Here is a 71,776-nt window from a genome sequence, read left to right as displayed (position 1 = left end):
CTGGAGGGGTTAGTTTTGGTGTGGGTCAACAACAGTATCTTTGGAATTTTCATTAATGATACCAGGATTTTCTCCCCCAATTTTCTCTTTCCCTTTTTGCATATTCTAAAGATTCTGTTCAAGCTTCTGGTTGCCGCTGGCATTGTTGTTCACCTTGTGGTAGTTCTGACTATCATCACCATTCTGAACTGATTTTTTTTCCTGTGTCCGGCTTTTTCAATTCTGGACAATTGTCCACCTTATGCCTGTATCTTCCACAACTAAAGCAGATTTGATGCAAACCTTCATATACCAAATAAAACTCTTTTCCTAAAGTTGTAAAAGATGGAATCAATTACTTCCTCAAATCAATTTCTACACAGATTCACGCAAATTTTTCTCTCGAGTGAATGGATGTGAGCTCATCAACCTGAAGCATGGTCCCCAAAGTTTTTTCCACCTTCCATAGGAAATATCTATTATAGAGTTTTGCCGGAAGGTTAGGAATACGAATTCAAACCACCACTTTTTGGACTTTCGTCTCTTGAGGCATGAACAAAGGTCTCCATATTTGAATTAACAAATAATGGTCAGCTATCATCCAAGGACCTTCAAATAAGGCATGCGCGTAGTCATCTTGATTAGAAAATCTAACCAGAAAGAATTTCCTTGCAAATTCATCACTCTGGTAGTTTCTTTTATAGCCCACCGCTTGTTTATCCATCGTACCATGGCCTGCAGATTAATTTTTTTCCCTAAAGGTTTGACAATTAGGGCCTGTTTCTATGGCCTACACTAGTTATTATATTCTTCAAAAGTGACCTCAATGTTAGGTTTAGGATTGAAGAGAGCTTGATCACTAAGATTCAAATCCAAGGACTCACTCTCTGACATGTACTCTTCTGCCACCATCTCCACTATGTCCTTTAGGTTTAGCTTTTCCAGGCCATCACCAACCAATCTATCTCTATAGGAGACTTTCAGTAGTTGAGTGGAGGTGGTTTCTAGTACTATTTCAGCATCTGACATTTTCTCATTCGTTTCCATTATAGCCTCAGGGGGCTCCTACTCCATACACACATCTGGTTGTTCTATGCCATGCATCTTGACTTTTTTTTGTGCTTCTTGTTACTAAGTCTTCTTCCTCTGGAGATCTCTTTTTCCTCTTCGACAAAAATGTCCCTGAAAAAAGTTATTGACAAAACAGTCATTGAATAATTTGAAAATGCGACAAAAACAATCAATAAATTATATTTATTATAAGTGACAAAAAGCTTTCGTATTTAACAAACAGCTAATCCATTTAATCTAAATTTTTGTGCCAATTTTTGAATAAATATTTAGAAAATGCTAACAAAAATTATAGCAAAATTTGATCTGTAGATTTTTTTTCCTATTTTTCAAAAGAAATTAGTTATTCACAATTAAAAAAGAATTCACTTGACATAAAAGTATAAAATTTTGAGAATAAAAAGATCTTATTTTCTAATGATATTTGAGAATAAAATTTTATGTTGTGTACCAAAATTTATGTAATGTACATATTTTGTTAGTTGAGTATTAAAGTTTTGGAAATGTGGTTGTTCAAAAATTTGTGCTGTGCATCAAAATTTTTGTGCTATAGTTTTTTGAATATATATAGGAAAAGAAGAAGATGATAACGAAGGAGGATGAAAAAGAAAAATGAGGAGAAAAAAAATTAAATAAGAGAGGAAGAAGAAGACAGCGGTGGCAACAGTAACGATAACAACAACGTTGAGGAAAGAAACTGCAAGATAAGAAGACGACAACGATTATAATGAAGGAAGAGGAGGAGGAGATGAAGAAAGAGAAAGCAAACTCATAATAACTTAGTTAGAGATTTAGTTTAAAAAATGCTTGAATACCTAGTTTTATTGTTAAAAAAATAGAAACAATTTTTTTAATATTTAAAAGTTATTTTAAAAAACCTATTAAAATGTGAAATAATTTTTTCATTTAAAAAAGATATTTTATAAAAGGAAAGAAAATAAGTGTATTTTTGTTTTCTTTGAGACAAATGTGTTTGTTGGATTTTTATTTTCTAAGGACAGGCCTAATTGAAAAATAGTTCATAGGAGAAATAAAGAACCACAAAATTTTGGGTAAAATAATAAATAAATTTGTAAAAATTTACACTTCAGATAGATTAGTTTAAAAAAAAAAAACTAATGAAATCCTCTATAATAACATACATGGACAAATTATGTTGAAATTAAAATATTTTATATTGATCATAGAGACTAATATAGAGGTAATATATCTATGTATATTATCATAAAAAATTTCGTTAGTATTTCTTTTTAGACTAATTTGTCGTAAATCTTGAAGGAATAATTTGTCACTTTTTCCAAAATTTTAACATTGCAACCGTTCCTCAGCCCAACTAAGAGTCACAAATGAAATCATTGAAATGGCTAACGGATGTCCAAAAACAATGCCTAACGGATCTGGCATTTGCACCAAATGTTTTTTTTGGTCTTGCCATTTCCAACAAAATTAAGCATGCGTATGCGTTGAAATCATTACTAGCTCCAAGATCAGTCAATCATCTCCTACGTTTTCTGAAATCACAAATTTCCGGCGGCCAAATTCCCGGAGGCGAAGGCCCTAGAACTATACCTTGAAGCAAAAAGTTCAATTCCAAATTGTGTAGTTGAAAAATTTTTTTTTTCTTGGGTCAGGTGTAGTTGAAAATCTTCAAGCTTCAATTGGAAAATGGAACCCATATTTTTTGGAGGCGCTTCGAACAAAAATGGGTCTTAAGCCCAATATAATTTTGAAATTAATACTGGGCTTTGTCGAGGACCATAAACTGAATCCGAACTTCGGACATATAATTCGGGGAGGATGGTAGATCCACTTCCCCATCCGGGTCTGCTTCGTGAACTACGAGGAACGAAAAGCGGAAGCGAACGAAAACGCACGATTTCTCCGAGGAAGGAAGTGTTATATTGTAACACAGTTGTGTGAAGAAAAAGTTAGGCGTTTCTCTTTCTCTCTGTGTGTGTGCTTATGGCTTCAGGAACACTGCAAACGACGTCGTCGAGATTGGTCTCTTTACCGAACGCTTCGGTGGTGAAGGTTTCGATTCCTACGAAGAGAACGCTGATCAATTTTCGGTCCAATGGTTCCATTTCAAGCTTGACGAATAACATAACAACTCACGCCGTTTCCCGCAATGGCTCCATTTCTAGCTGCGCCTCCAACATGGTTAGTCACCAGTCAATTAGGTTCTTGTTCGATTCTTTGCGTTTATTTTGGATCATATATATTTTCTATTACGAGAATTGTAATGAAAATTATAGTTATTGAAGTGTTGGATTTGCTAGCGAAAATATAGCCACTCGTAGAAAACTGTAATAAAAATTAGGGGAATACCAAACAACAAGTACTCAACCAGAATTGAGAATTTTATTGTGAAAATGATCCCTATGGACTTTACTTAATTACTATAGGATTGGGCTGGAAATTTCTATGAGCTATTGCAACGATTAAATAAGAGTTGCTTGATTGTTGTAATACGTCTGTTTATGTATTTATTTATTAAGGGTGTATTTAGTATTTAGGGTAGAACGAATTTCGCTGAATTCCTTGTCATTGTTATAGTCTTTGGGTAGTGATTAAGAAGGCTGGTAGAGAAGCTTAGGTTAGATGGAGATTGATCTAATGGGACAAGATTTATTCTTCTTGTTATAATGGAAACCTTTTTTTTTCTTTTGGTTTTTGCTTATTTTTCATATTCGATAAGTCATTCGATCAACTATACCTATTGGAAAAGTCTCGTAGGATTGCCATTTACGAATAATAAATTAGAGAAAGAAAAGAGAAAAAAAAAGGGGGGGGGGGGGATGGGGTCACTTCAATGACTTATGATCAGAAAAACGACGGTTCTATTTCTGAAATCCAATCACAGTTTGCCTAAACCATATTTGAGCTATTAGAACCTGAGAACTACATGGTAGTAAATAAATCTTGATTGCAAAATTTCATTTTTCTGTACCTGCTATTTTTTTACACATCAGTAGTAAAGCCTAGGAAGGGAGAATACCTTGTAAAAGCTACATAACTTTTCTGATGAAGTATTACAATGTGGGATTATGTTCCTTTCTCGGATTTTCATTCACATTTGAGAATGTGTTCCAGAGTACCTGCATACAGAAGTTTGGTTTGCACTTAATGTACCTCATAGATAACTATTTCCTATTGTTTCAGTCTGTGTCAAGTTTGAAGGCAGATGAGAACAGACGCAAGAGTAATCTTGAATCTCTCTTTTGCTATGATAAGGCCATCCCAGAAGAAATAATTGAGAAGCCTGTTGGACTATCTTTGACTGAGAAAGATATCGGTAACAATCCCCGATGCACTGATTGCGAAGCTAAAGGTGCTGTGCTTTGCATCACTTGTGCTGGTTCTGGCCTATATGTTGACTCCATATTGGAAAGCCAGGGCATAATTGTCAAAGTTCGTTGCTTAGGTATGTTCTGGTGCAAACATAGATATCTCATATGCTGCCGAATTTCTTTTCCATACACCTCGTGTTCAACCGTTGCTGCATCTTGTAGTTTTCTTATTAAGATAAATAAAAGCATTTTCTTGATGGATCTACTTGATCTTATGGATGGCTAATTTCAGTTTATAGTTGAAACTTCTACACTTTGTTGATTGTTAGATGAACCATTTGGGGTTGACGAGTTGTGACTTGGGCATCTAAGAGGTTTGAACGAATCCATATTTAAAAGGTTTTAAAACTTTTTGATAGATAGAGAGGTTATGACATTAATTAAAATAAGCTTCATATATGAGTTGATGAACTTGATGCGACATTCCACTTATTTCTATGTTGAAACACTTGTGTGCTTATTAATTATTAATATCGAATTGTCTGTTGAGAATCTTTGTTGCAAACCCTTTTTCACTTTGATAACTTTCACCATATAGGTTGTGGAGGAACAGGTAATATGATGTGTACGGAATGCGGGGGACGGGGTCATCTGGGACCAAAATGATGTGAGCTTGATACCTTGTATTTCGTTGTAGCACCGTATACATATTTGCTTGGTATAGCTTGTGAGTCATCATTATTCTTTTTCACAAATCAATTATTTGTTGTGACTGGGAACTAAGGCATCTACTTAAATTCTTTTCATGATTCGCTTCCCGACAACGATCTAAAGGCTCTGGCTATAATATTTATTCTCAGCTATGAGGACTAAAGCTTTCATTTGTTGCACAGATGATTATATCATATGTAGAAAGTTATATAGTTGATTTATTTCTGAGAAGAATATCGTATGAATTAATGATCAATATGTAGAATAAGTTTATGGTGTATTTCATCAAAGTTATTTACTAAAAATTAGTATGACTGGTGTCAATTCTTTATTACTTCAATACTGACATGCATCTGTCTGTTTATTCTATGGAATATATTCACACAAAATCATGAACCACATTAGAAATATCTGTCACAAATCACGATTGATGACTGCATCAGAAATCTTTATGTACAATACCAAAAAAAAAAATTGTTCTTACAAGTGTGTGGTCAGTATCATTTTATCTTGGAGATATTGCAGCTATGTTGGTTTACTCTCCTTCAGTATATATGTTCAGCTGAAAAAAATTGTTAATTCAGAATAGTTGCAGAGCTTGAGATCTTTGAATCTGCTCCAAGCGTGCTGGAATTGTTGAGTCGAATTGATCGTTCTCCGGATTCTCTCCGTAGGCAACATAGTATGCCGCAACACATGCCTGTAGCCACCCCATTGCCAATCGACACTGCATCAAGACATCAGTACCATAGTCAGTATCCATGAAAAGAGTAATAAGAGTCTGAAAGTAGTGAGTGTAAGATGTAACCTAGTTCGTAGTCCTTACCATGAAATAGCCAATCAAGAAAGCATAAATGGATACTTCCAGGGCATAGCTCTGATGCATCACAAGGATCCAAATTCCACACACCATAGAACAAAATGCACCTACAGCTACTCCGCTAAGGAAACATAATGCTCCGGTTAGATCCGAGTCTATGAGTGGCAACATTCTAGCTCTAGTGAATATTTCCCAAATATCACCAGATGCGTCCACAAACTCTTTGTTATAGACTCCAATATGTACAAAACTCCATCGGTTCCCAAACTTCGGAAGAACGTTTACCATCCCCATATAAGAACTAACACAGCAAAACAGGATCTCATCTTCTCCTCCAAGTAGACTCATCGAGCGTCCAAAACCGCGGAAGAGAGTGAAGACTGGGAGAAGGATTGAGCCAATGGCGATACATCCAACAGAACGATTGATACTGTCACGAAGCGCCTCATAAGTATCCATGGGATTTCCAAGTATCTGCAGATATGTGACCCTTGAAATGGTGAGTTGTATTACATTCTTGAGAAACTGCATGGTCCATCCCAGGCTCAGCATAATCACCAAGATGAAAATGAAAGCCAATTTGAATTTGTCTTGAAGGGCTGTAGCTCCACCGATCCCGGATACAAGAAAACAGCAATAAAGGGTTCCAATTACAATTGTCGCGAGTACCAACACTCTGGTTTTAGCAGGTGGAAAAGCTGTTGAAACTGACAAGATATTCGTCGCATATTCGAATCTGGGTCTGGCCCAACAACCATAGAGGGATTGAGCTAATGCAGAACAGAAGGAAACTAATCCCACTATAAGACTAGTTGCTGTGCCCATGTACACAAACATCCCAGCCATTAAACATGTTAGCAGGGGACCTAGCCAAAATGCTGCCTTGAGTGCGTTTCTTGGGTAGCTGAAAGTGATCCATTGCCACATGAAACCGATTATTCCGCCACATGCCGTCGAAGCTAGAACTGGAGGGTACCACTTCATAGGGTGGAAATGCTGGCCGCCAGATTCCGAGGTCAGGCCATAAACAGTGATGAAGATCACTGTGGCTGCTGTTAGGAGCAAATGCAAGTAGAAAAGGATCTGAAAGATGATTCTCAATGACATTTTTGTTGTGTTTCCAAATCTTGTGCCTGCGCAAGAAGCCATAACGAAGTTTGACTTGATTTTCTTAACAAGAAAGCTCTACAAATATAACAAATGCAGTTGATGCGGAGCGATATATAATTATATATTACAGAATCTTGTTGCAAAAGTAACACTTAAGGAATAAGAAATTAAGAAAAAGGAGTTCAAACAAAAACAAAAGGAAAAAGAGAAAAAAATGATCAAAGGAAGAGAAAGAGATAAGAGATGCAAAACCTTTTATGGAGGAAGCTTGTGTTGTTGTTGACCTTCTTCTACTTCGATGATCTCTGTGGTGTATTCGAGGTGATACACGATAACCAATTACAATGAAATGGCGATGCTTCTTAGAGTTTATTCTATCTTGAAGTGCACTCAGAAATCCCAATCTCCCATGATGAGTTTCTCTGATTTTCTTTCACTTTCTTTGTCCTCACGAATGAGAAAAACAAATGGATGAAACCTCTAATTTCTGAGACTCAAGTAAGCTTAAAATAATGGCTCAACTCTCGTGGGTTTAATCAATGCACGTTTTCCCACTTTATATACAAGCTACTTTTCTAGATTCTTTTTTATTCTTTTTATTGTTATTTACTTATTTTCCAACTGTAGTCTAAGCTAGAGTGAAGTTATTAAGTGTAACTACTAACTAGAACTGATGGCAAATAGGGTTTGTTGCGATGACCTGGCACGGGGCGGGAGATGGTGACGTTATGAAGAGGGAGAGGTTATGCTTCTCGTTCCTCTGGTTGTTAGTTTAGTGTCCACTTGTCAATGTTAGCTTCTTTCCCGGGAAAAAAACGGTTGCTGCTTTAGAATCCAACAGAAAAATTAGAAAACGGCATTTTTTGAAAGTGGTGCTTGTTTTTATTCTGTTCAACCGGTCAACTGCTATAACTTATTTCATGAAAATATCTGTCTAATGGCTAATATATATACAAAAATTATTTTATATATTGCTTTCAGTTTGGTTATGTATAGTTGCTTGGGCCAGACATTGGACTCATTGGTGGTGTCGAAGGCTTCTCGGACATGGCAAAATGCTGACTGTTCTTTCTTGGCGATGGTGAGATGCTGATAGCTCTTTCTCGGCCATGGCGAGATGCTGGGGTGGCGACACGTCCAAGGCCTGGCTTCAACGCTGCTCTCCTGCAGCTGTGTCTCTCGTAGACAGCGAGAAAGAAAGAGGGTGTCACGCGTTCTCCATGCATGGAATGTAGTTGTCCACCACCTGGTCACCCTCTATAAAATTCCTTCCTTCTCCTTGTCGTGGTCTCCGAAAATACGAAAGATAGAACAGTAATAAAACACTTAAGACAGAGTAGTGGTAGTGGTTTATAGTAGTAGTAATGGTAGTAAAATGAGATCAAAATTAGAGTCACGATAAGCGAAAATATGATTATATATTTATTTTATTGTTAGTGTTATTTTTTCTTTAAGTTATTAATATTCTTATCATTTTAAGTGTTAATGTTAAGACAATTTAATTAGTAATATTAATATTAAGATAATGTATGAATGTTAATATTAGAATGTAAAACACAAAAAATATATATTAGTTATGTAAAAATAATTTTTTTTAGAATGTGTTCCGAGGGTTACTTGAAATGGTGATTTGGGTCTGAACGTGAGGGCCAAACTCTTTTTGAGGTAGTGTCCGACTTGTGCTGGTGCTGAGATGTCGCCGTCCAGTTCCTCATGAGAAAGTGGGGGATGGTACCTGCAAGAGACTCCAATGCTTAAGTTAGCAAGGGTTTTAAGCAGATTTTTAGTAGATTGGGACTTGAATATACCTAAGGGGTGTCAGTGTTGATGCGTGCACATTTCTAGTATTTTTCTCTTAGAATTCCATTCAATAAACTAAGAGTTATTGCAAGATAAGCATTGATTTCATGATTAATTGAGCAATACTTTAAATTAGTATGCATTTATTGATTACAGGAGAATTTAGAAGAGAATTGATGAAGATTAAAGAAGAAAAAAGCCAGGAATAACAAAGAACAGAAATGGAGAAGCAAACAGAAACTTCTCTGGACTGAACAGAGAGCTTCACGTGCAACGTGGAGAAAGCAGCGTTCCACGCCAATTAAAGACACACTCCTAGGGGAACTAAGGCACTTCACGTGAGACGTGAGAGCGTTGGCGTACAACGCCAAAAAGGGAGCCGTGCGTACGCATGCACCATGTGTACGGACAAGTGGTGAAATTTGCACATTCATGCGTACGCAAGACCCCATTCCAACGTGGTGCGTAAAAGACTAGGCGTGGGACGTGAAGGCTTTCACGTAAGACGTGACCATCGTGCATATGCATGACCCGTGCGTACGCACAACAAGAAGAATTTGAGCAATCATGCGTACGCATGATGCATGCATATGCACGACTACATTTTTGCATGGGATGTGAGATTTTTCACGTGCCACGCCAGAACTAAAACAGATGCTACAATTAGAGAAATTCAAGGCCACGTACAATGTGGGCTTCTTCACGTGGTACATAGAGAAAACAGAGAGCAAAATGGATTAAGGTTGGGAATTAGGTTGCACACTGAGATCTCACATTGCACGCTGAGATCTCACGTGAGACGTGGGATCTTGAGTATCTTCCAAGACTCCAATTCAAGCCACTAAATCTTCAAATTTGTCATCATTCACTTGGTCACTTCAAGGCTCAACTCAAACCCACTAATCACAGCATTAATTGAGGATTTACAAGAGGAGAAGATTGAAAATTTTACTGGATGCAATCATTAATTAGTTAGATTTGATTTTGGTTTAGTTTTGATTCTGTTTAAGTTTTGAATTTGAATTTCATTAGGGTTAGTATTTAAGGAGAAGTGAGATACACTGAAAAGGGTTCTTACTCTCTCTTGGCTGGCAATTTACTTTTCGTAATTTAGGATTCTCTGAAAAATATGAGTGACTAATTCTCCTCGGTTAAGGTTAGGAGCTCTATTGATTCCATAGATTAATATACTAGATTTTTCTACCTTTGATTTATGCATTGATATCTTTTCAAGAATAGGTTTTCGTTCTTCATCTTAAAGAGTTTGAATGTGTTGGAAAACAATTCTTCTATGACTTGAATTCTCTTAATTTATTGATAAAGTTGATTAATTGAATTAAGATTGAAAACCAATTCTCACAACTCTTAAGTTTTGAAACTAGATTTGATAAGTGACATAAAATCCTAGGGAAGATTCTTACGAATTGTGTGGTTTATAAATTAGTAAACATGCTTAACTCTTTTTTTAAACAATTAACTAAGGGATTAGCAATTAATTATGTTAAAGAAAAATTGAATCACCAAGGGATTAGGGGTTGATTACTAATGATTTGCCATGAAAATATCCTTGCATAATTAAGGTGAAAAAGTGAAAAGTATTGATCCGGAAGTTTCAACATCTCTAAAACCTTAACTCTTTTAATTACATTACCTTTCAATACTCACCGTTTACTCTTGTTTCATTGCTATTTATGTTACAAGCTATTCAAAACCCTAATTTGATTGTCTGACTAGATTAATTGATTGACTATTACTTGCTTAATCCGTTGTTGAGTTAAAAAATTAACTAAATTAATTGATGATGACAAACATTATTTTATTTGGCAAAATAAATAATTAAATGTTGATTATTTGCAATTACATTGTGCTGATTATTTAAGATTAAGTGTTGCAGGCTAAAATGAATTGTTGCAACAGCATAATATAAAAGCAAGCAGCCCAAGTGGATGAAAACTAGAAACAAGGCTGGTGGGCTATAATATAAATAGAAGCCCAAAGTTGTTAAGAAAAGAAATTACTTGGGCTGAATATGAAGAAAGCCAACCCAAACCCGAGATGCTTACCCAAGTTGATCCCACCAAACTTCTCATACAAGATTGAAGTCTTCACTCTCTCTTATTACTTCGGTCAGCAACAAAACATTAGAAAGAGAGCTGTGTTCCTCCTACTACTTTTATCAGAGAAGAAAGAAAGAGAAAGCTTAATCATAAAGCAAAGATCTAATCACCCACATCAATCCATATTAATCTTAGTCAGAAATTAAAAGGTGATTTATTTTCATTTGCATGAAACTTACTTTCTTCACTTCATCTCAAATCTTCTGCAATACCATTTTTGGTTAAATGAAGAAAGAAGTATTTAATCTCTGCTGCTGTAAATCAATGGTTCACAAAGTTTCTTGGAGCCAAAGCACATTATTAATGATTCGGATTTGGGTTTACCACTGAACAACTTTCTCTTTGCTACTCAAATGTCTTCGGTCAAGCAAAAAGGAGACAGCTTGGAAATCCCTGATTTGGGATAAATGAAGAAAGCAATCTCTGTTTACCACTGCTGTACATCAATGGTCAAGATTATTTCTTGGGACCAAGAAGTATCTCAAGGGTTTAGATCTGGGTTCACTATTAAAAATAATTTTCTTTGCTTCCATGAGGCTTTCGGTCAAGAAAGAAGGTCAGACTCAAACTTCCAATTTGAGAATTAACTGGGAAAAAGGTGATGTGGTGTGTTGGTGAAGCACAGTGCTCAAGGAGTTGACCTAGGGAGGAGAACCCAGCAACATGCAAGGAGATAAAAGAAGATTTTCTGCTCATTCAGAAGCAAGGAGAGAAAACCAGAGTTTGAGAGTTGTGCTCTGAAAAGGAAGTTCCTCTACTTGGATAATGCTTTCTTTCAAAGAAGCATTCGGCCAATACTAAAGAACTCAAGCTGAGGTTTGCAAATCTGGTTTTGCACATAGCAAAGAGGTTGTTGATGAAGTCAATCTCCTTCATGTTTTACAGATTGTGATGTACTTTTCTATGTTTATCTTTCTGTAATTTCTTGTGAGAAAAGGCATTGTGAGAAAGCTCAAGTAAAAGCCATGAGTGGAAAAAGGCTGAGTGATACACTTGAGAGAAAAGCCTAGAGTTATTTTTTGATTTCTTTAGGTATGTCTATGTCTTGTATCTTGTACCTGTGAGGTATCCCTTTCTTAGTTGGGTTAGCACTAAGAGTGAATAGTTAGGTATTAGCATAGCCAAGGTCAAGTTAGGTTAGAACTTGAGTGTGAAAGGATTGGGTCAATCCTGTGAAATTGGTGTATGTAATACTGTTAACTATAGTGAAAATTCTTTCACAGTTGTGGAGGAAACTGGACGTAAGTTGCATAGCACAAGGCAACCGAACCAGGATACATGCTGGTGTTAGCTTTTCTCTTCTCTGTTGTGTTCTGTTTTTTGATATTTATGAGACAAAAATAAATTGTCTCATAAATTCCGCTGCTGAGTTCAAACAGAATCAGAATTGTAAGTTTGTTTTAAAAGGGGTCATAATAGCAACTTAAAAGGAAGGCATAGATTCAACCCCCCTTCTCTAAGCCTGCTACAACCTTCATCCGTTAATTCTCGTGGGATCGACACTCACTCATCGTGAGTTATTACTTGGTATGACCTGGTGCACTTGTTGGTGTTTTGTGGTTCGTGAAAATCGCATCAAGTGTATTTATAGTAGAGTGGGTAACCACCTTTTGGAGTAATTCCGCCTTTATAGGTGGATAACCATTCCCTTTATCTTGAAAATTTATTAAGATCTACATTTTAGAGGAGGTAGAGATAATAGGAGATATTTAGGGAAGTAGTTACTTATTTAAATAAGTAGAGCTGAACTTCCTTGTCGTACCCGACCTCTTAAGAGGTTAGATAAGTAGAAGGGGTCACCTATTTTGGGTGGGCCTTTATCCTTATTAGGCATGACTTTATTTTGGGCTAGTGTATGATCAATGCTCCTATTTGAGTTCGAGCTTTTATAAGGTTGGGCTTAAGCATTTGTGGCTCCAGTTTTCTTTGGCGGGTATGCTGTCTTCAAGAGGCCGGGTGCTCGATGTGTTTCAAAATTTTTGAAACGTTGCACCCTTAATGACATGGAGTACGTTACGCAGTAGTTTTCTTGGGATCTGTGTGTGACATTTAAAGAGGGGTGCGAAATGTCTTTTTTGCCCATTGTATCTTATAAATGCTTCACTTTTTCCTTCTTTCTTCTTTTTCATTTCTAAAACCTTTGCTTTCTCTCCTTCTTTCACTTTTGTTCCATCACTCAAGATTTCTCCATCTTGAATCTTTTGAGGATTTCGTATGTATTTCGAAGTGGATCATTCGTGTTTTTGCAGTATGGCGTGTCCTCCGTCTTCGTGTTTCTTCAAGATTGGTACTTTTTTCTGCCTTTTTCTCATTTTGTATTTTATTTTAATTGTTCTAGATAGTACCTGTATTTGCTTCGAATGACGGTTTGAAATGTTGTTTGTGACAAAGAATTTTATGTTTTCTTTAAAATTGTCACTACTCGAAACTCTTGAAATTGTCGTTACTTGATATTGTTGCTACGAATTTTGATATAGTTGTTTTGTCCCCAAATGGTGTCGCTTTTGCCTATTTGAAAGTGATGCCATTTTCATATCTTGAGTTTGTTTATGAGAAAACTTTTAAATTTGTATTTTCTTTTCTGTTGATAACAACCCAATTTCCTTTGTTTGGTGTTCGAGTTCTTTTGTGACGATTTCTTTGTTTATTGTATTGATAGGTATAGTTTTTATGTCTCAATCTATAATTCACAATATCTCAACCAAAGTTTCATCCAACGTAAACCAAGTAGATATAACTATCATTACTCACGTCCCTGCATCAGAAATCTTTATGTACAATACCAAAAAAGAAATTGTTCTTACAACTGTGTGGTCAGTATCATTTTATATTGGAGATATTGCAGCTAAGTTGGTTTACTCTCCTTCAGTAGATATGTTCAGCTGAAAAAATTTAGTTCAGAAGAGCTTGAGATCCTTGAATCTGCTCCAAGCGTGCTGGAATTGTTGAGTCGAATTGATCGCTCTCCGGATTCTCTCCATAGGCAACATAGTATGCCGCAACACATGCCTGTAGCCACCCCATTGCCAATCGACACTGCATCAAGACATCGGTACCATAGTCAGTATCCATGAAAAGAGTAATAAGAGTCTGAAAGTAGTGAGTGTAAAATGTAACCTAGTTCGTAGTCCTTACCACGAAATAGCCAATCAAGAAAGCATAAATGGATACTTCCAGGGCATAGCTCTGACGCATCACAAGGATCCAAATTCCACTCACCATAGAACAAAATGCACCTACAGCTACTCCGCTAAGGAAACATAATGCTCCGGTTAGATCCGAGTCTATGAGTGGCAACATTCTAGAGCTATTGAACATTTCCCAAGTATCTCGAGATGCGTGCACAAACTCTTTGTTATAGGCTCCAATATGTACAAAACTCCATCGGTTCACAAACTGCGGAAGAACGTTTACCAGCACCATAACACAGCAAAACAGGATCTCATCTTCTCCTCCAAGTAGACTCATCAAGCGTCCAAAACTGCGGAAGAGAGTGAAGACCGGGATAAGGATTGAGCCAATGGCAATACATCCACCAGAACGATTGATACTGTCACGAAGCGCCGCACAAGTATCCATGTGATTTCCAAGTATCTGCAGATATGTGACCCTTGAAATGGTGAGTTGTATTACATTCTTGAGAAACTGCATGGTCCATCCCAGGCTCAGCATAATCACCAAGATGAAAATGAAAGCCAATTTGAATTTGTCTTGAAGGGCTGTAGCTCCACCGATCCCGGATACAAGAAAACAGCAATAAAGGGTTCCAATTACAATTGTCGCGAGTACCAACACTCTGGTTTTAGCAGGTGGAAAAGCTGTTGAAACTGACAAGATATTCGTCGCGTATTCGAATCTGTGGCTGACCCAACAACCATAGAGGGATTGAGCTAATGCAGAACAGAAAGAAACTAATCCCACTATAAGACTAGTTGCTGTGCCCATGTACACAAACATCCCAGCCATTAAGCATGTTAGCAGGGGACCTAGCCAAAATGCTGCCTTGAGTGCGTTTCTTGGGTAGCTGAAAGTGATCCATTGCCACATGAAACCGATTATTCCGCCACATGCCGTCGAAGCTAGAACTGGAGGGTACCACTTCAAAGGGTGGAAATGTTGGCCGCCAGATTCCGTGGTCAGGCCATAAACAGTGATGAAGATCACTGTGGCTGCTGTTAGGAGCAAATGCAAGTAGAAAAGGATCTGAAAGATGATTCTCAATGACATTTTTGTTGTGTTTCCAAATCTTGTGCCTGCGCAAGAAGCCGTAACGAAGTTTGACTTGATTTTCTTAACAAGAAAGCTCTACAAATATAACAAATGCAGTTGATGCAGAGCGATATATAATTATATATTACAGAATCTTGTTGCAAAAGTAACACTTAAGGAATAAGAAATTAAGAAAACGGAGTTCAAACAAAAACAAAAGGAAAAAGAGAAAAAAATGATCAAAGGAAGAGATAGAGATAAGAGATGCAAAACCTTTTATGGAGGAAGCTTGTGTTGTTGTTGACCTTCTTCTACTTCGATGATCTCTGTGGTGTATTCGAGGTGATACACGATAGCCAGTTACAATGAAATGGCTATGCTTCTTAGAGTTTATTCTATCTTGAAGTGCACTCAGAAATCCCAATCTCCCATGATGAGTTTCTTTGATTTTCTTTCACTTTCTTTGTCCTCACGAATGAGAAAAAACAAATGCATGAAAACTCTAATTTCTGAGACTCAAGTAAGCTTAAAATAATGGCTCAACTCTCGTGGGTTTAATCAATGCACGTTTTCCCACTTTATATACAAGCTACTTCTCTAAATTCTTTTTTATTCTTTTTATTGTTATTTACTTATTTTCCAACTGTAGTCTAAGCTAGAGTGAAGTTATTAAGTGTAACTACTAACTAGAACTGATGGCAAATAGGGTTTGTTGCGATGACGTGGCACGGGGTGGGAGATGGTGACGTTATGAAGAGGGAGAGGTTTTGCTTCTCGTTCCTCTGGTTGTTAGTTTAGTGTCCACTTCTCAATGTTTGCTTCTTTCCCGGGAAAAAAACGGTTGCTGCTTTAGAATCCAACAGAAAAAATTAGAAAACGGCATTTTTTGAAAGTGGTGCTTGTTTTTATTCTGTTCAACCGGTCAACTGTTATAACTTATTTTCATAAAAATATCTGTCTAATGGCTAATAATATATCCAGAAATTATTTTATATATTGCTTTCAGTTTAGTAATGTATAGTTGCGTGGTACAGACGGGGGTTGGAGTTGGACCCATTGGTGGTGAAGAAGGCTTCTTGGACATGGCAAAATGCTGACAGTTCTTTCTTGGCGATGGCGAGTTGCTGGTAGCTCTTTCTCGGCGATGGGGAGATGCTGGAGTGGCAACACGCGTCCAAGGCTTGGCATCAACGTTGCTCTCCTGCAGATTTGTCTCTCGTAGACAACGAGCGAGAAAGAGAAAGGGTGGCACGCGCGCGTCCTCCATGCATAAAATGTAGTTGTTCACCAGCTGGTCACCCTCTATAAAACTCCTTCCTTCTCCTTCTCGTGGTCTCCGAAAATAAGGAAGATAGAACAGTGATAAAACACTGAGGATAGAGTAGTGGTAATGGTTTGTAGTAGTAGTAGTGGAGTGAGATCAAAATTAGAGTCACTAGCTATAAGTGAGAACCGAAAAAAAGAGTGAGTGTCTATTATTTATTTAAAAAAAATTGGTACGAAATTTAACTCTTCTAGAAGAATATATTGTTGCACATGTAAATCATCTTCAATATGTAAGTTATTATTTTATCAATTTATTTATATGAATATATTTATTTTATTGTTAGTGTTGTTTTTTCTTTAAGTTATTAATATTCTTATCATTTTAAGTGTTAATGTTAAGACAATTTAATTAGTAATATTAATATTAATATAATGAATGAATGTTAATATTAGAATGTAAAACACAAAAAAATATATATTAGTTATGTAAAAATATTTTTTTTAGTATGTGTTTCAAGAGTTACCTAAAACGGTGATTTGAGCTTAAACGTGAGGTCCAGACTCCTTCTGAGGCAGTGTCCGATTTGTGTTGGTGCCAAGGTGCTGCCGTCCAGGTTACTCGCAAGGAGGTGGTGAGTTATGAGTTAGAAAGAATTTTTTAATGTGAATCCAGAAGGGATTTCACAAACTATGCCTATGTGTGTTTTAGAGAGTTTGGTGATAGAGTCTTGTGTTGGACTACTATAAATGAGCCAAACGTGTTCGCCATCGGTGGTTATGATTCGGGAACAACCCCACCTCGGCGCTGCTCTCCCCCATTCTGTCATTCAACTGGCAACAAAGGGTAAACTCAACAATAGAGCCCTACTTGGCAGTTCACAATATCTTGTTATCTCATTCTTCAGCTGCAAGATTGTACAGAAGAAAGTACAAGGTGCATATCACTGAATAATTTCTGTAAAGACTACAACAGTATTAATTTGTTATGATGAAAACCTTTGTGTTTGTAAATATGGAAAAGGAAAAATTTTGTTGGCAAAGAATATTCATGATTCTTGAGAAACAAGTAACATTGCAGGAAAACCAACATGGATTTGTTCATTGTTTCCTTGGTAAAAATAAAAACAAGAAATGTTAAAATAAACCAAACAGTTCTTAATGTTTCTGTCTTCTGTCAATGACTTTGATTAAAATGAGGAAAGATATGGCAGTTTTATATGCCTGCTGCTGCTTTATTGCAGGATTATGGAACCGTTGGTGCGCGGAGACTACCCGGTTCCCATGAAGAGAAATGCAGGCTCAAGAATTCCAGCCTTCACAAGTCGCGAGTCGGAACAAATTAAAGGTTCAGCTGACTTCATAGGTGTGATTCACTAATACAATATCAATGTCACAGACAATCCTGAGGCCTTAAATAATAATCTCAGAGATTATAACTTGGACATGGCTTCAGTGCTTTGCTGTAAGTTTGATCATATGTTCTTAGTTCTTATTGCAGTAGTTCCATTCACCATTTCCTTTTTCCACTATCATTTTTAAAATGTCTAACTAATTCAAATTTTGCATCATTTAAATTAATTGGTGGAGCCATAAGTTGAATAACAATCCTGCTTTGTTTTTTTTCTTTGCAGTTGATCTGTTTCAAATGAAGAGGTGAAAAAAATAGCTTCACTGTATATGGCTTTTCTTTGACTCAGATTGCTGTCACCCCATGGAAGTTGGTGGAGGAACTGAACAAACTCAAGCTTCTCTCCCTCTCTCTCTCTGAAATGATAGAGTAAGATCAATTACAAAAATAGTAATTCTACACAACTAGGTGATCCTATAAATTGCTAGAATTTGTTAACATTAATTATGGGTTTACTGATACATCAAATAAAGTGATATATAATCCAATTACTCATCCAAGAGTTAAAAACTATGTCACATGGTTTAGAGTAATTGAACTAGAGTAACTAAAAAATTGACTAACATGAATAATTATGCATATTCTTGATTGAATCTTGTTAGGTCAACGAACCAATAGCAATTCATCATTGCAAGATGTGACAAGGATCAACTACCTTTATGGATACCGGTGCTGTGCTTGATGCATTGAGGCACTGCCATAACTACCTTAATTTATCAATTTTCTACTTATAAATCAAACTCATATTAAAAATAATTACCTTTTCTGTTTATTGCGTAAATAATCATCCAAAAGATTATAAGTGATTAGATGACAGGGTAAAATATTTTACGCTATTAGTGTATCAAAATTAAATTATTATATTATTATTATTTTTCATTTTTGGAATTGTCACATTGACACACTTCTAATGTGATCTCTTATTTTTCTATGTCATGATAAGTTTTCTGAGATGGATCAAATATAAAATGCTATTTTGTATTGTCATTCATGGATGTATTTGAGTTATTGGATGGATATGAATCAAGCTTTGGACTATACTATGTTGATAGAAATGATCCTGAATTGAAGAGATATCCTGAGATCTCTGCAAAATGGTACAGCAAATTCTTGAAGGGTGGAAGCACTTCTATAGTTGGAGATCTTCAACAACTTAATAAGGATCCATCACATGTTTCTGTTGGCCACTCAACACAACAGTTTAGTTTAATGTAGTTCAGTTTTGTTACGGATCTGGCCCACGGATCCTATATCCGGAACGGTTCCTGAACCCGGTTACCCGGGTTCGACCCGCTTCGCCCTTCCAGAAGGCTCGGAATCAACCCACTAGAGCTCCTAACCAACTTTCGAATTCAAACGTTTCCCTTATCTTAGTCAAATAAGATAAGATAAGATAATCAAACGTCTCCCTTATCTTAGCCAAATAAGATAAGATAAGATATTCATCATCACCTATAAATAGAGGACCCAGGTCACTCCAGGTATTCATTCATTTCTCACACCTTATACCTCTCAGATCCATTCTGACTTGAGCGTCGGAGTGTCTTTGCAGGTACCTCCCCCATTGCTCCAGTCAAGTGATCCGGCATCTGCCTCAACCTGCAAGTTCTCGATCCATCTCTCAAACCGTACCAGAGACATCTTGTACATTGGCGCCGTCTGTGGGGACTTTGCAACGTTGTGGCGGCATGGCGGATAAACCCAGAAGAGCAATCATCAAACTCAGATTTCTTGCGTGTAATTGAGAGCAAAAAGGAATAATGTTTCCTTAACTTGCATCACCTTTGCAGGATAACACACATTCGCCCTACTCCAACGGCGAAATCCCAAAGGAATAATGTTTCCTTAACTTGCATCACCTTTGCAGGGATAACATACCTTCGCCCTACTCCAACGGCGAAATCCCAAAGGAATAATGTTTCTTTAACTTGCATCACATTTACAGGATAACACACCTTCGCCCTACTCCAACGGCAAAATCCCAAAGGAACAATGTTTCTTCGACTTACAATCAACTTGTTAGTGATAACACTCTTTATGCACCCTCGCCCTACTCCAACGGTGAAATTCCAAATCCTCTGAGCCCAAAGTCTCACCTCCCTTTAGTGGGACACCTCCACCTCTTAGACCCTCTCATTCACCACTCCCTCATCCGTCTCTCCAAGCGCCATGGCCCCATCTTCTCCCTCTATTTTGGCTCCATGCCCACCGTGGTTGCTTCTTCTTTTGAACTTTCAAGCTCTTCCTCCAAACCCACGAGGTCACCTTCTTCAACACCAGCACTACAACAAATATGGCGTTTAGCAACGCCAAATTTTGCAACGCCTTAAAATCGTTCTCCTAGATAGGTTTAGACAACGGTTTTTTAAAGTGTTACTGTTGAATTCAATTTTTCATCAATTTATAGCAACAAATTAAAACCGTTCTGTTTGACTATTTTAAAGAACGGTTTTATGACCGTTACCATGATTTGGCTTTAAGCAACGGTTTTTTGTCGTTGTTTAAATAATTGCACAAAGAAAACGCATTAAAACCATTGTCGAAATGCTACACTTTAAAACCGTTCCATTAGATGGTCTTAGACAACGATTTTTACAGTGTTGCTGTTGAAGTTCATTTTTTCATTATGCTATAGTAACCAAATAAAACCGTTCTTTTTGCCTATTTTAAAGAACGATTTTACAACCATTACAACAATTATTTATGAAACAACCATTTTCTAAATTATTTAAATAATTAGACAAATTAAACAATACTAATAAAAATAATTTCAGATAATTATATAAATTGAAACTATTTTTTTTATAAATATTGAATTTATAAAATATTCAAAAATTATTTTTATAAATAAATAACAAATATTATTTTAAAAAAATAAAATTAAATGAATTTATTATAAATATTATATATTATTATAAATATATAAAAAATATTATATTTTTAACACATATAGCTAAAATAAATTTATAATAAATATTATATATTTTTATTATAAATAAATAATAAATATTAATATAAAGAAATAAAATTAAAATAATTTTAAAATAAATATTATATATCTATTATTGATTTTTAATTTTTTTCCTAATTAATAAAGGAATGAAACATAACAGCGCAAATAAGGCTAATAAGTTAGTCACCAAAAAAATAAGGCTAATAAGAAAGCCCTCCTTCTCTTCGAAACCAAAGAGCTTCCTCCCTCCACCGTACCGAACCCTAACCCACGCCTCAGAATCAAAGAAGTCATCGCACTGCAGCTCTCCATGAAGCCGTAAATGGCACCATCATCGTAAGTCACCAGGAAGCCCCAAATCGTCACTCACCATCGTCGCACCATCATCGTCACTCCATTCTTCCCGATATCGTCGCTGCCTCCTTCTTCCTGGCATCGCTGAGTCTCTCCGCGGCGTCGCTGCTTCTCCCCGCTCCGAGGCTTCACTGCTTCTCCACGGCGTCCTTGCTTCTCCCTGTTCTGTTTCTACGTCGCTATTTCTGCTTCACTTTCTTCGCTGGTTGTGGATTGTGCTTCGCTACTGCTTCGCTGTTGCTGCTGCTTCGCTGCATTGGCCGTGATTTGTCATCTGTGGTAAGTGGTCTTCATCTCTGATTTCTGTTGCTTAGTTAGGGTTTGATTGGCTGTTGGGTGATTTTGTTGGCTGTGGAAAGTGGTGATGTTTGTGAACATGAGCTGGCCCGAGTTTGGAATGTTGACTGAATTTCTGTTCTGGTTTGAATTTGGACTGTGTACTTGTGAAATGAACCTGGGGCTTAGGTTAGTTTGTTATTTAAGGTAGCAAAACTTTTATTATCTGCTAGTAGTATGTTTGGTGGCATTATGGTTTTGTTTCTCTGCTTTCTTTGAGGTGTTCTATGGTGGATGCCCAATATCTCTTTATTGAGGATTATAGAGTAATTTCTATATCGCTGTTTCTCAATTGTTTATTTTTTATTTTATTTATCTGCTTTGTTTATTTTAGCCTTATTTTATAATGTTATTATTTCAGTGAGTTGTGGACTGCTTTTCATATTGGTTGGTTTCATATGGGATAACAGAGGAATTTCATACTTATTCCAACTATTTGACTTAGAGATCAGCATAAATTCTGCTCTTCTTATTACATGCCTCAATTAATCAGGAGAAATATTTGTTATTTTAAATATTTGATGGAATAGATATTTTTTTTTTCATTTGAATTAGTTTAATGAGAATAAAATTTATCATTTTATTCTTTGAACTACCCTGATAATTGCTTGCTAGTTGCTACTTGCTATCCATAAGTGTACTACCATGTAAACCAGTTGCCACTCCTGTAAAAAAAGTTACAAAACTCCTTTCTCTTTTATTTTGGTCATGGGTTCTGTTCTGAAACTTCATCAGAACTAAATTTTATATAAAAGACCTTCAATTGACAAACTTAAATATACTTTATTAAAAGTCCTTTAGTTTAAAAGTGGGCCAAATTATATTAACAAAATAATTTTTTAGACCTCAATTATAGAAGGCATTTGAGAAGAGTTTCAATTGAAATACTTTTTGGTACAGTGCTATTCTAATTTTGATTTGGCAATTTGTTATCTCAAAATGCTGTTCTCATTTAAAGAAAAGTTATCTATTATTTGGTCTTTGTCAGTTTACACTTAGTTAGAACAGTTTATTTAAAATTTCAAAAAATACATTTATATATCATTCATTGCATCTCTGAGTAATTTATTTATATACTCCGTTCACCTTGAACGGTTTGTTGTTTATTTTGAGAAATCAATTTATTTCAGGCATGAAAGTGATAGTTACGTTAGTATTACAGTTATGGTTATGAATTGCTTATATTTTTATTCTTTGTTGCTGTTGTAGTTTGTCTCTTTAAAATAAAAAAAGGGTTGTCATCTGTGGGTTGTCTCTTTGCTGCTGCTGCTTCACTGCATCGGCCGTTTGTGGGTTGTCATCTGTGGTAAGTGTTCTTCTCTGAGTTTCTGTTGCTTAGTTAGGGCTTTGGCTGTTGGGTATTTTTGTTAGATTTAAGAAGAAGAAAGGAAAGTGGTGATGTTTGTGCATTGTTCAAAAACTGTTTTGAGGCTTTATTTAGCTAATAAGATAGAAAGGAAAATTTGTATTTGGCCGTTTCTGCATTGTTCAAATTCAAAAACTGTTTGTGCATTATTCATTAATTTGAGTTCTAGTTAGCAAAACTCATCATTGTACTAATTGTTTTAGATTTTTTCTTGGGGATAGAGTGTAGTAGAAGAAACATATGATGATGCTGTCTATTTGAAGATGAACACGTTTTGTTAGTGCATTGTGTTTTGGATTTCTGTGTTGCTAAACTTGATAATTCTATTGTTTGATTTTTTAGTTATATTTCACTTTTGAAAATAAGATTTCTAAAAATTGGTTTTAAAAGTGAATTTTTTGTTAAAAAACCTGGTTATGAATTACTTATATTTTTATTCTTTGTTGTTTTTTTAGTTTGTCTCTTTAAAATCAGAAAAAGAGAATCAAATAGCGGATCTCTCTGTAGCTGCGACTATCTTAGACACTGAGCTACACTACAGGTAAATCATTTAATATATTATCTTTTTAAATTTGTTTGAACATTTAATTGTTAAGAATATTTACTGATTAATTGATTGATTAAGCTTCTTTGCATAGTTTGTTAGATACAAATTGTTAGTCTCATGATTGGTTGAGATGTTCTCTTTTGAATATGTGTGGTTGACTTCTAGAAATTCTTTAGATGCAATAAGCTCTTGAATGAAAAAATCACTTATAGTTAGTCTAAAACATATGTCCATGTCTTTTATTTTAGTTGACAAAGTAATGGACAAAGGGTGGACTAGTTTACCAAGACATACTGAGGGTTACCAACATAGTGTTAACTCATTTTTGGATTTTGCCTTTTCTAAAGGTAGACCACAAGGACAAGAAATTCTTTGTCCTTGTTCTATATGTAATAACTTTAGTTGGGGGCGAAGGGATGAAGTTTATGATCATTTAATAAGTAAGGGATTTCAAAAAGGTTACACTATGTGGGTTCATCATGGCGAAAGGATAAGTCGCATGGATAGTGAAACCGATGAGAGTGAAGTCCATGAAGGACTTGTCGACGACATTCATGGGCTGCTAAACGAGACATTTCGGCATGTGCTTGAAGGAGATAAAGATGGTGATGGGCCAAACAAAGATGCAAAAAAGTTTTATAACTTGCTTGAAGAAGGAAAACAAGAGTTATATCCTGGTTGTAAAAAATTTTCGACATTATCATTCGTTATCCGATTGTATTTGTTGAAGACTCTTAATGGTTGGAGCAACACATCCTTTACTGCTCTTCTTGAGTTACTGAAAAAAGCGATTCCTCATTTGAATATTCCTGATTCTTTCAATAAAATCAAGGCCATGGTAAAAGATTTAGGACTTGGTTATAATAAAATTCATGCTTGTCCCAACGATTGTGTTCTGTTCCGGGATACATATGAAGATGAAGAATTTTGTCCTATTTGTGGAGCTTCCAGGTACATAGAAAATGTTGAGGTAGATATAGAAGTTGATAAGTTGAAGAAAAAACCTATTCCTGCAAAGGTCTTGAGGCATTTTCCCTTGATTCCAAGGCTTAAGAAGCTGTTCCTGTGTTCAAAAACAGCTGAATCATTAAGGTGGCATGATGAACATCGTTCAAAGGATGGAAAGTTAAGACACCCAGCTGATGGTCAATCATGGAAAGACTTTGACAGGCTTCATCCCGATTTTGCTGAAGAATCTCGTAACATAAGATTAGGGCTAGCTAGCGATGGATTTAATCCATTTAGAACCATGAGCATCTCCCATAGACCATAGTACATGGCCGGTAGTTTTGGTCGCATACAATCTTCCTCCATGGTGTTGCATGAAACCAGAGTATGTCATGATGTCCTTGCTCATCCCTGGACCATGTTCGCCTGAAAAAAGCATTGATGTGTATCTTCAGCTATTAATTGAAGAGTTGAAGGTTTTATGGAAAGTTGGAGTGGAAACATATGATGCTTCAAAGAATAAAACTTTTCAACTATATGCAACACTTTTATGGACCATAAGTGACTTTCCAGCTTATGCTATGTTATCCGGTTGGAGCACAAAGGGAAAGTTAGCATGTCCTTGCTGTAATTATGACACCTCATCTTGTTATTTAAAACATAGCCGGAAGATGTGCTACATGGATCACCGTAAATTTTTGGGTATGGATCATCCATATAGGATGGATAAAAGATCTTTCAATGGCAATGTTGAATTGAGGTCTTCACCAGCTTTATTAGATGGGGAACAAATTTTTGAAGATTTGAAAGATTTTGACAATGTATTTGGAAAGAAGCAAAAAAATAAAATTGATGGTCCATGGAAGAAAAGGTCCATTTTCTTTGAGTTGCCATATTGGAAGCAAAATACATTGCGTCATTGTCTTGATGTTATGCACATCGAGAAAAATGTATGTGATAACATAATTGGAACTTTATTAGATATTCTAGGAAAGTCCAAAGATCATGCAAATGCTCGTTACGATCTCAAAGATATGGGCATAAGAAAAAACCTTCAACCAAAGGAGATAGATGGTGGCAAGAAAGCAAAAATTGCTAAGGCTTGTTTTAACCTTACTAATCAAGAAAAAACTATTTTTTGTGATATTTTGAAGTCAGTAAAATTGCCATCTGGTAGTGCCTCTAATATTTCTCGGTGTATTCATGTTGCTGAGAAAAAGATATCAGGCTACAAAAGTCATGATGCTCATTTTATGTTGCATTATTTGTTGCAAGTAGCTATAAAATGCACAATGCAGAATCAAGTAGCTGGCCCTTTAATTTATCTAGGTTCATTCTTTCGTTTCTTGTGCCAAAAAGTTGTCGAAAATGATACAATAAATCATTTGGAAGTAGATATTAGAGAGATTTTGTGCCAATTGGAAAGAATATTTCCTCCTAGTTTCTTTGATATAATGGTCCATTTGCCTATTCATCTGGTAAACGAGTTGAGGTTGGGTGGCCCAGTTCAATTTAGGTGGATGTACCCCATCGAGAGATATCTATGTAGGTTAAAGTCCTACATTCGCAATAAGAGCCGCCCCGAAGGTTCAATTGCTGAAGGATATTTAGCCGAGGAATGCTTGACATTTTGCTCAAGGTATTTAAGTCCTGATGTGGATACAAGGCTGAGTAGGAGGACACAAAATTATGATAATTGCAGTGAAGTTGACATATGTCATGATAGCAATTTTGCATGCTTGGGGCGACCAATTGGTGGAAAGAGGAAAGGGAAACCTTTTTCTCTAGATACCAACTCAAAAATACAAGTTCATCGGTACATCTTATTTAATTGTGATAAAGTTAAAGACTACATTAGGTATTTTTCTTATATATTTTTCAATTACCAATTCTCTATTAGCAAATTTAACTTACTCGCTCTTTGCTTACTTTAGAGAGTATGAGGAACATGTCAACAATCAAACTAAAGGTAGAAAATGGAAGAAGGCAAAAACTCTAAGCCATGATTTTAGTGAATGGTTCAAAGAGCGTGCTTCTCATGAAGATGTTCCGAAACAACTTAAAGATTTGTCTAGAGGCCCAAACACAGTTGCAAAACGATTTTCTAGTTATGTAATCAATGGCTACAAATTTCAAACTAGAGAACATGATGCAAGCCACACAACTCAAAACAGTGGTGTGACTTTGGTGTGCGAAACACCAAGCTTTGCTAGTGCTAAGGACAATAACCCAATGACAAAAACCGTAACATATTTTGGTGCAATAAATGACATAATTGAGTTAGACTATTATGCATGTTTCAAATTTGTTCTCTTCAATTGTGATTGGTTTGAAGTTGAGGAAGAGAATTTTGGTCTAACTTCAGTTCATTTTAATAAAAGATGTTCTCGGGATGATCCTTTTGTATTAGCTTCACAAATCCACCAATGTTTTTATATTCAAGACCCTTTTAACAAAGACAAGCATTATGTCATGGACACAGTGCCAAGGGATTTATTCAATATGTATGATGGGTATGATGTTGAAGCCGAAGAGTCTAATCAGAAGGACCCCTTTGATCAAGCGAATAATTTGTTTGTGCCAAAGAATAATTGTGAAGTTCAATGGACTAGAGAAGACATGCCAAATACAATCATTGAGAAACCTTCACTTGTTCTACAACAAGCTGAATATGATGATGATTCTGATCTTTAAAGAGATTTTTCTTCTCAACATAGAATAATTTTTTTACTTTTATTTTTGGTGTAATTGTTTATGAACAGGTGCATTTCTTATAGATTCTTGGTTCTTTTAATATGTGATTTGGTTTTTTACTATTATGTTAATAGATTCTTTAAGATGTATACTAATCTCATTATTTTATTTCCTTTTTCAGAAAATGTTCAAAAAATTCATTGAAAATGAGATAGATTCATTGAAAATGTTCAAAAAATTCATTGATGCTGATGGCCTTATTCTGAGCTATTTTATAAGTGCTGATTTAGTTTTAGTGAGTTTATATGGGTTGATTTTGCTGTTTAGTGCTGCTTTATCCTTGTTAATGGCTGATTTCATGCCTTGTTTTGATTGAGCAATGATGATGATGGCCTTATTCTGAGCTGTTTTATAAGTGCTGAGTTGGTTTTAGTGAGTTTATATGGGTTGATTTTGCTGTTTAGTGCTGCTTTATCCTTGTTAATGGCTGATTTCATGCCTTGTTTTGATTGAGCAATGATGCTGACGGCCTTATTCTGAGCTATTTTATAAGTGCTAATTTGGTTTTAGTGAGTTTATATGGGTTGATTTTGCTGTTTAGTGCTGCTTTATCCTTGTTAATGGCTGATTTCATGCCTTGTTTTGATTGAGCAATGATGCTGATGGCCTTATTCTGAGCTGTTTTATAAGTGCTGATTTGGTTTTAGTGAGTTTATATGGGTTGATTTTGCTGTTTAGTGCTGCTTTATCCTTGTTAATGGCTGATTTCATGCCTTGTTTTGATTGAGCAATGATGCTGATGGCCTTATTCTGAGCTTTTTGTATAGAGACAACAGTGAAGAAAACACGAGGTCCTACACAATGCTTGAAGATTCATGCAAGACAGTTGGAAGATAGAGAAGAAATTACTCTAGATATTGAAGGAGAGGCAATTGATCCTACTGATGAAGCTGTAAATAACTTGAGCAAATTTTTGGGCACAGTGGCAAGAAATTCAGATTTTTGTCCATTAATTTACACAAATTGAAAGGGGATTAAAGATAAAGAAGTCATTTGGGAATATGTTCAAGTGAGAATATTATTATTGTCTCTTTTAGAAACTATTTGGAAATGTACACATGTATTTTATTCTTACTAGCAAATAATATTTGTGTTTTATAGGCTAAGTTCATTATTCCAACTGAAGGAAAGAGGATAGTCCTTGCTTGTATCAATGACAACTGGAGACGGTATAAGACCACAATCAAGCAAAATCATTTTCTGCCATACAAAAGTGTTAATGAAATGCTGAAAAATCGTCCTAAAAGCATACCTGAGAGTCATTTTCGCAAGTTGATTGCTTATTGGAGAACTGAGAAAGTTAAGGTAAGACATATGCAACTTATTGTAGTCTGTTTATGAAATTATGAGTTATATACATTTATGAGTGAAATATGATAATTTTTTGATAATACTTGTCTCTTGCTATGTAGAAAATGTCTGCGCAGAATAAGAAAAATAGGGCACAACAGAAATTTAGCCATCGAAAGGGACCAATAAATTTTGCAAGAATACGTGCAAGATTGGTACAATTTTTTATTCTTTGTGCATTTGTATGTGTATGTGGGGTGCAAGAATACGTGCATTTTTAACTCTATATAAATGCTTGTTGAACTGGACTTATAGGCTGCTTCTAAGAAAAATAATGAACCACCTACTCAAGCATAAATGTTTGTTGAGACTCGCCAAAGCACAAAGGGAAAATCATTGGATGAAGACACTTTGGATGTTATTGTAAGTATTGGGAGTTAATTTGATTAAACTAGGTTATGGATTTCTTGTGTCTTGGTAATTTGTCCATCATTTGTGGTTATTTTTATGCTTGCAATTGAGTTAAACAATGCTGATACTATTCTTAATTGCTATTATTTGATTTGATGTTGTCAAATGATATATGTTTTGAGTCCAAGTGTGTAGTTACTCTTTTTTGTTATTATTATTTTTCTTCACATTAATATAGGCACATCTGCAAGTTGAGAATAAAAAGTCTAAAGAATCAGCAATTAGAGCTTTTCAATCCATATTTGGGAAAGAGAAGGCAGGGAGAGTGCGATGTCACGGAAGAGTTACCACACCAACTTTGTTGAAGAAAAATGAAGAAATTGCCACCCTTAAGCAGCAACATGCAGCTGAGAAAGCATCATTAGAGGGTAAAGTTGATGTGATGCAAAAAGAAGTAGATGAACTAAAATCGCTTGTTAAGATGATGTTGCAACAAAAAAGTTCAGGAGTGGACCTTGAGATGTTAGCTGCTCAACTAGGAGGCAATCCGAACAATGATGCGCATGAGGAGGTATTATTTATTGTTAAAGTTTCTATATTGTTATCATATCTTAAATAATGGTTGATTATGTTGAGGTTGATTCAATTGTTTTGTGTATCGTAATAGAAGAATGTTATGATATATATGTTTCTCCTCTCTCTCTCAAACATTTTTAGTAGACATTATTAGTATTAAAGATGTGTAGTTTTATATTTGATTATTTTTTCTTTTTTTACAGGAAAACTATGTTGAAGGGGAAATCGAACTTGATTAAGGTCAAATTTTTAAGAGCAAGTGTTACAGAGTAAAAGTCATGAACTTATGGATCGGACATGATGATAAATCTATTTGCTACCTAGTTATTTCAACTCTTCTTTGTTATATTTTTTGCAACATTAGATGATATAGTTCGAGGTTGTCATGATAGTATTGTGGTATTTTGAATGTGATTGCGGATCTTACAACAATCTTTGTAAGTCAAATTTGATGAAAAATGTTCAATTATTTTTCTTTAGTGACTTTATTCAAATAGTTTAGATTATTTATTGACTCTAAATAATTAAAAAAAATAAAATTAATTTCATTCACGAGAAAACTACTATTGTAAATAAAGAATTATATATTACAACAAAAAACCGTTGTCAAAAGTTACATAGAACAACGGTTGCCAAAATCGTTGCCAAAAAACAACACCAATGGTAACGCTTTAATACTGTTGTCTTAGATGACTATAAAATGGCAACGATTTTAAAACCATTGCCAAAATAACTAATGGTAACGCTTTTAAACCGTTGTCTTAGATGACTATAAAATGGCAATGATTTTAAAATCGTTGCCAAAAAAAACTAATGGTAACAGTTTTAAACCGTTGCGTTAGACAACTATAAAGTGGCAACAGTACAAAAACCGTTACCAAAAAATGACACCAACAGTAATGCTTTAAAACCGTTACTGTTGTGGATAACAAAACTACAACAGTTTAAAACCGTTGCCAATACAGGTACGGTTATAAACCGTTGTATCATGAAAAAGAACGGTCTAAAACCGTTGCTTCTCGAGTAACGGTTTGAAATCGTTGTTTAAAATTTGTGTTCAAAACCATTGCCTATACCAGTAACTTTGGCAACGGTTTTTTGGTTACCGTTGCCTTAGGTAAAAAACCGTTGCCTTTGACCATTGGCAACGGCCGCATATACCACAGGTCAAAAACCGTTGCCAAAGCGTTGCCTAAAGTTTAGGGAACGGTTTTTCAATATACAGCAACGGTTTTTGACCGTTGCAAAAAGCCTTGTTTGTTGTAGTGCAGGTTCCAAACCTCTGCCATCCGCCGCCTCACCTATGATAACGCTGTCGCCATGATCCCCCTTCGGACCTCACTGAAAATTCATAAGGAAGCTCATCATGAACGACCTCCTTAAACGCTACCACCGTGGCCAAGCTCAGACCTCTCAGGAGCTAACAGATCAAGAAAGTTCTCAAGGTTCTTATACAGATGCGGGGGACAGCCAAATCGTGGCGGCATGACAGAGAACCTCGAGGAGCAATCCTCCACCCAACACCCGAACTCCCGAACTCCAAGATAACACTCCTCCCACCCACGGGAGGATAATAAGCGCGACACATCGCCAACCAACCCCAACCCAGCAACAACCAAGAGAGGACAACCGTCCTCCCACTGAAGCCCAGCCACCCGACGGCCTAGGAGAGAAGGCGGTCCAGATAATCCAAGAGCTGTGCCTTAAGGTGCAAGACCTCAAAGGCCGAGTTACACCCAAAGAAAAGCACAACGCCAAAAACGGAAGTCACGCAACCTCCAGATCAAGATCTCGCCATGAAACCAGGCACGGCAGATCGCCAGAACGGCGACATGCCAAGAGATAAAATCGTAGCATCTCCCATGACCACGGACACGACAGGATGCCTGAACGACGACACGGCAAAAGGTATGATCACAGCATCTCACGCAACCCGGCTCATCAACATGACACGGACGACGACCGATGACATCGAGAGGCCAAACGCACAAAAAGTGACCACGTGATAATGGGAGCCACTCCCTTCACTGAAAGAATCCTGAAAGAAAAACTCCCTAAAGGCTTCGACAAACCTACGGATATGAAGTACGACGGAACCAAGGACCCCCAGGAGCACCTAACGGCCTTCAAGGCCACGATGAACCTGGAAGGGGCCATTGACGCGGTCCGAGGTAGGGCCTTCTCGATAACCCTAGCCGGGCCAGCGATTAAATGGTTCAACACCCTCCCCAACAGATCCATAACTGGCTTCCACAATATATCACGGAAGTTCATGGCCCAATTCACCACCAGAATCACCAAAGCTAAACACCACATCAGCTTATTGGGAGTCACCTAGAGACGAGACGAGTCCACGAGAAAATACCTCGATCTCTTCAACGATGAATGTTTAATGGTCGACGGACTCACAGACTTAGTCGCAAGCCTTTGCCTAACTAACGGGCTCATGAATGAAGACTTCCGAAAACACCTCAATACCAGACCGGTGTGGACCATGCACGAGATCCAGAGCGTCGCAAAGGAGTACATAAACGACGAGGAAGTAAGCCAAGTCGTAGTCGCCAATAAACGCCAGCACGGCAGCACACGACACGGCAGCACGACACCTCGACATAACCCCCCACCAAGAGAAAACCATAAAGAACATCCCAAACCAGCAAACGTAAACCAACCCCCTAGAATCGGAAAATTCTCTAACTACACACCTCTGACGGCCCCGATCACCGAGATATACCACCAAATAGCCGATTGAGGTATTTTCCCGAGGGCCCGACAACTCAAGGAAAGAACGGGCGGCAACAAGACCCTGTACTGCGACTACCACCGAGGATGCAGACATAGGACACAAGATTGTTTTGACCTAAAAGACGCCCTCGAGCAAGCCATACGAGACAGCAAACTCCCCGAGTTTGCCAAAATCATCAGGGAACCGCGAAAAAAGATAGATCACCAGAAAAAGAAGAACATAATCCGAGGACGCAAAGACAAGCCTCTAGGAAAAGCCCTGAAACAGATCCAACCATTATCGTGAACGTCATCACAGGGAAAGACACCCCCAGGAAAATCAAAATAAGCACCGAAGAAGGATCTCAAGATCCTGGCAGTTAGAGACCAAACCCCAACCGCCACCACCAATAGAGCGATAACATCTCCCCCGAGGATTGCCAGCATGGCACCTCGGCAGAAGACGCCCCCTTCGTCATCTCGGCAAAGATTGGAACCGGGCTAGTAAGAAGAATACTGGTGGACACGGGAGCAGATTCCAACATCCTCTTTAGAGGAACTTTCGACAAGCTCGGACTCCGCAACGACAACCTCCAGACACACCGCAACGGAGTAACCGGACTCGGAGACAACTTCCTCAAGCCAGACGGTTCCATTATTCTTCCCCTTACCATAGGGACGGGAAGCCAGAGGAAGACAATCCTATCCAAGTTCGTGGTCCTCAAGAACTCCACCGCTTATAACGTCATTCTCGGAAGAAAAACAATCAACAACCTCTCCGCCATCATCTTTACCAAATACCTTCTAATGAAGTTCACGGCAGAAGATGGCTACGTTGGAACCATCTACGGAGACCAAGAAACCGCGGTAGAATACGACAACACCAGCCTAGCCCTACGCAAGAGATCCCGAGATGTGGCAGGCATCTTCCTTTCCGACCTCGATGCACACCAAAGTCCACGCAGAACCATGGGAGGAAACGACAAAGAAGCAAAGTAGGGCCTTGCAAATAAGGTCAGGAGTATAGCACACCTACGAGAGCTAGTCCTAAAATAGAGAATAAGCCTAAGGTACAATGGCATCACGGTACGACGAGACTTCGGACCAGGAGACCTCGTCTTATGACAAAACAACATCGGTCTACCCACTCCCGGAAAAGGGAAGCTCACGCCCAACTAGGAGGGTCCCTACCAAATCAAGACGGTAATCGGAAAAGGAGCCTACAGGCTCGAAAGACTAGATGGGACCAAGCTCTCAAGATCCTGAAATTCCACCAACTTACGGTGCTACTATATGTAGAAACATCCTTCCAAAGTAACAAGATCGAGGTCGTTTAAGACTATCTCTTTACCTTTTATATTTTGCCTTCTTCACTTTCATTTATTGCTTAAGTTATTCAATCGTATATTTTCTTACTGGGCACTCTTTCCTACCCACATCGGGAGGTTTTAACGAGGCCCAAACCACAAATGAAATTCATTATTTCAAAAGCATTGCCCCGTCCGATGACACGAACTAAACACGGCTACACTCAGGGATCGATCACCCCGAGGCCAACAGAACGAATACCCAAATAATAGAATGGATATCCAAATAAGTAAACGGCTACCTGGGAATCGATCACCCCTAGGCCAACAAAACGGATATCCAAAAAACAAAACAGGTATCCAAATAACAAAAAATGCGGCCCGGGGATCGATCACCCCGAGGCCAACAGAACGGATATCCAAATAACAGAATGGATATCCAAATAAGTAAATGGTAACCTGGGAATCGATCACCCTAGGCCAACAAAACGGATATCCAAAAAATAAAACGGGTATCTAAATAACAAAAAATGCGGCTCGGGGATCTATCACCCCGAGGCCAACAGAACGGATATCCAAATAATAGAACGGATATCCAAATAAGTAAACGGCTACCTGGAAATCTATCACCCCTAGGCCAACAAAACGGATATCCAAATAAACAAAACGGGTATCCAAATAACAAAAAATGACGGCCCGGGAATCGATCACCACGAGGCCAACAGAACGGATATCCAAATAACAGAACGAATATCCAAATAAGTAAACGGCTACCCAGGAATCGATAACCCCTAGGCCAACAAAACGGATATCCAAATAAACAAAACGGGTATCCAAATAACAAAAAATGGCGGCCCGGAGATTGATCACCCCGAGGCCAACAGAACGGATATCCAAATAACAGAACGAATATCCAAATAAGTAAACGGCTACCCAGGGATCGATCACCCCTAGGCCAACAAAACGGATATCCAAATAACAAAACGGGTATCCAAATAACAAAAAATGGCGGCCCGGGATCGATCACCCTGAGGCCAACAAAACGGATATCCAAATAACAGAGCGAATATCCAAATAAGTAAATGGCTACTCGGAAATCGATCACCCCTAGGCCAACAAAACGGATTTCCAAATAACAGAACGGGTATCCAAATAAAAAATGGCAGCCCGGGGATCGATCACCCTGAGGCCAACATAACGGATATCCAAATAACAAAACGGATATCCAAATAACAAAAATAGTGACTCATGGATCGATCACCCGCAAAGCCAACAAAACGGAAATCCAAATAAGTTAAATAAACAAAGTCTTGAAATCAGCCCACTAAGAGGCCTAAAATAAGTTCACAATAACGGCCCAGAAAAAAATGGGGGCCACACAAAACAAGCATGAGGACGGTCTTCCAACTTGCAGAAAGCCAGACTGACCAACATCATCCTACCAATTGGTGCAGAATGGCGTCACGCCTTTTTCAGGCCCCTCACAGTCCCCCAAACTACAGAAGATCGGACTCTCCAACAACTTAGCACTGAGACCAAGAAAGCATACTCTCATACTCCGGGGGCAACTGTTACGGTCATCAAACCCGGCATGTGATGAAACACCCAAATAACGCGCTCCTCGCCTGACCATGAAACGGCCAGGAACTCCCCAAATCGTCGACCTCGATTGGAAAAACCAAACAACGATCTCCTTGCCAAACCACAAACGGCAAGGAAAAGGTTCCTCCAGCGATGAGACCGAGCATCCTCACTCTCTCGCTCCGGGGGCAACTGTTAGGGATCCGGCCCACGGATCCTATATCCGGAACGGTCCCCGAACCCGGTTACCCGGGTTCGACCCGCTTCGCCCTTCCAGAAGGCCCGGAACCGACCCACTAGAGCTCTTAACCAATTTTCGAATTCAAACGTTTCCCTTATCTTAGTCAAGTAAGATAAGATAAGATAATTCAAACGTCTCTCTTATCTTAGCCAAATAAGATAAGATAAGATATTTATCATCACCTATAAATAGAGGACCTAGGTCCCTCCAGGTATTCATTCATTCCTCACACCTTATACCTCTCAGATCCATTCTGACTTGAGCGTCGGAGTGTCTTTGCAGGTACCTCCCCCATTGCTCCAGTTAAGTGATCCGACATCTACCTCAACCCGCAAGTTCTCGATCCATGTCTCAACCCATACCAGAGACATCTTGTACAAATTTCTTTATTTATTTTTGTAGTGTTCATGTTCAAAAGTTTGAATAATCTACTTTAGAGATTGATTATGTATTTATGTGAAGTAGAAAATAAACCAGAGGCTTATTGAAGGAAAAACTAGTATTCAATACAAATATAAATGAAAAGATATTTTATAATCACTAAATCTAATCGAAAATGTTATTTGTATACTAACATTAGTTATCAAAATCAATTATCATATATCTTGTATATTAATCATATTAAGTATATACTAAAATTAACTATTATATATTTTGTGTATAAATATATATATATTGTTTAACTCATTTAATATGTATTTTATATTTTAATATATATTTTATATTAATAGATAATTTTAGTAGTTAATTTTAATGTATAAATAATTTTTTTATTTATAGATAAATATATATTTTTAATATATATTTTATACTAATAACTAATTTTAATATATATTTAATAGGATTGAAATTTAATATTGAATTTAAGAGATTTTGTTTCAACATCATCACATGGCATAGGATATTTTTTTATAAATAAATAATTTAATTATTTTATTTATTAAAATATATAATTTATAATGTATTTATCAATTTACATCACATTAATTTATTTTATTTATAATACAAATGAGATAATTATGAATGTATTTTATTTACAATATATTTTTTTAAATTTTGTATATCTCATTTACAATGTATCACACTAATTTATCTCGTTTATACAGTAAATAAAATAGATGTATTTTTTTTAATTCTGTAGTATAAATGAGATACATTTATATTTATTTATAAATATGCTATAATTTATATATTTTGATAAATAAAATAATTAAATTATTTATTTATGGAAAAAGTCCCACCGCATATGATAACTGATTACTGACGTAACTACGGAGGAGTGTCACACTACTGTAAGTCAATGCGACACGTGAAGATTTCTGTCACAGATAAGTAGGGTCTCCTTAATTTACTAGCTAAGTATGGAACATTTATTGACTCATTTATTTATTTATTGTCTATTTAAATTTTAGAATAACTACATACATTATTTTCGAATAATTTATTTTAAAATTTTCAGACAACTTAGTCTTTCTATAAAAGGAAAAGATTATTGTTTTATATAATATAAATTTAATTGTCTTTTAACAAATTTGCTAAATAATTTTTTTGAAATAATAAAAATTTATTATCGACCGAATATTGAATCTACTGTGGAGAATGTTTAAGGTTTTAAGAAGAAGAATAAAATATTTAAATTACTTATTTATTTATTGAATTTTTTAGTTTCCAACACAAAACTTATTATTATTAGGTGGGGATATCCACACTGTTGTAGACAACCTTTCAAAAAAAAAAAAAAAAAAACAAAATACAAAATTAGCATATGACCATATGTAGTTGCAAAGATAGCAGGATTGATCCAGAAAAACACACACACTAACATAGTCACATAGATAGATGATGAAACCAGAACCATGTTTGGGTTTGATGAGCATTAATATTGCTTTGAAGCTCACCCTTTTACTATTATTATTGCTGAACTTTGTGGGTATGAGTTTAGTTCTTAGTGCTGATGACTATAACAGAAATGACTTCCCAACTGATTTTGTCTTTGGTTCAGGCACTTCTGCTTATCAGGTACTTCATCTTAATTAACTTTTTCATTAATATAATTAATATTAATATATGATTGTATTTATATAGTGGGAAGGAGCTGTTAATGAAGATGGAAGAACTCCTAGCATTTGGGATACTTATGCACATGCTGGTAAGTTTCTTCTTTTGCTCTTGCTTTTCTCTTTGTTCATGTAATTAATTTTGGAGTCATGGTTTATCATATTGGTTGTCAATTTATCATGGGAGTTAATAAATAATATTGGATTTTCCCTGCTAAATATGGACTACAGTACAAAAGGTAACAGATATTATTAATATACATATATTCCAAGTTAATACTCAAATTGGTTCCGAAGTTACACTTGCACTTTGATCTGGTCTACAAGTCTACAAAGTTTCAATTTACTCAATTTGGTCCACAAACTTGACATCCGTGACTTACACTAGTCCAATCGAGTAAATCGAAACTTCGAATACTAGATTGAGTCGCGAGTGTAATTTCAAGGACCAGTGTGAATATTAACTCCAGATATTCCCACATTTGTCCTTGCATATTAACCAAGCCAACCCGACGAGAGCCTAGTGATTGATTCCACGGTTTGAACCATTGATCTTGAGGTTACATGAAGACAACTCAACTGTTACACCAAGGCCTCCTTCCTATTTTTAACGATACTGTGAAAAAAAATAAGTAGTCTAGCATACATATGTTAATGTATCTAACAAAATCTTTATATCATTCTTAAGCCACATTTTATTGGAGGGAAAAAGTTGATGACCAATTATTGGCATTATGAATCAATTTTCCTTAAGTGGGAATCAGTTATGAGAAACTGGTAATACTAATACACAGCCAGGAAAAAAAAAACTAATCAAATTATTTGTTGGGCTCCCACATTAACAATTTCAGTGAAAAACAGGGTTTGTGCATGGAGATAATGCAGATATAGCCTGTGATGGCTACCACAAATACAAGGTCAATAATACATTAATACTCTTCTCTTCCATTATTTGCATACATTGTGGTTTTTTACTTTTATAATTTGTGGAAAATTGATTATATGCACATAATGTGTTTGAGGAAATGCAAAATGGAGTTTCAAATGTTTCTGATAATTTTATGTTGCAGGAAGATGTGAAACTCATGGTGGAAACAGGCCTTGATGCCTATAGGTTATCCATTTCTTGGTCAAGATTGATTCCAAGTATATAATACTCCTAACTCAACCTTGTGTTTTTAAATAGAAACGTTGAAATTTATTTGATGTTCAGTATTATTTTCTATAGTAAAGCCTTTGAAAAATGCCTTTTCCTTCTTTCTTTCTTCCCAGATGGTAGAGGACCCATCAATCCCAAGGGATTGCAATTCTATAACAATTTCATCAATGAACTCATTAGCAATGGTAAGTATGATGAGTTTTCTTAATTTGAAATACCATGTATTGCTACTTCTTCAACTGATATGTTCCTTCTTTCCATTGAGCAGGAATCCAACCACATGTAACACTGCACAATTTTGATCTTCCACAGGCACTCGAAGATGAATACGGAGGATGGGTTAGTCCTAAAATCATGTATGTTCATGAACCCTTGAACATAGTGTTGTTCGAATTAATCAGTGAAACTCTTTTGCTTAGGACAGAATTGCTTATTTTACAACCGTAGAAAGAACTGAGAAATATGAATTTAAAAATCACTTGAATGTGAATGCAGAAGAGACTTCACAAACTATGCAGATGTGTGTTTCAGAGAGTTCGGTGACAGAGTCTTATATTGGAATACTGTGAACGAGCCGAATGTCTTCACCATAGGTGGTTATGACGAAGGAACAACCCCACCTACACGATGTTCGCCCCCATTTTGCAAGAAATATAACAGCAGTAGGGGTGACTCCACAACCGAGCCTTACTTGGCAGTTCATCATATTTTGCTATCACATTCTTCAGCTGTGAGATTGTATAGAAGAAAGTATAAGGTATATAGTGTATTTACTTGTTGCAAAGGAAAAAGCTTTGACTTAGTTACTTATACCAACTCTTAATTGAAGTTCATAGTCTTTCTATATTGAATTTAGAATATTCTTCCACATATAGAAACCTTTCTTGGGGCAAAGAATGTTCATGATTCTATAGAGGCTAAGTTATATTGCAGGACAAGCAACATGGGTTTATTGGCATTGCAGTCTATTCATTCGGTTTCATTCCTGCAAATGATACAGATGAAGACTGGGCAGCCACTCAAAGAGCTCGCGATTTTTTCATTGGTTGGTAAGTTAGAGACCTTATATTATGTGGTTTTTCTCTTCAAAACTGTAGACTCGTTGATTTTTAATTTATTCTGCAGGATTTTGGGACCCTTGGTGCACGGAGACTATCCCATTTCCATGAAGACTAATGCAGGTTCCAGAATTCCAACCTTCTCAGACCGCGAATCTGCACAGTTGAAGGGTTCATGTGACTTTATAGGCGTGATATTTTACGACAACCTTAATATCACAGACAATTCTATCGCACTGAAGAGGAATCTGCGAGACTATGACACAGACATGGCAGCACAGCTGATCTGTATGTATTTCATTATGTTTAAGGATAATCAATTTCGAATAAGATTGGACCTGGTCACATGAGCATGCTGTACCAATTGCATTCCACACATATTTACAACTATCATTCTGAATATAGAATTTTCTCGTCTCTTATCATGGATCCTAACAGTTTCCATTAAATTTAACTTCCATATCATTTAGCACCTTACCCTCCAATAATTTACACCTTAGTAATTGGGGGTAGCAAGTTTAAATAACTAACCACCTTTCCTGATTTTGGCAGTTGGACCGGCCTTGTTTTCGAATGAAGAGGTAAATGTTAAAATTAACAAAAATGCTATTCGTACACCAAAATCAGTCACCAATGTATTTGTATATAAATACATGTGTGGTTTAATTTATTTTTAATGTGCATTTGTATTCTAACATGTATTTTATACTGGTAGTTGACTTTAGTGATTGATTTTGGTGTATACGTAGCATAGTCCTAAAATTAAAACATACTGTAGTTATTCTTCTAAACTTGTTGGTTCACTTATTTAGATTACTTAGTTGCATAACTACACGGCATTACCTTTATTCAGTACCCTGTCACACCATGGACTTTACGTGAAGAGCTGAATATCATGAAGATCCTTTATGGCAATCCTCCCATATTCATATATGAAAATGGTCTCTCTCTCTTTCATATATTAGTTCAGCAACGGGGTGAATGCAAATTATTATAATACGTTGTGCCACTGGTAAAGTGTGATAAATGGCTTGTTTTGTTAGGTCAACGGACACCAAGGAATTCATCACTTCAAGATGTGAAAAGGGTGGAATACTTGCATGGATATATTGGTGCTGTGCTTGATTCCATAAGGTAACGCAGTTGCTGGTTTTTTATGGTTAAAAAAATAGAATTGAGAACTTATTTTTCTTATGAGTTACTACTCTATTTAGCTTATTTAAAAAGTTAAAAATAGACTTTTCAAAATTTTGATTACATAATATGTGAAAACTGATTTTTGGCTAACGAGTTACCTTAAAGTGAGCCGATTCAGCTCGAACCAGATTAGTTGGATTCTGAATTAGATCCTCATAAAAGGAAACTACCTATGCTTTTCTATGTGTTAATAATTTTCTCATGTAATCCCAAATTTTTCTTCTCAGAGATGGATCAAACATAAAGGGATACTTTGCATGGTCTTTCATGGATGTATTTGAGTTATTGGATGGGTATAATGCAAGCTTTGGCCTGTACTATGTTGATAGGGATGATCCAAAGTTGAAGAGATACCCAAAACTCTCTGCAGAATGGTATGGGAATTTCTTGAAGGGTGGAAACACCTCTGGTGTTGGAGCCATTGAACTAGAGAAAGATTCATCCCTTGTTTCCATTGGCCGTTTGTCTCAATAGCCACTTGAACTTGTTTATATATATAGGAGTTTCATCTGCTCATGCAGTTATGCTTAAATTTCACAAATAGATATGGATTTCCCAAAACAAATAATCATTGTGTGTGGACTCTGTTCCTTTTCCCTTCTTAGTTCCTACCTAAATTTTCTCTTTTTTTCTTATGCATAAATAATATTTGTATTATTTTATATACACACCTTTCTTTTATAATATAAAAGACAGATTTTTTTTTATATTTTCTCACCTTTTATCAATCAGTTTTAATATTAAAAGTTGAAGGTGTACAAGAGACTCAGAGAGATGCACAAAAGTAATGCATATAACATTTTTTTATAAGTTTAAAGTTTAGGATATAATTATATAATTAAATTTTTTAAATGTTTAATTAAGTAGAGAGTATAAGAGTTTACAACTCATATGCATGTAATCATATATATTTAACATGTTCCCTAAACATTTTACAATATAAATGTATTAAAATTAATTTTTTTTTGTTTTTAAGAAATGATAAATTTTCTTTATTCTTAGTATGATTAGAAAAGTTTCTATTTAAATTATTTCATTTAACATTTTTGTATATTGTTTTATCATCCAATAACAACATTTTATAATTTTTAGTTGCATCAATTTCAGGTAGACATATTCATTAATTATAAGTTTATAACCATCCATATCTCAGACAAAATTCAGCCAACGACAATTTTTTCGTTTTAATTATTTTCTCCCCTTTACAATTCTCAGCTTACCAAAAAAGCTAGAGCCACCGCTTTTTATTGAAAACCTTGAACATAGTCCCCAGGAAGCACCTAGTGTTATGCAATTACGCCCCTTCCTTGTAACCAAAGAAAAAATAATATCAACTTCAAGAATCACAAAATCCACAAACACTATCTAGTACCAAAAGGGAAAGGAAAAAAAAAAGTTTTTAAATTGGACATAAAACAAGATAAGATATTAGTTACTTTTGAAATAGAAACAAAATTACATTTAAAACTTGGCACATATAAAATCTCAATCAAATAAAAATCAATTGAGAAGAAACTGTTCCACATAAGATTGTAACATCCTATAACCTATTTGGTATAATAATTTTAATTGGATTAATGTGTTTAATAGAATAAAAATATTTAAGACTAAAGCAAATATGAACACTTGCTTCAATATCTAAAATTCAATCGTGGAAATTCAATTTAAGGTCGGAAAGAGAAATAAGGTAAAATATATCAACTGAAGGAGCACGAATGGTTGCTAATTTTTATCATGAAGAGGTTCTTTATATTAATGAAATAGTACAATAAATGCTTCCTTCTGACTATTTGAGAATATTCCATCCAAACTAATCTTGTCTTCATTTTTGATAATAGATGTAGACATTCTGCATTATTCGTAGCTATTATTGAGTTTACTGTATTAGCTGAATGTGATACTTCATTAGAGTGATTTGGTTGCATGTATCCACCAAAAGACAAAAACAAAGCTTGGGAGCTCCTCTCCCATTACCTCTGCCACCTTTACCACCACGCTCTCTTTCTCTTTCTCTAATATTGTTGGTCCTAAATTGGCCTTTTTCACATTTAATATTGACGAATTTGGTATTGTCTTGACCACTCTGATATGTCTCAAAGGTATTGACAATTACAGATTTAGTGTAAATAGTATTCACTAGTATTTTATAATCTGATTCAGTGAGATGTATTATTTGTCTCTTTTGTTGAAAAAGAGAGAAGGCAGTATTCACGTCTAGAAGGTATTTAAGTAACATAATCTGAGAGTGCACACTTACAATTCATATTATCTCATTATGTATAATCCATAGCTATAATTACTCAAGCAAGCACAAATTAGTATGGGTCTGAAGTGATGGATAACTCACCTTGTTTTATGCTGAACAGATTCTTCTCAAGTTCGGCGATCCGAAATAGATCATCCTCATATAATCGATGTTTGATGTCTTTCCACAGTTATGTTTAGCCATGACAGCACAAACGTGTTGCAGCTGTCCCAAGCATCATACAAATTATTTATTGGAGTTGGTTTGAGCAATATGCTATTCGATGAATCTAATTTTGTTCTTTGATTTCAGACAGATCCGCACATATCTAGACCAAATGTGATAGTTCAATGTAGTCAGTGGAGTGATTGTGACGGCGATTTCAGGTGTCTTACTTAGATGGAGACAATAATAACTTGAAGAAGATTGGTGTTGGATCTGAGAGTGGCTTGAAAAGCTTGAAACTAAGTGATGAGCGGATAATTTATACGCTTTTGGCATTGTTTTTAGGTAGTTTTTAGTATATTTTAGTTACTTTTTATTATATTTTCATTAGTTTTTATTCAAAAATCATATTTCTAGACTTTACTATGAGTTTGTGTATTGTTCTGTGATTTCAGGTATTTTCTGGCTGAAATTGAGGGACCTGAGCAAAAATCTAATTTAGAGGCTGAAAAAGGACTACAGATGCTGTTGGATTCTGACCTCCCTGCACTCGAAGTGGATTTTCTGGAGCTACAGAAGACCAATTGGCGCGCTCTCAATTGCGTTGGAAAGTAGACATCCTGGGCTTTCCAACAATATATAATAGTTCATACTTTACCCAAGTTTTGACGACGCAAACTGGCGTTTAAACGCTAACTTTCTGCCCTATTCTGGCATTAAACGCCAGAAACAGGTTACAAACCAGAGTTAAACGCCACAAACAAGCTGCAACCTGGCGTTCAACTCCCAGAGAAGTCTCTACACGTGTAAAGCACAATGCTCAGCCTAAGCACACACCAAGTGGGCCCCGAAAGTGGATTTCTGCATCATTTACCTATCTCTGTAAACCCTAGTAATTAAGTTTAGTATAAATAGGACTTTTTACTATTGTATTCGAGGTCTTGGTCATTCTGGTTTCCCCTCTGGGGCCAAAGCCAATGAACACTATTTTCACTTATGTATTTTCAACGGTGGAGTTTCTACACTCCATAGATTAAGGTGTGGAGCTCTGTTGTTCCTCATGAATTAATGCAAAGTACTATTGTTTTTCTATTCAATTCAAGCTTATTCTTATTCCAAGATATTTACTCGTACTTCAACCTGATGAATGTGATGATCCGTGACACTCATCATCATTCTCACCTATGAACACGTGCCTGACAACCACTTCCGTTCTATTTGCAATAGCTTGAGTGTGTATCTCTTAGCCTCCATTCCGAAAGATCGGAGTCTTCGTGGTATAAGCTAGAATCAATAGGCAGCATTCTTGAGATCCGAAAAGTCTAAAACTTGTCTATGGTATTCTGAGTAGGATTTGGGATGGGATGACTATGACGAGCTTTAAACTCGCGAGTGTTGGGCGTAGTGACAGACGCAAAAGGATCAATGGATCCTATTCCAACATGAGTGAGAACCAACAGATGATTAGCCGTACGGTGACAGCGCATTTGGACAATTTTCACTGAGAGGACGGATGGTAGCCATTGACAACGGTGATCCCCAACATACAGCTTGCCATAGAAATGAGTATGAATGATTGAATGAAGACAGTAGGAAAGCAGAGATTCAGAAGCAACAAGCATCTCCATACACTTATCTGAAATCCCACCAATGAATTACATAAGTATTTCTATCTTATTTTATATTTTGTTTATATTTTAATTATCAAAACCTCATAACCATTTGAATCTGACTGACTGAGATTTACAAGATGACCATAGCTTGCTTCAAGCCGACAATCTCCGTGGGATCGACCCTTACTCACGTAAGGTTTATGACTTGGACGATCCAGTACACTTGTTGGTTAGTTGTACGGAGTTGTGAAAATGAGTTGAGATTACAATCGTGCGTACCATGTTTTTGGCACCGTTGAGATCACAATTTCGTGCACCAAGTTTTTGGCGCCGTCGCCGGGGATCGTTCGAGTTTGGACAATTGACAGTTCATCTTGTTGCTCAGATTAGGTAATTTTATTTTATGTTTAAGCATTTTAATTTTAATTTTAATTTTCAAAAAAATTTTCAAAAAAAATTTTTAATAAATTATTCTATGTTCTTTAAAATTTTTAAGAATGAATTCTAGAGTTTCATGATGATATGTTGAATCCTGGCTGGCTGTTAAGCCATGTCTAATCTTTTGGACCGAGGTTTCACTTATCCTTAGAAGAGCTTCTTTGTCTTTCTCATCAATTTAGCTGTTATTTGTAATGATCTGCTAAAGCTTGGCTGGCCATTGGCCATGTCTAGTGTTTTAGACCGAAGCTTTCACTGAAAGCTTGGCTGGCTAGTAAGCCATGTCTAATTCCTGGACCAGAGTTTTAGACTAACATTGCATGATTCCTGGAATTCTTATTAAAAATTTTGAAATCCTTATTTTTCTTTTTCAAATAATTTTTGAAAAATACAAAAAAATTAATAAAACCATAAAAACCAAAAATAATTTTGTGTTTCTTGTTTGAGTCTAGTGTCAAATTGTAAGTTTGGTGTCAATTGCATCTTTTTAACTTTTCTTTAAATTTTCGAAAATCCATGCATTGAGTTGTGTTCTTCATAATCTTCAAGTTGTTCTTGATGATCTTCTTTGTTTGATCTTTGCATTTTTATGTTTTGTGTCTTTTCTTATTTTTCATATGCATTTTCAATTTGTTAGTGTCTAAAGTTTGAAAATTTCTAAGTTTGGTGTCTTGTATTTTTTTTCTTTTCTTAAAAATTTTCAAAAATAAGTTCTTGGTGTTCATCTTGACATTCAAAGTGTTCTTGGTGTTCATCTTGACATTTAAAGTATTCTTGCATACATCATGTGTTTTGATCTTGAATTTTCATGTTCTGCATCATTTTTAAGTTTTTCTCTCTCCTCATTAAAAATTAAAAATTAAAAAAAATATCTTTTCCTTATTTTGCTCATAATTTTCAAAAATTTGGTTTGATTTAGTCATAAAGTTTTAAAATTTAATTATTTCTTATTAGTTAAGTCAAATTTTCAATTTAAAAATTCTATCTTTTTCAAATCTTTTTCAAAAATAAAATCTTTTTCATTTTTTCTTTCATATTTTTGAAATTTTTAAAATTTATTTTCAAAATCTTTTTCTTATTTATATTTCATATTTTCAAAATTAAAGCTAACAATTAATGTGATTGATTCAAAAATTTTAAGTTTGTTACTTGCCTAGTAAGAAAGGTTTAATCTTTAAATTTTAGAATCATATCTTTTTGTTTCTTGCTAGTCAAGTAATTAACTTTAATTTTAAAAATCAAATCTTTTTCAAAATAAATTTCAATCATATCTTTTTTAAAACTCAATTTCAAAATCTTTTCTAACTTCTCATCTTTTCAAATTTGATTTTCAAATCTTGTTCAATTAACTACTTGACTTTTTATTTAATTTTAAAAGTTTACTATTTCCTATCTTCTTGAAAACCACCTAACTACTTTTTTTTATCTCTCTAATTTTCGAAAACTCCTCACCATCTTTTCAAAATTCTTAGTGACTTTATTGCACCCTCTTCTAACTTCTATGGAAGAAGCATCTCAATTCCTACCATTGGAGCAAATAACTTTGAGCTTAAGCCTCAATCAGTTTCTCTAATGCAACAGAATTGCAAGTTTCATGGACTTCCATTGGAAGATCCTCATCAGTTCTTCGCTGAATTCTTGTAAATCTGTGACACTGTCAAGACCAATGGAGTTGATCCCGAGGTCTACAGGCTTATGCTTTTCCCTTTTGCTGTAAGAGACAGAGCTAGAACATGGTTGGATTCACAACCTAAGAAAAGCCTGAACTCTTGGGAAAAGCTAGTCAGTGCTTTCCTGGCCAAATTCTTTCCACCTCAAAAGATGAGCAATATTAGAGTGGAAATCCAAACTTTTAGACAGAAGGAAGGTGAGTCCCTCTATGAAGCTTGGGAAAGATATAAGCAATTGATCAAAATGTGTCCTACTGACATGCTTCCAGAATGGAGCATCATATATATATTCTATGATGGTCTGTCTGAGTTGTCAAAAATGTCATTGGACCATTCTGCAGGAGGATCTCTTCATCTGAAAACCCCTGAAGAAGCTCAGGAACTCATTGAAATAGTTGCAAATAACCAGTTCATGTACACCTCTGAGAGGAGTCCTGTGAACAATGGGATGCCTCAGAAGAAAAGAGTTCTTAAAATTGATACTCTGAATTCCATATTAGCTCAGAACAAAATATTGACTCAGCAAGTCAATATGATTTCTGGTGTGGCAAAATTGTGATCGTTCATTCCTTGGTAACGGCGCTGAAAACTTAATATGCACGTTCATACTCTTAGTTCTTTGTCACAACTTCGCACAACTAACCAGCAAGTGCACTAGGTCGTCCAAGTAATAAACCTTACGTGAGTAAGGGTCGATCCCACGGAGATTGTTGGCTTGAAGCAAGCTATGGTCACCTTGTAAATCTCAGTCAGGCGGATTCAAATGGTTATAGAGTTTTAATAATTAAAAGATAAATAAAACGTAAAATAAAGATAGAGATACTTATGTAATTCATTGGTGAGAATTTCAAATAAGCGTATGGAGATGCTTTTGTTCCTTCTGAACCTCTGCTTTCCTATTGTCTTCATCCAATCCTTCATACTCCTTTCCATGGCAAGCTTTATGTAGGGCATCACCGTTGTCAATGGCTACATCCCGTCCTCTCAGTGAAAATGGTCCAAAATGCGTTGTCACTGCACGGCTAATCATCTGTCGGTTCTCGATCATACTGGAATAGGATTCAGTAATCCTTTTGCGTCTGTCACTACGTCCAGCACTCGCGAGTTTGAAGCTCGTCACAGCCATCCCTTCCCAGATCCTACTCGGAATATCACAGACAAGGTTTAGACTTTCCGGACCTCAAGAATGGCCGCCAATAATTCTAGCCTATACCACGAAGATTCTTATCATGAATCAGAAGGCTAAGAGATATGCATTCAAGCTTGTTTTCATGTAGAACGGAAGTGGTTGTCAGGCACGCGTTCATAAGTGAGAATGGTGATGAGCGTCACATAATCATCACATTCATCATATTCTTGTGTGCGAATGAATATCTTAGAGAAGAAATAGGCTTGAATTGAATAGAAAAATAATAGTACTTTGCATTAATTCATGAGGAACAGCAGAGCTCCACACCTTAATTTATGGTATGTAGAAACTCTACCGTTGAAAATACATAAGTGATGAAGGTCCAGACATGGCCGAATGGCCAGCCCCCATAAAGGTCTAAGATAGCATAAAACTAATCAAAGATCGGATTCTTAACATGATAGTAAAAAGTTCTATTTATACTAAACTAGTTACTAGGGTTACAAAAATGAGTAAATGATGCAGAAATTCACTTCCGGTCCCACTTGGTGTGTGCTTGGACGGAGCATCGAAGCTTTCACATGCAGAGGTCTTCCTTGGAGTTAAATGCCAGTTTGTAACCTATTTCTGGCGTTTAACTCTGCTTTGCAACCTGTTTCTGGCGTTTAACTCCAGAATAGGGCAGAAAGTTGGCGTTGAACGCCAGTTTGTGTCATCTAAACTCGAGAAAAGAATAAACTATTATATATTGCTGGAAAGCCCTGGATGTCTACTTTCCAACGCAACTAAGAGCGCACCATTTGGACTTCTGTAGCTCCAGAAAATCCACTTTGAGTGCAGGGAGGTCAGAATCCAACAACATCTGCAGTCCTTCTTCAACCTCTGAATCTGATTTTTGCTCAAGTCCCTCAATTTCAGCCAGAAATTACCTGAAATCACAGAAAAACACACAAACTCATAGTAAAGTCCAAAAATGTGAATTTTATTTAAAAACTAATAAAAATATACTAAAAACTGACTAAATCATACTAAAAACTATGTAAAAATACTGCCAAAAAGCGTATAAATTTTTCGCTCATCAATTTCTCAGAGTCTGAATGGATTGCAAGCTGCATCCAACAGTACTAAAGAAGCATCTTCTGAAGAAGAAGCTTATGATCCTGAGAACCATGCAATGACAGAGGTGAATTACATGGGAGAACCCTATGGAAACACCTATAATCCTTCATGGAGAAATCATCCAAATTTCTCATGGAAGGACCAACAGAAGCCTCAACAAGGCTTCAACAATAATGGTGAAAGAAATAGGTTTAGCAATAGCAAGCCTTTTCCATCATCTTCTCAGCAACAGACAGAGAATTCTGAACAGAGCCATTCTGGCCTGGCAACCATAGTCTCTGATCTATCCAAGATCACACTAAATTTCATGAATGAAACAAGATCCTTCATTAGAAATTTGGAGGCACAGGTGGGTCAGCTGAGTAAGAAGATTACTAAAACTCCTCCCAGTACTCTCCCAAGCAATACAGAAGAAAATCCCAAGAGAGAGGGCAAGGCCATAACCATGACCAACATGGCCGAACCTGGAGAGAGTGAGGAGGACGTGAGTCCCAGTGAGAAAAGCCTCATGGGATGTCCTCTGGACAGAAAGGAGTTTCCCTTTGAGGAACCAAAAGAATCTGAGGCTTACAGAGACCATAGAGATTCCATTGAACTTTCTTCTGCCATTCATGAGCTCTGATGAATATTCTTCCTCTGAAGAGGATGAAGACATCACTGAAGAGCAAGTTGCTAAATATCTAGGAGCAATCATAAAGCTGAATGCCAAGTTATTTGGTACTGAGACTTGGGAGGATGAACACCCCTTGTTCACTAATGAACTGAATGCATTAATGAGGCAGACATTACCTCAGAAGAAACCGGATCCCAAAAAATTTTTCATACCTTATACCATAGGCAACATGACCTTTGAGAATGCTCTATGTGACCTGGGGTCAGGGATAAACCTCATGTCACTCTCTGTAATGGAGAAACTAGGAATCTTTGAGGTACAAGCTGCAAGAATCTCACTAGAGATGGCAGACAAATCAATAAAACAGGCTTATGGACTAGTAGAGGACGTGTTAGTAAAGGTTGAAGGCCTTTACATCCCTGCTGATTTCATAATCCTAGACAATGGGAAGGATGAAGATGAATCTATCATCCTTGGCAGACCCTTCCTAGCCACAGCAAAAGCTGTTATTAATGTTGACAGAGGAGAGTTGGTCCTTTAGTTGAATGAGGACTACCTTGTATTCAAGACTCAAGGTTCTCCTTTTGTAACCATGGAGAGGAAGCATGAAAAGCTTCTCTCAATACAGAGTCAAACAAAATCCCCCACATTCAAACTCTAAGTTTGGTGTTGGGAGGCCACAACCAAACTCTAAGTTTGGTGTTGAGAGGCCCCAACCCTGCTCTGATTATCTGTGAGGCTCCATGAGAGCTCACTGTCAAGCTATTGACATTAAAGAAGCGCTTATTGGGAGACAATCTAATGTTATTTAATTATATCTATTTATTTTCCATTGTTATTTTATGTTTTCTGTAGGTTGATGATCATGTGAAGTCACAAAAATAACTGAAAAATTAAAAACAGAATAATAAACAGCATTAAAAACAACACACCCTGGAGGATAAGCTTACTGGCGTTTAAACGCCAGTAAGAAGCATCAGACTGGCGTTTAACGCCAGAAAGAAGCATCAAGCTGGCGTTAAATGCCAGAAACAGGCTACAGTCTGGCGTTAAACGCCAGAAACAGGCTACAACTTGGCGTTTAACGCCAGAAATAAGCAGCAGTCTGGCGTTAAACGCCAGGATTGTACTCTAAGGGCATTTACACGCCTAAATGGAGTAGGGATGCTAAGTCCTTGACCCCTCAGGATCTGTAGACCCCACAGGATCCCCACCAATCTCAACTCACTCTCTCTCTCTCTCTTCTTCACACCTTTTCATAACACTCTTCCCCAAATACCCTTCACCAATCACCTCCATATCTCTTTCCCAGATACCCTTCACCAATCACCTCATTCACTTTCCCCTAAAACCCCATCTACCTTAAATTCAAAACCCTTTTTCCCTCCCAAACCCAACCCTAATCACAAAACCTAACCCTCCCCCACCCCTATATAAACCCCTCACCACTCCTTCATTTTCACACATTACAACTACTACTTCTACCCCTTGGCCAAACCACATATCTCCCTCCATCTCCTCTATTTTCTTCTTCTTCTACTACTTTCATTCTTCTTTTGCTCGAGGATGAGCAAACATTTTAAGTTTGGTGTGGTAAAAGCATTGCTTTTTATTTTTCCATAACTATTAATGGCACCTAAGGCCAGAGAATCCTCAAGAAAGAGGAAAGGGAAGGCAATTGCTTTTACCTCTGAGTCATGAGAGATGGAGAGATTCATCTCAAAGGTCCATCAAGACCACTTTTATGAAGTTGTGGCCAAGAAAAAGGTGATCCCTGAGGTCCTTTTCAAGCTCAAAAGGAGTGAGTATCCGGAGATCCGACATGAGATTAGAAGAAGAGGATGGGAAGTTCTCTCCAATCTCATTCAATAAGTCGAAATCTTAATGGTTCAAGAGTTCTATGCAAACGCATGGATCACTAGGAACCATGATCAAAGTATGAATCCAAACCCAAAGAATTGGCTTATAATGGTTCGGGAAAAATACTTAGATTTCAGTCCGGAAATTGTAAGGTTGGCGTTCAACTTGCCAATGATGCAAGAAAACACACGCCCCTACACTAGAAGGGTCAACTTTGATCAAAGGTTGGACCAAGTCCTCATGGACATATGTGTGGAAGGAGCTCAATGGAAAATTGACTCAAGAGGCAAGCCGGTTCAATTGAGAAGGCATGACCTTAAGCTTGTGGCTAGAGGATGGTTGGAGTTCATCCAACGCTCTATCATTCCTACTAGCAACCGATCCGAAGTAACTGTGGATCGGGCCATCATGATCCATAGTATCATGATTGGAGAGGAAGTGGAAGTTCATAAGATTATACCTCAAGAACTCTACAAGGTGGCTGACAAGTCCTCCACTTTGGCAAGGTTAGCCTTTTCTCACCTCATTTGTCACCTCTGCAATTCGGATGGGATTGTCATAGAGGGAGACATCCTCATTGAAGAGGACAAGCCCATCACCAAAAAGAGGATGGAGCAAACAAGAGAGCCCACTCATGGACCTCAACAAGAGCATGAGGAAATTCCTCATCATGAAATCCCTGAGATGCCTCAAGGGATGCACTTTCCTCCACAAAACTATTGGGAGCAAATTAACACCTCCCTAGGAGAATTGAGTTCCAACATGGGACAACTAAGGGTGGAGCACCAAGAGCATTCCATCCTCCTCCATGAAATTAGAGAAGATCAAAGAGCTATGAGGGAGGAGCAACAAAGGCAAGGAAGAGACATAGATGAGCTCAAGAGCACCATTGGTTCTTCAAGAGGAAGAAGACGCCACCCTCACTAAGGTGGATCCGTTCCTTAATCTCCTTGTCTATTTATTTATTTTTCTATTTTTCGTTTACTATACTTTATGTTTATTTATGTTTGTGTCTTTATTACATAATCATTAGTGTTTAAGTGTCCATGTCTTAAAGCTATGAATGTCCTATGAATCCATCACCTTTCTTAAATGAAAAATGTTTTTAATCACAAAAGAACAAGAAGTACATGATTTTGAATTCATCCTTGAAATTAGTTTAATTATTTTGATGTGGTGACAATACTTTTTATTTTCTGAATGAATGCTTGAACAATGCATATTTTTGAATTTGTTGTTTATGAATGTTAAAATTGTTGGCTCTTGAAAGAATAATAAAAAAGGAGAAATGTTATTGATAATCTGAAAAATCATAAAATTGATTCTTGAAGCAAGAAAAAGCAGTGAAGAACAAAGCTTGCGAAAAAAAATGGTGAAAATAAAAGAAAAAAAAAAGAAGAAAGAAAAAGAAAAAGCAAGCAGAAAAAGCCAAGAGCTCCTTAAACCGAAAGGCAAGAGCAAAAAGCCAGTAACCCTTTAAACTAAAAGGCAAGGGTAAAAAGAATCCAAGGCTTTGAGCATTAATGGATAGGAGGGCCCAAAGGGATAAAATCCTGGCCTAAGTGGCTGAACTAAGCTGTCCCTAACCATGTGCTTGTGGCGTGAAGGTGTCAAGTGAAAAGCTTGAGACTGAGCGGTTAAAGTCGTGATCCAAAGCAAAAAGAGTGTGCTTAAGAATCCTGGACACCTCTAATTGGGGACTCTAGCAAAGCTGAGTCACAATCTGAAAAGGTTCACCCAGTTATGTGTCTGTGGCATTTATGTATCCGGTGGTAATACTGAAAAACAAAGTGCTTAGGGCCACGGCCAAGACTCATAAAGTAGCTGTGTTCAAGAATCAATATACTGAACTAGGAGAATCAATAACACTATCTACATTCTGAGTTCCTATAGATGCCAATCATTCTGAACTTCAAAGGATAAAGTGAGATGCCAAAACTGTTCAGAGGCAAAAAGTTACTAGTCCCGCTTATCTAATTGGAGCTAAGTTTCATTGATACTTTGGAATTTATAGTATATTCTCTTCTTTTTATCCTATTTGATTTTCAGTTGCTTGGGGACAAGCAATAATTTAAGTTTGGTGTTGTGATGAGCGGATAATTTATACGCTTTTTGGCATTGTTTTTAGGTAGTTTTTAGTATATTTTAGTTACTTTTTATTATATTTTTATTAGTTTTTATTCAAAAATCACATTTATGGACTTTACTATGAGTTTGTGTGTTTTTCTGTGATTTCAGGTATTTTCTGGCTGAAATTGAGGGACCTGAGCAAAAATCTGATTCAGAGGCTGAAAAAAGACTGCAGATGTTGTTGGATTCTGACCTCCCTGCACTCAAAGTGGATTTTCGGGAGCTACAGAAGACCAATTGGCGCGCTCTTAATTGCGTTAAAAAGTAGACATCCAGGGTTTTTCAGCAATATATAATAGTCCATACTTTGCCCGAGTTTTGACGACGCAAACTGGCGTTTAAACGCCAACTTCCTACCCTATTCTGGTGTTAAACGCCAGAAACAAGTTACAAACCAGAGTTAAACGTCACAAACAGGCTGCAACCTGGCGTTCAACTCCAAGAGAAGTCTCTACACGTGTAAAACTCAATGCTCAGCCCAAGCACACACCAAGTGGGCCCCGAAAATGGATTTCTGCATCATTTACCTATCTCTGTAAACCCTAGTAAGTAGTTTCGTATAAATAGGACTTTTTACTATTGTATTCGAGGTCTTGGTCATTCTGGTTCCCCCTCTGGGGCCGAAGCCAATGAACACTATTTTCACTTATGTATTTTCAACGGTGGAGTTTCTACACCCCATAGATTAAGGTGTGGAGCTCTGCTGTTCCTCATGAACTAATGCAAAGTACTATTATTTTTCTATTCAATTCAAGCTTATTCTTATTCCAAGATATTCACTCGCACTTCAACCTGATGAATGTGATGATCCGTGACACTTATCATCATTCTCACCTATGAATGCGTGCCTGACAACCACTTCCGTTCTATTTGTAATAACTTGAGTGTGTTTCTCTTAGCCTCCATTCCGAAATATCGGAGTCTTCGTGGTATAAGCTAGAATTAATAGGCAGCATTCTTGAGATCCAGAAAGTCTAAACTTTGTCTGTGGTATTCTGAGTAGGATCTGGGATGGGATGACTGTGACGAGTTTCAAACTCGCGAGTGTTGGGCGTAGTGACAGACGCAAAAGGATCAATGGATCCTATTCCAACATGAGTGAGAACTAACAGATGATTAGCCGTGCGGTGACAGCACATTTGGACCATTTTCACTGAGAGGACAGATGGTAGCCATTGACAATATTCTTTTAGAATTAATATTTTAAATGACTAAAATATCTTTTAATATTAAATTTATTTAACTTAAATTAAAAATTTATTTAATTAAAAGACAAGAATATTCTTTTAGTATTAATGTTATTTAAATGTATTAAAACAAAAATACCAAAATACTATTTATTTTGGGTAAACATATTAAAAAGGACAAAAAAAACTCTATACCATTAGTTACTTAGAAATATTTATGAATTTAACTTTAATTTTAAGAATTTAAATTTATATATATACTATATAACGTAAAATAAATACCTCATATAAGAGAATGAATTTAGTTATTCTTCTTCTTTCAAATTTTAAAAATAAATTATCTTAAGTATTTTGTATCTTAATTTTAATTATTTATATTTTGGTCATCCTATTACACTAAAAATTCATTTTTATTATAATATACATACTAAAGCATACTTATTTTTTTATTTTTTTGCATGTTCTGTATCTTCTTGTTTAAACATTAATTCATAAAAATAAATATAAATATATAATTAAAAATTTATTATTTAAATATTATAAAGAGAATATTATTTACAAAAATAAAACTATTCTTAAAATTATTATTGAAATTTAAATAAAAAATAAATGTGATTTAAGTAATTTATATGCATAATTTAATTAAATAAACTTAATTCTCTAATATTTTTTAAAGAGGACAAGATATAAGATTGAGACAAAAATATTTTTTTAAAACGAAATATAAGAATTACCACTAACTTCATTGCAAAAAATAAATAAAAACTCTAAAATGTACAAAATATTTTTTTTAGAGTTTAAACCTGATCTGACTTAATTACCTTATATATTAAAAAATAAAAATATACAATTTATATAATTTTTACTTAACCTTAATCAAACTCCAACCATTATTTATCTATTTATTTATTCTTATTTTTTTCGTTGCAAAAGTTTTTTTCTTTTGTTTTTTAGAAATCTAATTCTAATTCGGTATTCAAATCAATGTAATCTGAAAGATCAGTCCAGGTTTAGTCACAAAAATATATTTACCCAATTCATCTTAAATTAATCAAATTTAATCGGTTCAGCTCTCAATTTCTTCCAAACCCAACTCAAACCAATCTGATTACACCCTAACTTCATAGATTAAACATTAGAAGCAACAATTATAGTTACGAATCTGACGATAATGTAACAATAATGTAACACTATTCTGCTTCTTGATTTGCGACTACTTACTTAAAATTATTTTTAAATTTAGTTTTAACTATAAAAATCTAAAATTATATTCCACTAATAACCTAAAATAAATATCTCCAATAGAATCTTAAAAAAATCTTATGCAGTATCTTAATTAATACATTTAAATTTGTTTTCAATATCTTTTTTTCATTTAAAGTACGTTTTGACAAATTAATTTGAAATAATACTTTACAAAAAACTGTTAATTTTATTCCTAATATATATTTATATATATCCTAATTAAATGTTATATTATAATGTAGTTAATTTCTAAAATCATGATGTTATAGATGAACAAAAGAAGGTAGTATATAATACAAGTTTTATAAAATAAATTATAATTTTAAATAAATAATTAAAATAAATAAAATTATTGATTAATTATAGTTTATAAACTAATTTAATAATTTTAATAATTTATATACCAATAGAACATGTTAAATTCTCAATAATAAGTTACCCAAAAAAATCCTCAATAGTAATTATAATGGCCATTTATTGGAAATATATTTGGGTGAATTAATTGTAATAATTAAAAAAGAGACCAAATATGTTAAAATTAATAATAAAGAATTATATTAATAAATTTTATTTAAAAAGAAAGATAATTTTGTTTTTTTATTAAATGACAATGTTATCTTTTAATATAATATTTCTCTCTCATCTATCATATTTTTTTTTAAAGATAGATATTATTTTATTATTATAAAATAATAATGTTTCTATAAGGAAGTACAAAAGAAGTTGAGAATTCTCTATTATAACCAAATGTGATTGGAAGACAAATAGTTTAAGAAAGAGTAAAGTAAGAATAAAGAAAAATTATTAGCATTTATCAGGGCTATTGAGTTTACGCACTAGACTGCTGGCTTCTTACACTATTTCCGGCGCTGAGTTTATTAGCTTCTCAAAGACACACGTATTCCTGGCTTTTCAAGTGCTCCAACACAGCGTCGCGATGAAGTGGATCTTTTGTCTACCTTCCATTTGAACCGTTGCCTAAGATAAGGCTCGTTGCCACCAATTGATGAAGGTCTCCTCTTCTCTCTGCCATAAGTCAGGGGTTATTAAGCTTAGACTCCAAATTATTGAAGATAGAGGGCATTGGAACTAGGCATGAGAAATTGTTGATTCATCTTTCAGCATGCATCTTGGGCAAGTGGCGGGGGTGAATGCAAACCGGCTATGGATTTGTTGCAAAACCGGAAGCTTTTCATAAAGACTCTTCCATAAAAAAATCTTAATTTTATGAGGTAATTTCAATTCCCAAATGCTATTCCATACTCTGTTGTACTGTATGTTCTGAGGCATCAATGAAGTAGGAGAATGAAAGAACCCATAAGCAACTTTGTATCCTGACCCAACTTTGTATATACCAAATTTTGTCCAGCACCAATTAACTTCATCCTCCTCCTCTGTTGGTTTGATGGAAAAAATTTTATTACATATATCAACTGGAAAAATTGACTCAATCAGGTTTCTGTTCTAACTTCTATCAGGATTTAGTAGCGCACAAACATAATACACTTACAGATTCGGTGAAATTGTGACTGCAGCTTGAGGGACATTAAAGGGCAATGGTGGTGGGAGCCAGGGATCATGGAAGATGCGGACATTAGCACCAGAGCCTATTTTCTATAACAAGCCTTTCTCAATCACCTTGCGGCCTTCAAGAACACTTTTCTAGCCCCACAACGGTATGCTTCCTATCTCTGCATGTAAGAAATCTGTATATCTGAAATATTTACCTTTGAACATTCTTGACAGTATAAAATTAGGGTATTTCATTAGACGCCAACATTGCTTGCCCAATAAGGCTAAATTTTGTGCCCTTAGATCTTTGATCCCCAACCCTCCATCTTTCTTCGGTCTCGTCATTGTGTCCCATTTAATCCAAACCATCCTTCGTTTTGTGCCTTTTTTACCCCACCAAAATTGCGAGAGCATGCTATGAATCTCAGTTAACAGCGTGTCCGGGAGCTTGAAACAAGAGAGTGTGTAAATAGGAATCGCTTCCCCCACCGCTCTCAATAGCGCGTGCGTGCCACCTGAGGATAATAAACTTCTTTTCCAACCCATAATCCTCTTCTGAACTTTATCCTTGATAGCTCCAAAGGTTGTTTTCTTTGATTTCTGAACTATGGAGGGCAGCCCCAAGTATTTGTCTTGGGCTCTGATATGTTCAATATTTAGTGTCTGCACAATTGCTAGTCTTGTGTTCTGAGGTGTGTTGTGACTGAAAAAAATGGCCAACTTGTTCAAATTGACTTTTTATCCACGGAAGCCCTCGTAGATCTCTAACAATTCCAAAATGCTTTGGCTTGTATTAGGTGAGCCCTTGCAAAAAAGGATTGAATCATTAGCAAACAAAAGGTGATTAACTGTTTGGCATCTCCGATTAACTTGAACTCCTTGAATTAATCTATTTTGCTCTGCCTTGTGTAGTAAGAAGGAAAGCCCTTCCGCACAAAAAAGAAATAGATATGGAGATAGGGGGTCACCCTGTTGGATGCCCCTATTTGGTCTAAAGTAGCCAAAAGGTTGCCCTTCCACAACAATAGAGTAAGAAACAGTCGTTACCAACTCCTTAGTCCAGTTAATCCATTTAGCATCAAAGCCCAGTTTTTCCATGATGTACCATAAGAAGTGCCATTCAACCCTATCATAAGCCTTGCTCATATCTAGTTTAATAGCCATCTCATGATCTGCTCCACTTTTCTTATTTTTCAAATAGTGCATACATTCGTGGGCAATTAGAATATTATTTGAAATGAGTGTACCTTTGAGAAAAGCACTCTGATTTGGGGTTATGATTTTATTCACAATACCTTGTAGTCAGTGCACCATAACTTTAGAAATAATTTTATACATAACTGAGGACAAACTAATTGGTCGTACCTGAGTCATGTCACTGGCATCTGTCACCTTTAGAATCAAACAAATTTGAGTATAGTTGAAGCTTTTTAGAATTCTGCCACTGTGAAAGAAACTTCGCACTTCCTTAAAAACGTCACCTCCAACTATATCCCAGAAAAAATGAAAAAACTTAGCTGTAAATCCGTCATCACCAGGAACACTCTGAGCATGAACACTAAATGTAGCACTTTTGACCTCGTCCATAGTTACCGGCCTTTGGAGCCTACGGTTCATAGAAGCTGTAACCTTTGAGTAATCTATCATATTTTACTTTTTTAAAATTAAGTTCTTAAATTCACAATTTTACTACCTATTAACCTTTTTATTATATCTGTAATCCATGAATTTAGACCCAATTCATTTTATCCTATTATCATGGATTAGATGAACTTTTTAGCTTATTTATAATCTCTTCCTTAGTTTTGTGTGTTTTATTTATTTGGAATAGTCTTTCACTTAAATCAAATACATAAAAGATGAATAAATATAAAAAATTAACTTTTTATTAGCTAACGTTAATTATTTTTTTTATAATAAATTTATTATTTTAACTCTTATTTTTTTAAAAGATTTAGGATTTTAAAAAATAAAATTTAAAATTTAAAAATATAAATTAAAAAAATTTATTCCTGATTAAATTTGATGAAAGATTAATAAAATTCCATAAGTTTTTTCATCTAGAAAACTCATTTGTCATTAACAACTACGTACATAGACTAGCTCCGCAATTAATGACATTTTATATTGATGGAATTAATTCATTCAAAATCAATTGTAGCTCTTTTATTTTAGTTTACGATATTTTTTTAATTTAATAGGTTAAGAATGAATCTATTACGAATTAAAATTTTATTTAAAGATTTATCGTTGGTCAATAAATAATTATTACATACACAGAACAGAATTTAAACTCCTGATATTTGTTTAAACAAACAAATAAGTTAAGGACTAGATTAATCCAAATTAATTTAAAATCAATTATAACTATATATGTGACTACGGACTCTTTTGATATCCTAAAGATAGGTTTTGCAAAATTAGGTGGGGCCATTGACCATAAAAGTCGAAAAAAAGCTCAGTTACAATGAAAAAGAATAATAACATTAAGAGATAGTATGAATCATCTTATTATAAATTTTTTTGTCCTTGTTCTCAAATAAATTTTATTAGGTCTTTTATAATAATTTTAGTTTTTTTTTTACCAAAGATATGAAGATTCGAACCCGCAACCTCTTAGATGAGTATGGGGAGTTTATGCCATTTGAACTATTACTCATTTGAGTTTATAATAATTTTAGTTTAATTGGTCCTTTTCAATAATAAATATGTGATAATGATCTTTTATGCTAATTTTTCCAATATATTTTAAAAGTTATAATTAATGTGTTTGTACTTTGTAATTTTATAAAAAAAATATATTAATTACTTAATGATCTTATTAATATACATATATAGTTAAGCCAAATTAATATATGGTGTTTTTTTTTCTAAAGTTTAATAGAATTTTAAAACTCCAAACACTTAAACCTTAATAAAATTATTCTAACCAATTATATATATTAGAGTACATAAAGAGTACTTAAAAAAGTATCTAATTAATAAAATAAAATAAAATACTAATTAAATTTATATAGTTATATATGCTAACTTATAATATTATTATATAGCCTCAATTCAATTATATAATAATGAATTTATCTTCCATACCTTCTTTCTTCTTTAATAGAAGGATCTTCCAATATAATGTAGAGATTTTACCGCGCTTTGGCATGCACTCTCGTATAAAAATAGTATGAAGTCGGAGAATAAATTAAATAATTCTCAGGTATTGACAACGAAAAGTAAAAGTATGAAACTCATATACAATATACAATGGGAAAGTAATAGGTTATATGCAAAATGTTTGGCGGGTATGTATCAATTATAGAAGGTTGAATGCCGCTGCAAGGAAGGATCACCATTCTTTACTATTTATTGACTAGATATTGGATCTACTAACGGGTAAATCTCATTATTGTTTTTTTGATGATTTCATTGGTTACTTCCGGATTCACATTTGCTCCTGAAGATTAGGAAAAGACCATATTCACTTGTCTCTTTGGCACATTTGTTTATAAAAGGATGTTATTTGGGCTATGCAATGTACCTGTTACTTTTCAGCGGTGCATGACCAGTGTCTTTTTCGATCTGATGGAGAGTTATCTTTTTCGATCTGATGGAGAGTTGTTTGAAAGTTTTTATTGATGACTTCAGTGTATATGGAACTTCATTTGATAGTTGCTTAGAGAACTTAGCCAAAGACTTAGCTAGATTTGTTGACACTATTTGTGCAATCAATTATGAATCTTTATTTTATTATCTAGTGCATATAAGTTATTTTTATTTTTTTTATAGGAGTACATTCATTACATCGTAATTTTAATAATTAATATAAATTTTAAAAAATTGAATAAATTTATATTTATTTCAATTACATTTAAAAATAAATCATATGTATTCCTATAATTAAGAAATAAATTTAATTTCTTTTAAAATAAATAATTTTTGAATCATCTAATTTATAAAATATTATATTTTTTATTTATCCTAAAAATTAAAAAATTAAATCTAATATTTGTATCTTTTATTAACAAAATTAAAATAAAATATAAAAATAAATTCTAAACAAAAATAAAATACAAAATTTTAAATCTCAAAATATAAAATAATTATATGATAAAAATTACTTAAATATCATTTTTGTGAAGTACTCCGTAAACAAATATAAATAAATGAATATAGATATAAAATAAGTTTTTTTTTTTTCACTAAATCTTTCCAAACATCAATGGTTGATTTGTCTAGATTTATTATTTTTTTTTTCAGAATTTTCATAACTTTAAATTTTTTAATTCTTAGTCCTCGTTAGTCGAATTGAGCATGTAAGAGTCTCATGTCTCATTAATAATTTGTGAATGTAGTTCTTGCCTTCATATTCGTATCAAAATCTCACCATACTCATGTTTTATGCACTTAATTTGAAAATTAAACTAATACTAATATTTTTTTATTAATAGAATTAAAATAAAATATAAAAATAAATTCTAAATAAAAATAAAAATATAAAATTTTAAATTTTAAAATATAAAATAATTATAAAATAAAAAATTAATTAAACATAATTTTTATAACGTACTCCGTGAACATAAATAGATGAATATAGATACAAAATACGTGCATTTTTTTCTAAATCTTTTTGAAACCTCAATTGTTGATTTGCCTAGATCCACTATCTTACCATTTCTCATGTGTTTTTTTTAGAGTTTTCATAACTTCAAATTTTCGAATTCTTTAATAGTAATTAAATGTTTGATTCTCGTTGTAATCCTATCAGTCTCCTATTTACAAAATATAATTTTTATAATCTCCTTTAACTGACACGTAATTTTTTATTGGATTTGTTTCGCTTAATTTTTGATAATTTTGGGTGTCGAATTAAACTTGTATCAAAATTTTAATTTGGAAAATAGATATAACTCTTCATAAAAAAAATGAGCTCAATCTAAGAATGATTTAATATTTTGTGTTGAAATTGAATTGTGTATAAAATGTATAATAAATTATAACATAACAAGATGAAAATATAATGGTTAAATAAGAACTGTAAATAATAATGAAAATAAAATTCAAGTTAAAAGAAATTAAAATATGAAAAAGAAGAACAAAAAATAATAAATGTTGGAAAGGAAGAAAGGAAACAATAAAATGAAAATGAAAATGGACCCCAGATATTTACATGCATTTGCACTTTGTGATTTTATGTTGAGTCAGTGTAACTGAAAATTTTTTTAGAGTTTTAGTATAATAATGAAGTGTTCATATTCTAGTCCCTCACATCTTCCAAGATTTTTTTATTTATAGAGTATAAAGATGGCAAAATATTTTTCTCTTAACATGATCTAACTTCTTTTTTTTCAAATTTTCACAATCCACGACTTAACATTGATTGTGAAGGACCTTGCTCTTAAAGATAAATGTCCCACACCTTTTTCTTTTATCTTGGTCTTCAAACCCCACGTTATGTATAATGTTTTCAGATAAAATCATGTGTGATTATAAAATTTTGACCTAGATCATTCTCAACTTGACTCTTCTTATAGTCCATATTCTACTCCATTCTCGTTGAGTTTTTAGTCAGTAAAAATTTTGTATTAATAAATTGTCCTTTAAAATTTATTTTTTTCGAAAATAAAATAATAAATTTTATAACCCGTGCCTCATATGTAATTTTTTTTATTTTTAAATTTGAAAAGACACTTATATTGTGGTCACGTGTGTTCTGTCATGAGGAGATTAGATTAGCAAAAAATTGTAATTAATATCACTGATGTTATTGAGTTAAGAACGGGCTTGATTTTGTTGGCCTTTTTTTCCTTTACGTTTCTTAGGTTAGATAAAGGACCTTAGACAAAAAGACCTCCATTGTCATGATAGTGGACATTAACACAAAAAGACAGTTATACACCCAAAAGAAGTACACAAAAGAAAAGTTATAGAACATGACAAAAAAAAAAAAGTTGAATATTGAAAATAATATGCACTTCCACCATTAGATTTGGATTGTTAGTCACCTCGTATCTTGTATCGTATACACCTAATTCAAGAAAAACAAAAAAGAGAAAAAGATAAATAAGTGGATAAAAAAATAAAATTTATTAATTTAAAAAAAATATTTAATTTTAATAAGAGACTGTTATATAATATATTTTAGTTATTAATTAGTAATATAATATAATTATATTTTAATTTTAATATTTTATTTTAATTTTAATTTAATTTCAAAATATAATTAAAGAATGTGATGTTATATATTTTAATTGGATGAAAGAACGAGAGAAACAGAAAAAAGAAGATAGAGAAGGAGAAAAATTTTTAATTCTAAAAAGAAAGATTTCATTTCAATTGTAATGAGAGAATGACATGTGATACATTTTAATTGTAAAATTAGTAAGATATAATAAAATTAGTCTATGTATCTATGCGATATACAAAATATATTTATTTTTTATTTATATCTAAGGTTTATTGAACGAAAAAATATTATTCCATATGTTTAAGCGCATATATAAACCCTAAATCACACTCCCTCACATTCTAAAAGATTCATTACACCATTATGTACTGCTCAAAACGGTAAAAACGTTCCACAAATCCAGATCCAGCATGAGCGCCATAAAAAAAAAAAAAAAAAAAACCATTACCTCCCCAATTGATGTATACTGTGGATGCCAATATTGGCTTAAAAGGAGTAATGATCAACTTTGATGAATTTAAATTGTTTTCAATAATTATCAAAAACAAAAAAATATGCTTTCAATGCTGCAACTTTTTTTTGTCACGTTCTATAACTTTTCTTTTGTCTATTATTTTTATGTATAACTTTCTTTTTGTTTTAATGTCCAGTATCATGGCAATGGAGGCTTTTTTGTCTAAGGCCCTTTATCTATACCTAAGAAACGTAAAAGAAAAAAAGGGCCAACAAAGTCAAGCGCGTTCTTAACTCAATAACATCAGTGATATTAATTACAATTTTCTGCTAACCTAATCTCCTCATGACAGAACACACGTGACCACAATAGAAGACAGCATCTGCACTTCTTGCCAGCTACCAGAACTTATTTATCTCTAGAGACAGTTGTCATATTTAAAATCTACCATCGCACTTCTACATATATACAAGGCGCCAGTCATTCTACATCGGAGAATTGGCCATAAAGAAATAGAATTAGTGAGAGTTTTAAACAATAAAAATGAGAGAAAGTATAAGAGAACAACACATATATTAAATGAGAAAGTATAAGGAGCAATAAATTTAGTATACAATGTATACTATAGGAGCAAAAAAAAAAAAAAAAAAATTCAAATGATAATTAAGTTAATTAATTTTTAATAATTTCCAATTTCGATTTAAAAAAATAAGGATTTGCAACAGCGGTAGTTACGTATACAGCAAACTCCCTTTCTACGCATGTGATGTGACTTCTTCAAGAACGCTCTTCTCGCCTAGTCTCTTCCGTTCTCACCGGTTCGTCGCTGCCAGCAATATTAGCCGCCGCTGTTTAGAGCACTGGCCGACGCCGCCCTGTGCACCGCGAACGTCCGAACAGCACCGTCACGCACTTTGCGTCATTCGCGCAGCCTCCAACGCACCGGCCGTGCAGCCGGCGGGTTTCACCATTCCAGCATCTTCATCCGCGACAGACGAGGGGACAGACGAGGCAGTCGTTTCATCCGTGCATCACTCCGTGCTATACATATTCACAATCAACGAAGATACAAAATCATTGGCAGAGATGGCAAAAAATTTGTTGGTCCATGGCTTTGATTGCTATATATCCACAATTAATCAAGATACAGAATCTTTAGCTCTTTTTTCTCTGTTCTTTAACACTTCTGATTTAATTCTGCTCTCTTTCACAATCTAGTCACCGTCGACTCTCTCCATCCCATAAATGTGCTGGATGTTCAATTCACTAGCTATGTAGATGGTTATTTTAATTCTTAATCGCATGATTATTTTGTTCGTTTCAGTTTAAATATATACAATTAACAAATATTGGATGGTCATTTCACTACGTAGCCGGATGATTATTTTAATAACTACGTGGATGGTTGTTTGATGACGATCTCACGACGGTGACGGTGACGGGAAGGGGGCTACAGGAGTGGCTGCTGGTTGGGGAGGAAGAGTGATTTGAGGGTGAAAACTGTTTATAATTTAGGGTTTGGATGGTTATTTCTGAAATAACTAAATGGAGGTTTTTGGATTTAGGGTCATTTGTAGAATGGTTTTTTTTTATCCCTATTAGGCTAAATAACCAGCCCATTGTACACATTGTGTCGAACCGGTTAATTAATGACTAATTAACCCATAAATTAAAGTTTATTCTAGAAAACGAGAAATGAGATTTTCATGGTTTAATATGATAGAGAAAATTAAGACGAGAATTTCAACACTTAAAGAATTTGGCCCAAGATTGGGCCAAACGGGCCAGTATTGGGCCCTTGGCCCAACCCAAACCCATTAGAACAAAAGAGCACAACTCTTCCTCCCCTTCCTCAAAGCCAAACACGCTGAAACATGCAAGGAAAGGGGGAAGAACACTCTTCCAAAGTTCTAACCCTTACTTGTCGCTATATCTTTTGATCCGGAGCTCCGATTGCCGCACCATTTACGGTCATGCGACCACGTCGCCGAGCTCTACAAAGCCCATAACTTTGTTTCTGAGGTAAACCACGTTCTCATCTCAGATCTTCCAGCCTTGATTTTCAAAATTTATGGGTAAAAATATTGAGATTTGTGAGTTTTTAATATTATAGGATCCAACTAGCTTGATGGAGAGGCTTAATCTTGTCTCCTTAATTCTTGGGTGTGGTAAGATTCTCAACCCTAGTGGAATTTATTAGTTTATGATGTTTAGGTATTAAGTGGCTATGTTTGAATGTGATATTGTGGTCTAGGTAGTGTATATATGTATGTTGGAGTTTGATTGAAGTCTTGTAAAGCTTGGAAAGGAGATTTTTGTGCTGAAAAATCTGGTTGAAGGGTGTTGTAGCTTTGAGAGCCTGTGAAATAGTAATATTTGAAGTGTTCCGGGTTGAGCGGAGAATCGGCCAAGGTATGGTTTCGATTTTCTGTATCTAAAATGTAATGTGGTGTGAAAACTTAGGCTAGAAACCCTAAGATAGGATTTGAATTATTGATGTTGTTGATTGGTTGAGATGAATTGTGTTGTTATGTATGTGATTAGTAGATTTTGGATGTTTTGATGGTATGATGTATGAGAGATATGCATGTTTTTATATATGCTTAATAATTGGTTGAGATTGAATTGTAGGTGAAACCATATTACTGGTGCAGATGATATTGATTGTATGTATTGATGGTTGATGGAATTGGTATTGTTGGAACTTGGGATGGGAAAAGATATATGATATGATATTTTGTTTGAAATTGAGTTATTTGATTGAGATTGGTCAAAATAGTGGATTGGTGGATTGTGAATTTAATAAGAATGTTAAAAATAGGAGTTGAGGATGCTTGAGATTGATTTTGGTAGGTATTGGTTAGGTTTAAAAGAATTTGGAAGTGTATGTTTTGAAAATTGGAAGCTTGTGAACTGTTGTAAAAATGATTTTTTTTATGAACTTCATCGGATCATATCTTGAGCTACCGTTTTTGAAATTTAATTCATTTTATATCAAATGAAAGATAATTTAACAAGCTTTAAAATGGTTTGAATTTTGTGGGAATCTAAATTCTGTAGAAAGAGATATGATCGTTGAAAGTTGGTGCCTGAAATCTGAATTTTGTGAATGCTGCAGAATTTGTGATTTCTGGTTTGTGTCCGCACACACAGCCTTGTGCGCACGCACACCATATGGATTTTTGAAATTGTGCGCAGGCACAGCCTTGTGCGCATGCACACACGGGGACATGGCTACTGCTGGGAGCGTTAGCACGCTCTGTGCGCACACACAACCAACGAAGTCTTGCAAGCTAAGCTCGCGCACAGCCTTGTGTGCACGCACACCTTGGTAGGTGTATTCTGTTGAGGGCATTCGCAAGTCCTGTGCGTGCACTCAACAATGAAAAGTTTGCTTTCTGTGCGTACGCACAACCTTGTGCGCACGCACACTTTCTGAAAATACTTCTAGGCGTGCGCACGCATACCCTTGTGCGTATGCACACTGCCCTGTTTTCTTATAAAAATCTTGTTTTTAAATGTTTCACCTTCCCGGTAAGCTTGTAATCTTCTGTGACCCTGTTTCCAGCAAGTATAATAAGCCCCCATTTTCATCCTTTAAGTCCTAAATCAATATAGAATGCCTAGTAATTAAGAAGAAGCTAGGGAAGGGGGGTAACTTGTGGATGAAGAAAAAGGAAATATTGAGGTATTATGACCAATGATGATTGTATGAGTTGTTGAGGAGGATGGTGGGAGTGCTGTGTATGATATGAGTCGAATAGCTGTATGTGATGATGGCTATGGCTGATTATGAATTACGATTTTAAGCCGGATGGCTGAGATAAATATTGAATTATGGTTGAGAATGAATACATAGATATGCTGATTAATTGATATTGTGATTGTTGCACTCCACCTATCTGAGATACGAGTTTCCTTGGGTGAAAGTAGTGGCTAGCCACCAGGTGCTCCAGGTTGAGACTCGATACTCTACTAACCCTATGTCGTAAGTGTGGCCGGACACTATGAAAGTTCCGGATGAGTTCGACCCCGTGGATAAACACCAGTGAGGGTGTTGTATGTGAATTATGATTATGTTTGTGAATAACTCGAGTTGGAAATGTGTGACAGAGGGACAGTCCAATGGTTAGCTACCAGGACTTATCCGGTTGGCTTTATGACCGATAGATGAGATTCATCAGCCACTAGGACAGGCATACATCATATGCATTATATGTGATTTGTTTGGAATGCCTAATTGACTGCATAATTACTTGCTAATTGTCTAACTGCCATATTTGCTTCCTACTTGTGAATTTTCTTGTTTGATATAATTTTGTTTGCAATATTAAATTATTGGTGGCAGTTGGAAGGTTTGAAGGATCTGGAAAGGGGAGTTTTAGTTAGACTGAAGATCCTTAGTTAGTTGCCTATTTTCATTTCTCATGGTTTTGTTATGTTTATACGCTTTAATTATGAATTTGGGAGTTTAGGATTGCCTTCGGCTTTCCTAGGACATTATATGTTAGATAATTGGGCACTGTTACCATGATGAGAACCTCCAGTTCTCACCTATGCAGATTTTGTAGTTTTCAGATGCAAGACGTGAGGCTCCTCGCTGAGGCATGCTGGAGACTTCTGTTTTAGCGAAGATCCTTAGCTCTCGGGACTTTATTTTGGTTTTATGTACTTGCCTAGATATGTATTATCTCCATTATATATATACTGTATTGACTCCTTTTAGAGGTTATTTTGGAGACTTGAATTTTGTAACTCTGTATTTTGGGTTTTCTTTTGGGTCGTTTCTCTATATATGTATGTATACTTCTGTGCTCGGACCGGTTATCTTTGTAAACCGAGTCTTGAGCTTTGATATCTGTATTTTTGGCACTCTCTTGTATATATATTCGTGTTAGCTTACCTTATCTGCTTCGTTTATGTTATCGATCGGAGTGTTGCGCTTTTCAATTTAACGATTTTGTTTTACCCCTTTTTCTCTAAAGGTTCTTAGTTATAAACATTTTTCACACTACTATATATACTAAATTTTATTTTTTTGAGGTCGTAATACCTCGCCATCTCTGTTTTATGACTTATGCATAAGACTCTGTGTGGTAGGTGTTACATTATGGTATCAGAGCAGTTCGTTTCTGTAGAGCCTGAGTGACGGATTGACTATGCTTCTATGCATTCTCTGTGTATGTGTTTATGTGATATTAGGATATCTAATTGATATAACTGACATAAACGTTCATGAACATGAATTTGAGACTTTGAGCACTAGACTTCCGATATTGAGACTGATCAACTTGATATCGATTGTTTGGTGTGTATAGGAATCAGATGGCGCCTTGTAGACGCGGTCGAGGCCGTGGGAGAGGTCGTACTGGTACTCAAGGACCAAAAACCAACCTGAATGATCCGGTAAACTTTATGGCGGCATTGGAAAACATGGTTGCTGCTATGCAGGCCACTACAAAGGCTCTTGGACAGCAGATAAATAATAATGGCAATGGCGGAAATGGAGCTCATGGCCTGATGACGCTGGCAACCTTGTTAAAGGTTAATCCACCAAAGTTCAAAGGAACCACCAATCCAACTGAAGTCGATACCTGGTTTCAGGCCATGGAGCGAGCACTGCAAGCATAGTTGGTGCCTGAAGAGCAGTGTGTTGAGTTTGCTACGTATTAGCTTACTGGAGAAGCACCGCATTGGTGGCAAGGAACCAAACGTCTCTTGCAGCAAGGTGATGACCCTATTTCATGGGATGCTTTTCAAGTGGAGTTTTATAAGAAGTACTTTTCAAATTCCGCTCGGACGACAAAGGAACTTGAGTTAGTGCAGCTGAAGTAGGGTGCTATGTCTGTATCCAAGTATACAGACAAATTTGAGAAACTATGCCGCTTTTCTCGTATCTGTCAGGGAGCCCTTGAAGGCTTTGAGGAGTTGAAATGCATCAAGTATGAAGGAGGGCTCCGAAGCGACATCTTTAGTTCAGTAGGGCCTATGGAGATCAGGACTTTCTCTGAGTTGGTGAATAAGAGTAGAGTGGCTAAAGACTGTGTGAAAAGGGCAGCTGTAGAGAAAGGAAGCCATAGGGAACCATTCCCACAGAACCGAGGGAGGAGCTTTGCTCCTAGAGGTCCACCTTTCAAGCGGGGAGGCTTTGTACCACAGTGGACTCAGGGTCAGAATAACTTCAAAAGGCCTAACAACAATAATGTTCCAGGAAGAAGATTTGGGAAGCAGCCTTTGAATGAGCAAGCTTGTGCTAGGTGTAGGAGTTACCATCCTGGCGTTCCGTGTAAAGCCGGTTGGGGCTTATGTTACTCATGTGGTAAGCCGGGGCATAAGGCCTCAAACTGTCTGGAGAAGCAGAGACAAGGTACTGGGAGAGCACAGCAGCCTGGTCGGGTGTTCACTACCTAAACTGTGGGTGTCAAAGGCTCTGATACACTTATCCGAGGTAAATGTGATATGGCTGGTCAAATCTTAAATTCTTTATTTTATTCGGGAGCAACATATTCATTCATTGCATTTGAAAATGCTAGTGAGTCAGAATTGAAGATTGTGGTTTTGGGCTACGATCTGAACGTGTATAATGCCACTCATGAAGCCATGGTGACTAGGTTAGGATGTCCGCAAGTTTCATTTAGGGTCAAGCAGCGTGATTTTGTCCATAATTTAATTCGCTTGCCGATGACCGACCTTGATCTTATCTTGGGATTGGATTGGTTGTCAAAAAATCATGTTTTGCTGAACTGTTTTGAGAAATTATTGCATTTCATGCCAGAAGGATCAGAAAGGCCGGTTGTGGTAAATAGCTGTTATTTAAATTACGTGGAAGTAAATTATTCGGGACAGGAGTGTCAGGGCGTTATGCTGTTAGCTGCGAGTGTGTCGGGTGAGGAACAAAGTTTAGAGAAAATTCCAGTTGTTTGCGAATTTCTTGAGGTGTTTCCGGATGACATTGAGGAATTCCCCCTAGCCAAGAGATTGAATTTGCAATTGAGTTGGTACCGGGAACGGGGCCAATTTCGATTGCCCCTTATAGAATGTTGCCTTTAGAAATGGCTGAACTCAAGGCTCAGTTGGAAGACTTAATGAGCAAACGCTTTATCCGCCCTAGTGTTTCTTCGTGGGGAGCGTCGGTGTTACTAGTGAAGAAGAAAGACGGGAGCATGCGGCTCTGTGTGGATTACAGGCAACTGAATAAGGTCACAATAAAGAATAAGTACCCGCTGCCGAGGATTGACGATCTCATCGATCAGTTACAAGGAGTTGGGATTTTCTCCAAGATTGATTTGCGATCCGGTTATCACCAGATAAGGGCGAGAGATGAGGACATCCCTAAGACTGCTTTCAGGACTCGTTATGGTCATTACGAGTACACTGTAATGTCTTTTGGGTTGACAAACACTCCTGCAACAATTATAGATTATATGAACAGAATCTTTCGCCCGTTTTTAGATAAGTTTGTTGTCGTCTTTATTGATGATATACTAATTTATTCTAAGACGGAAGAAGAACATGTGGAACACCTGAGGATCATGTTGCAGATACTAAAGGAAAGGAAACTCTATGCGAAACTATCTAAGT

General features: G+C 35.5%; 5 protein-coding genes, 1 non-coding gene and 1 pseudogene across 7 annotated transcripts; 4 read left to right on the top strand and 3 right to left on the bottom strand.

The window, feature by feature from the left end:
• The first annotated feature begins 2,778 nt into the window (after positions 1-2,778).
• Positions 2,779-5,362, top strand: LOC112754752 (uncharacterized). Of its 2 annotated transcripts, none has more exons than XM_025802504.2 (3): positions 2,779-3,210; positions 4,213-4,474; positions 4,939-5,362. In XM_025802504.2, the coding sequence occupies exons 1-3, from the start codon at positions 3,013-3,015 to the stop codon at positions 5,004-5,006; spliced, it is 528 nt and encodes a 175-aa protein (XP_025658289.1). In that variant the 5' UTR covers positions 2,779-3,012; the 3' UTR covers positions 5,007-5,362. The 2 variants fall into 2 exon arrangements, 1 of the variants encoding a protein (XP_025658289.1); XR_011874445.1 differs by having other exon boundaries at positions 2,841-3,210; positions 4,213-4,714.
• Positions 5,363-5,631: 269 nt separating this feature from the next.
• LOC112754751 (protein PNS1) lies at positions 5,632-7,020 on the bottom strand. The gene is made up of 2 exons (XM_025802502.3): positions 5,878-7,020; positions 5,632-5,778 (listed from the first exon to the last, which is right to left on the bottom strand). The coding sequence occupies exons 1-2, from the start codon at positions 7,018-7,020 to the stop codon at positions 5,632-5,634; spliced, it is 1,290 nt and encodes a 429-aa protein (XP_025658287.1).
• Positions 7,021-13,790: 6,770 nt separating this feature from the next.
• On the bottom strand, positions 13,791-16,374 carry LOC112754750 (uncharacterized). The gene is made up of 3 exons (XM_072220630.1): positions 16,144-16,374; positions 14,118-15,203; positions 13,791-13,988 (listed from the first exon to the last, which is right to left on the bottom strand). Exons 1-3 carry the CDS (start codon positions 16,372-16,374, stop codon positions 13,791-13,793), a joined length of 1,515 nt encoding a protein of 504 aa, XP_072076731.1.
• A 3,399-nt stretch (positions 16,375-19,773) lies between these two features.
• LOC114925504 (2-hydroxyisoflavanone synthase-like) lies at positions 19,774-30,890 on the top strand (annotated as a pseudogene).
• On the top strand, positions 20,921-29,795 carry LOC112754749 (uncharacterized). Its single transcript, XM_072220998.1, has 9 exons — positions 20,921-21,367; positions 22,634-22,730; positions 23,246-23,331; positions 27,807-28,048; positions 28,141-28,344; positions 28,452-28,544; positions 28,645-28,752; positions 28,979-29,311; positions 29,520-29,795. The coding sequence occupies exons 7-9, from the start codon at positions 28,687-28,689 to the stop codon at positions 29,553-29,555; spliced, it is 435 nt and encodes a 144-aa protein (XP_072077099.1). The 5' UTR covers positions 20,921-21,367; positions 22,634-22,730; positions 23,246-23,331; positions 27,807-28,048; positions 28,141-28,344; positions 28,452-28,544; positions 28,645-28,686; the 3' UTR covers positions 29,556-29,795.
• Positions 30,891-36,763: 5,873 nt separating the features above from the next.
• Positions 36,764-41,347, top strand: LOC112754748 (hydroxyisourate hydrolase). Its single transcript, XM_025802500.3, has 13 exons — positions 36,764-37,188; positions 37,255-37,318; positions 38,088-38,143; positions 38,297-38,372; positions 38,499-38,570; positions 38,654-38,741; positions 38,881-39,142; positions 39,319-39,434; positions 39,511-39,731; positions 39,996-40,024; positions 40,297-40,384; positions 40,487-40,577; positions 40,868-41,347. The coding sequence occupies exons 1-13, from the start codon at positions 37,009-37,011 to the stop codon at positions 41,112-41,114; spliced, it is 1,590 nt and encodes a 529-aa protein (XP_025658285.1). The 5' UTR covers positions 36,764-37,008; the 3' UTR covers positions 41,115-41,347.
• A 5,581-nt stretch (positions 41,348-46,928) lies between these two features.
• Positions 46,929-47,035, bottom strand: LOC112760592 (small nucleolar RNA R71). Its single transcript, XR_003181025.1, has one exon. It is a non-coding gene; the product is annotated as a small nucleolar RNA R71 (small nucleolar RNA).
• Between the last annotated feature and the right edge of the window lie 24,741 nt (positions 47,036-71,776).

This window comes from Arachis hypogaea, chromosome 16 (genome assembly GCF_003086295.3).
Source record: "Arachis hypogaea cultivar Tifrunner chromosome 16, arahy.Tifrunner.gnm2.J5K5, whole genome shotgun sequence".
NCBI classification, from domain to species: Eukaryota; Viridiplantae; Streptophyta; class Magnoliopsida; order Fabales; family Fabaceae; genus Arachis; species Arachis hypogaea.
The sequence above is the reverse complement of the archived record's forward strand: the minus strand, read 5'-3'. Positions and strand labels throughout refer to the sequence as shown.

Coding starts and splice junctions, on each gene's coding strand:
- LOC112754752 (XM_025802504.2), top strand. CDS start 3,013: ATGGCTTCAGGAACACTGCAAACGACGTCGTCGAGATTGGTCTCTTTA. Junction 3,211..4,212: donor CTAGCTGCGCCTCCAACATG/GTTAGTCACCAG, acceptor CTATTGTTTCAG/TCTGTGTCAAGTTTGAAGGC. Junction 4,475..4,938: donor TGTCAAAGTTCGTTGCTTAG/GTATGTTCTGGT, acceptor TTCACCATATAG/GTTGTGGAGGAACAGGTAAT.
- LOC112754751 (XM_025802502.3), bottom strand. CDS start 7,020: ATGGCTTCTTGCGCAGGCACAAGATTTGGAAACACAACAAAAATGTCA. Junction 5,779..5,877: donor TCTTGATTGGCTATTTCATG/GTAAGGACTACG, acceptor GTCTTGATGCAG/TGTCGATTGGCAATGGGGTG.
- LOC112754750 (XM_072220630.1), bottom strand. CDS start 16,374: ATGGAGGACGCGCGCGTGCCACCCTTTCTCTTTCTCGCTCGTTGTCTA. Junction 15,204..16,143: donor TGGGTCCAACTCCAACCCCC/GTCTGTACCACG, acceptor TTATATTTGTAG/AGCTTTCTTGTTAAGAAAAT. Junction 13,989..14,117: donor TAGGTGCATTTTGTTCTATG/GTGAGTGGAATT, acceptor CACTACTTTCAG/ACTCTTATTACTCTTTTCAT.
- LOC112754749 (XM_072220998.1), top strand. CDS start 28,687: ATGTTTGTTGAGACTCGCCAAAGCACAAAGGGAAAATCATTGGATGAA. Junction 28,753..28,978: donor AAGACACTTTGGATGTTATT/GTAAGTATTGGG, acceptor ACATTAATATAG/GCACATCTGCAAGTTGAGAA. Junction 29,312..29,519: donor ACAATGATGCGCATGAGGAG/GTATTATTTATT, acceptor CTTTTTTTACAG/GAAAACTATGTTGAAGGGGA.
- LOC112754748 (XM_025802500.3), top strand. CDS start 37,009: ATGATGAAACCAGAACCATGTTTGGGTTTGATGAGCATTAATATTGCT. Junction 38,571..38,653: donor CAATGAACTCATTAGCAATG/GTAAGTATGATG, acceptor TCCATTGAGCAG/GAATCCAACCACATGTAACA. Junction 40,385..40,486: donor CATATTCATATATGAAAATG/GTCTCTCTCTCT, acceptor TTGTTTTGTTAG/GTCAACGGACACCAAGGAAT.